The 72,089-nt window shown below is 33.4% G+C and overlaps 2 protein-coding genes across 5 annotated transcripts in view; both read right to left on the bottom strand.

Annotated features, from left to right (window-relative positions):
* The window catches only part of LOC113509714 (circadian clock-controlled protein daywake-like), a 13,119-nt gene extending 2,414 nt beyond the window's left edge, over window positions 1–10,705 (bottom strand). For all 4 annotated transcript variants that reach the window (XR_008253372.1, XM_026893117.3, XM_052899363.1 and 1 more), the window contains exons 1-2: window positions 10,519–10,705; window positions 4,620–4,839 (exon numbers count right to left, since the gene is read on the bottom strand). Coding sequence is in view for 3 of the 4 variants with exons in the window: in XM_026893117.3 (XP_026748918.2) it covers window positions 4,620–4,839; window positions 10,519–10,600 (302 nt within the window). In the remaining variant the exon portion in view is untranslated. The remainder of the gene's footprint in view (window positions 1–4,619; window positions 4,840–10,518) is intronic.
* An 8,271-nt stretch (window positions 10,706–18,976) lies between these two features.
* Window positions 18,977–42,911, bottom strand: LOC113509674 (protein takeout-like). Its single transcript, XM_026893066.3, has 5 exons — window positions 42,652–42,911; window positions 30,183–30,402; window positions 25,588–25,718; window positions 24,724–24,879; window positions 18,977–20,185 (listed from the first exon to the last, which is right to left on the bottom strand). The coding sequence occupies exons 1-5, from the start codon at window positions 42,731–42,733 to the stop codon at window positions 20,019–20,021; spliced, it is 756 nt and encodes a 251-aa protein (XP_026748867.1). The 5' UTR covers window positions 42,734–42,911; the 3' UTR covers window positions 18,977–20,018.
* Between the last annotated feature and the right edge of the window lie 29,178 nt (window positions 42,912–72,089).

Raw genomic sequence — 72,089 nt, 5'->3', positions numbered from 1 at the left:
ATTATTATAACTATAAGCTCCGTTAATATTAAAGTTTTAACTAAAAACGAACTAGCTAACGTGAGACTCTTGGCGTTACGAGGATCCATAGAATGGTAATGGTTTACCATCAAACAGAACATCTATTTGTATGCAACCGTTATAAAGAAAATAATAGTAGCTACAAATAATGTTAGATTACTTTTCATAATATAAGGGTATTACTAGATCGCCATGACATTTGATCTCACTGGAAGTCTAAATTTAAATAACGGTAATTATAAATAATGGGATTACAAATTTAACTAACTTGCATAGTTTTATCTTGCTCGCGAGAATGACAGTGCACTGATTAAGTCCTCAGGTGTGGCTATACTCATCATATCAGCTGTTAACAGTCTACTGCTGATCACATGTCTCCCTCTATTGGGAGGTTTTGACAGTAGTTGTCACGCTTGGCAGGCAGACACCACGCCGGTATACACAGACTAACAGTGTATGCCGGCTGCAAACCTAGCGACCCGGAGGTCGTCGCCTCCGGAGTAAAAGCCGGGGTAATAGGGTACGCCCCGAGGCCCCTACCTCGCCCGCCCACACATCATCCGGCGGGCAAGAGAAGACCATGTGATTGTTGTTTTAAGAAGGACGCTGCTGTCCATCCTTCGACCATTAAATTTCCTTAGTCGCTTTTTACGACACGTACGAGAAAAAAAGGGTGGCTCATTCTATGCTGGGAGTATTTTTGTGCATTTTCAAATGGCGAACAAGTTGATGTCTTTTATAATAGAATGTGGTTTTTGTCGCCTGTATAAATGAATAACATAGTTTTTGTATTCAAGTTAAAATTAAACGCAACTTGTGAGAACTTTATTTAAAAATCGGATAAAATTAAATAAATACATATTTATACGTGCGTAATGAGAATTTTATGAAATTATTGCATTACTCACATATGTATATCGTTATAATTAAATATTTTATTTAGTTAAAAGCAAACATAAATTTAAAAAATAACATAACATATTTCTAACGTACTAATGTATACTTGTTTTATCTAAAAATGTGTTTATTTATACAAAAATTTGTTAAATTTTAATTTTGTCTCTTTACAATTTACAGATTATCAAAATCTCACAACGATAAAAACCACTTTATTTTTACCATTAATTCGGTTTCAAAGAACATTAAATATTTATAAGTCTTCTTTATACGACTGCTACAATGAGTGTCCTTTTAAAAGTTCCGTACCCGAAAAATCCGTGAGGATACCTATTGTGTCGTACACTGTCTGTCTGTCCATCTGCCAGAGGCTTCTAACTTTATATCTTGAAATTCACACACGATATGCAAATCGTCGACCCAAATTTCTCGTTCAAGCGGCTTTATAATTTTCCGGTGGCAAATAATACCTTTGCTTGTTATATTTCCTTTCATAACTTTTTTATACAACTTGGAGTGTCAAACAAGATGAAGGTTCATATTATTTGATTATATTTGATGACAGAAATATTAATGAGATTTAATAGACATAATTAATCGTAATATATGCTTAAATGAATATAAGTAAAACTCTTACATAATTTTAGAGCATCTTCTATTATGACAATTACAACGGGACTAAATGATTTTTTAAATTAGTGCTATTTTTTTTCGTTAATTAAGTGACCAAATTATTAGCGTATAACGGAATGGTATACAAATACTAAATGAAAGTTAACTTTTTGGACAGGTATACCTTATATATGTCCCCGATATTACAGGTGTTCATAGGCCACAATCGTTATCCCTTTTACCATCAGGCAGACCGTATGCTTGTTTCCATCAAATTAGTATAAAAAAACGATTACGACATATTTATATATGAGTATGTGATTATGATGGACAAAATTGTAGACAAAAGAAGGGTTGGTCACAGAAAAAAGTCATGGCTCTGCAAAATCGAATGCAGCCGAATCATTCCATCTCCTAAGAGACAAGAACAGATTCCGTGAGCCAACCTTCACTAGTTGAAGAGATACTTACTATAAGATGAAATCTTTGTATATCATAAGTAAATACTTCTAAAGGATTTTTAGAAATTCTAATAGAAAAAGGATAACAATCGATTCACGCAGGTGATGCTGTGATGCATCATAATTATGAGTTTGACCAAATTGAATAATGTATAAATCCCACGACAATGAAAGAATTAAAAATTGCCATTGAACATAAATTACATGGGAGCGTCTATTAAAAAGATAATAAAGGGTTAATTACTTCTCATTTATTCCAGTGATAATGGCTTTTTATGGTTATGTTGCTAGGAAATGTGTATAACTAGAGACAAGATAATTGTAGAAGCAAATAATATACATAGTTGGTATTTCCTGATGGTTTGCCCGGTGTCAGTCGTCTAGACAAACTTTTATAGTTTTTTTAGGGTTTAAGCGCTAAAATAGTATAATTTAATTAATGTGTAAAGATAGTTATAATAAAGTGCCTTACAACGTAGTAAATGTTTAATAGCTTTTTTTATTTAAATGTCTTAATTAGAAAACTGCGTTAATCATCACCCTTTAAAGTTATGAATATAAACTTTGTTGCTTCACTTATTACGTATAATTTAAATATACAAATACAAAATGAGTGCTGCAAAAAATCATCACTTATAACTAATAAGAAAATTCTTGCCATATTATTATAAAATTAAAATTATTAAAATTAAGGAACTTTTATGAATTATCTTTAATTAATTCAAAATACTGTATTTTTTATTTCACTACCTTATTATGAACTCTCTGAGGTTGGTAAATATTATCATGACAAAATTAAATTAAATATCCCGAGGCGATTATATGACCGTTTTATCATCATCATATCTGCCGTTAACCGTTTACTGCTGAACACTGTCCTCATATTTTGCAAGTAGTTGCTACCCTTGGCAGGTGTGCAAATGTCTGTTTGGTTACTATAAAAACTTTATAAATGCAACACTTTTTATCACTCGCAAAACAAAAGCTTCTCTTTATAATTCGGTACTGTTACGTCTATACTTTTTATTGATTTGTACTCGTATTATAGAAAAAATACTTACGAGAAGAAAATTTTAATTTATTAATAGTTTATATGAATTATTAAGTAACAATATTGGGGAAAGCGAATTGTGAATAATGGATACTAGTAATCCTCTTGCTAGCCTTGACAAATCGATCTCCACGCAGTTCTCCAGATGGTTTTGACAGGTGAAAATGTATTTACACCCATCAAAACTCGTTATAAAAAATAAAATTTTATTCAAGTTGTTAATTTTAAACTTTTGCGTTGTTTATATATATTTTTACATACAAACGTCGGCTCTAAAGCAGGTATGTAGGTACTATATACCTGTAAAAGCTTTTTCATCGAAATAAGCCCCGATTGTGTATTTAAAACTATTGAAGTAAATGAATTGATGTGCGCGAGAGTCCAAAACCAGTATTTAGACTGCATTGTACTCTTTGTCGTAACTAATATTAATTTACCGAGTTTTGATTTACGTTATCAAGCAATGTTTACATTTAATAAAATATTAATGTTGTCGAATGGACCCAGTTTGTGGTAATTGAACCGATCCACAACGTGCACTGATTTTATAATTAAGTAATATATCAAAATTTAATTTCATTTGATGCCTGCACCATGTTGGATGTAAAGTCAATATGAGATATTTGGAAGTCATATTTTAATCGATTACAAAAAGTTTCTACATTCAGGGCTTATATTTAATGTATTTATGTAACTATTTTTAAAATACCTCTGTGTTTATTTGTATTAATGTCGATACCGAGGTAAGTTTTAGAGTTGTTCCGGATAGAATTTGTTTAATATTTTGCTTACTATCGTAATAAGTAGTAATTATTTAAAAATAATGCGATAATATTATATTCTTCAATTAAATTAAGGATAAATTGTCTGTTGATGTATAGATGTAGACTCAATGAAGGCCAGAGACTCATCATTAATAGGGAAGGCCTCTGTTACTGGTCCTTAGCACTGAATGTGTTTGTGATCTTGCGCATACACGCATGCTAATGGTAGCGGAAAATAAAAAATTATCCAATGATATGGACTTCCGCAAAATCATCGCAGTTCAATAAAATATTCAGTACTTCGTTTATTAACATATCTAGTGTATTATCTAGTATATTTTTCATGTTTTTATAAAAGCTAATTTTATTACAATAATTTTAATTCGTGATATTTAAGAATTTTTATTACGCTTTACAATCTTCTTATTGTCTTATTATTTTTAATCTTATATATTTTACTATTTATTAGTGCATCAGATCTTGATCACATAAAAAAGTTAAGTAACCGCCTGTTTTAGTAAGAACATGTGATGCGTAGAATTGAAGAGCATGTTTTATCGATAACTATAAAGGTAGAGGAAGATTTAAAAGAAATGGATAGTGTGTGAAACATGATAAGGCTAAAATGGGAGTGAATGTGAAAATTACTGCGAATAGAGATAAATGAAAGATGAAATATTTCGTTGACTAATAAATAAATCTGGATAAGAGTGGGAAGATGATGATGATCTTATTTTCACATAGGGGACCTCGTGTTAGCTTTATATGTATATCGAGTAGTATTAGTACAAAATTATATGGCAAAATACTCACATAACATTGTCGACGATACATTTCCTGAAACCACTGACCTTTCCCTTATAGAATGTCACCTTGAGGCCATTTAGTGGTATCGTTAGTTTATCTATCACAAACGGGTCCAGTACTGGTACATTTAGATTTGGAATGCCATTTACGAACTCGGGGATAGCATATTGGGTGCTTTTAATGAGACATTCGCTGCTCGTGTCATTGCAGGGTATGATGTAGTCAGCTGAAAGGAAATAATATTACTATTAATAAAATCTGATTTTGGAATTGGGAGGAGCTCGGTTATACTGAACCCAAGTACAAATAGTAGTGAAGGGAGGCCCTTGGACCCCGAAGTACAAAATAGACAACGAGGGCCGAAGAGGCGCTGAGAAAGGATCGCATTCAATTGAATATGTTGAAGTAAACAGCGCGCATTATTAATTACCTTTTTTCGTCGTTTTACTGGAGTGGGGGGGCGTTGTCAAAAATGTATGTAATATACATATATTTAAGTGCATTCATAACCAAGTATAGCAACGTCGCATATGAAAAATGTTCAATTGTTTTTAAAGTTAATGAATAATTTGACAATATGACTTTTATATTTTCTGTTTTATTCCCAGTTATACTAGGAAGGTACAGCACACTTTCAAAAATTTAACTATATGGCTTTGAATATTATCTTTATTCTATTTGAATTCGAGACTGGATCGATTGAGTCTTAACGTAAGTGGCTTAAATCCGCTTTTAAAAGTATTTCGCTTAGGTTTCTGAAGCTGGTACGTTTTTCGCCCAATGCGTTATTTTGCCATTCACCTAAGTAATGCTAGTTACTGTCAGTTGAACTCTTAATTAAGAGCTAATTTATTTAATGTGTATTAGGTCACGTCGAAGTTACAAAAATTCTATTGATAATTTTATTATCGATATCGACATTTACCTACTGGATAATAGAGGTTGTAAAAATTACCGTATTGAATTATTATGTATTATGTTAAAATTACTAGGTAAACCAAGGTAATTCGAGCTCAATTAAATATTATCATGTTGCTAAGCCCTAAGCTATCTGACATAATATACTAGAATCTTGTAAGTAACCATGATATTATGATTAGATGTTAATTCGCACTACTTTGTCCGCATAGCGGTTGAATATTGTGATTATTTTGTAAAACAAATACTTAATTGTTATCTCAAAAAATTTCCTAATTTTGCCTATTCAATAAACAACGATCTCCAAGTTTACTCGTTAATGTTATTTCATATATCAAAGAACTTAAACTACTCGTATATTTAGTAATTGGTTTGATAAAATCCCATAAAACATATTACAGTTTTTATGTAAGGATTCTATCTACTTGAATGTACAAATTCGTTGAAATAATCTTAGCCATATTTTCGTGATGCCATAACTAATAGCCAGACAAAATAAAAGAAATAAAAAACCGATACCTTGTAAAATATGCAAAAAATACGACGAATTAAAAATATTGACCTCTAATATTTATAAAACAAAGTTGCGCAGAAATTAAATATAGAAACAGTACTAGTAGTCATTTGCCTTATTTGTCTTATTAAAGGACATGCAATCATAATTTTATGATTCTCTTGTATTTATATACCTAACCGGTAATAACATTTTGTTTTATTACTTTTTAATATACAAAGTAATAATTTAACTGTATTATGAGGTGCCTGTCAACTACATATCTATAAAATCGTTTATACTTTATGAGATTGTCTACATATTGTTAGAAAAGCAATTATTTTTAAGTCAAACGAATACTATTAGTGGTAATAGTCGATCTCACTGCTGGATAAAGTCCTTCCTCAACGAGTTCCACATTGTCTAAAACATGCTAGATTTTACTGTGCTAGATTAGGTCCTGTTATTCTCTACATTAGACATGTGCTGTGATCTACCTAAGCCAATATTTACAAATTTTGGCTCATTTATCGCATATCATATTCGTTTCAGTCCCACTTTCGTGTTGCCGCTTTCTTGCTACCCCAGCAATTTTTGTACGTGAGCACAGCGTTGTGATTAGTATAATAACCGTTTAATTTTAAGTCTAATAAGCTAGGCTTAAACGCAGTGTAGGACGAGCCCCCACAAGATGGAGTGGCGACTTCAAATGCATTGCAGGGAGTCAGTGGATGCAGGTGGCTCAGGACCCTTTTTTATGACAGTCTATGGGAGAGATGATGATAACGGTAAAGCTAGACATTGCCCATTGAAAAATTTCAAATTTGGACTTCCAAGTTTTTGTCAAACACTATGCCTGTTCTCTATAATTTCTGATTGATAAGATACATGTATACATTCATGTGTATTCTATAAAAAAATTATGAGATCTCTCTGTTCGATTTTAAACGATTGTTATTCACTTCGTGCTTCGGAGGGCACGTAAACTTACGTAAAGTCATTGTCCAGTAAGCCACGTCAAAGGCCTTCGTATATATAGAATGTGACCTAGACACTTTTGATATCAGATGGCAACACTCTCATACAAATAGTGCTATATTATATTCGAGTAGTGATATATAATTTTTTAACAGATGCTAATGGAATTTGATGTATTAAGATGATGCAAGAGGCCATCTGATGCACAGAAACACTGTTGTTCCTATCGATAACGATAGATACATATGCGATAGATTCTATGTTATCGATATCGATAGGAACACACTGTTGTTCCTATCGATATCGATAACATAGAATTATTATACATTCCAGTGATATGTACGTATGTATATGTATGGACTGGTGCACTGGAATGTATAATAATTACGAGATATTCAGTTTTATACCGTGTTTCAAATTAGGATATAATATGTGATAATTTAGCAATTATTGACAACCCTGCCTGCGCTATCAGTATATACTAATGGGGTGCCAGTAGTGGTGATAGGTGAGTATGTAATCAGTTACTCCTTTGTGATGAATTGAACATAAAATAATCACGAGGGTGTCCAAAGGGAACTTTGTAAACATTGACCTAACAGGATATCGTGAATAATGACAGGAAACAATTATGTCAGATCAATTGGCCCATCATTTGTTTTATACCACGAAAGTGCTAAACAAGCATAAAACCCGTTTGATGATAAACGGTTTTTTTAGCCTTTGGACGCATGCAACACTAGGGATGTCACGTGCGCGCCGATCCTGAAGAATCAATCTGTACAATATATAAAATACCTATAACGTTTAGGTAATGTATGACATATTATTACTTGCCCGCGACTTCGTCCGCGTTACCGGGGTATGTTTACTGACCAGGATAAAAAAGTGGCCTATATCCTTCTCCATCTCATATAGTACCTACGTGTATACCAAAATTTCATAGTAATTGGTTACGCTATTAAGGTACACAAAGAAACAAACTAGCTGTTATATTTATAATATTAGTAAGAAATTTATACTCAGCCTAGACATCATAAATAAATATGTAAGCGGTAATGCGTGTAAAAGACGAGAGCAAAGAAATGAAGCCGTTTATTATTGATGATCAACGGTACGAATAACCGTGTCTGGATTAGGGATGGGAAATATACAGCAATATCTATATATTTTAGTTACAATATCTATATAGGAGTACAGGTCCAATAACGGAAATATTAAGAGTCTCTTTTTATATTGGTCTAAAAATAATATTGGACAACTAACTAACCAATATATAGATATTAGATCGGTATTCATATTACCCATGTCTAGTTTAGATGTGCTAGGTATTATTTACATTGTCTAGGTATTGTTTTCTACCAGAGGAAGACTTTGTACAAAAGTCGATTGCTTGGGTATCTCCGTCCTATTCATGTTTCAACCGTGAAGCAGCTGTGTGAAGGGTGGGATATGGCGTGAATTTACAGGGTACAGAGGAATAACACCTTAGTCCTCAGGAATGGCAACGCATGGGGGGTATCATGGGCAAAACAGTATACTCTGTTATGTCCATGGTACTGCTTATGTCTATAGGCGACGGTTACCACTTTCCATCAAGTGGGCCGTCAGCTTGTTTGCCATTCTAAGTTGTGTAAAAAAAAAGAGTAAAATAATACAAATTGCCTGAATAATATAGTTTGCCGGTAATATAAATAAATTTATAACCATGCGATCGAGTTAAAGTTATTAATAGTTAACGAAGTTAATTACAATGAAGTGAGTGTTTATAATAGTCATCTCATTAATTAGTAAATATATTACTAAGATATTACAAGTTAACGGGAGTTGATATTTAGTAATATGAATGAGTTCCGTTGTTGATGTTATAATTAACATTTAAATATATAATGGAATAAAACCAAACCTAAATTGCTCTTATTATCTTATAATAGATAATTCGAATTGAAGCAGTACATTTATTTTTTAACCAACTTCAAAAAAAGACGGAGGTTCTCAATTCAGTATTTTTTTATGTTCTTTATCTCATAACTTCGTCAGTTATAAACCGATTTGGTAAATTCTTTTTTATATGAAAGGATATATATACTTTTAGATTAGTCCCATTATCAAAATCGATTAAATAGTTTAGTTTTTAAATAAAGATTTTTAAAAACTGGTTTTGTTACTATTGAAATCAGTTTTTTTTGTGAAATGAAATCTTAAATTATTATACTTGGCTTCTTTAATAATCTTGATATTTCTTTTTATTAAAACTGGTCTTTTAAAAATAAGCAAGCAAGTTTTACTAATTGCTCATTTTATGTCATTTCGGTGAAAAGACATACTGAGATGTTTGGATTTTTTTATACACAATAACGAGACAATTCTGGGGTAGGGACACGACTCATCCGGCTCCCCTTAAAATATGCTTATGCTTCTAATCCTAACTCTTCCAATAATCCTAAAATCGCATAGAAATGATTCGATTAATAATTTCTGCAAGATCTCATTACTTGATTTGTCTTGGGATACTGTAGAGCATGCTTATAAATTTGCTGCGTCCACATGGGAATCAGGATTATGGTTACAGGAGCCATTTCCTCAGATATTGTAGGGACGTTTTTGGATAACTATAGGTTTAGATTGTCAATCTCTCTTAGATTGGGAGCTGAACTAATGTGCTCCACAGTTACAAGCATGGTAATAGTGTAATGGGTAATTCTTGTAGTAGGAGCTCTCGGTGCGTATTTTGTTGCACCACGCAATTTGGGACTTTGGGCGACAGCGGCGTAAATGCTGCTTAAAACAATATCTCGCCGTTTAATATTAACTCATTGAATGTGCATAAAAATTTAAATACATGAAATTCTATTTATTGAGTATAACAAATGAATGGAGTTTCTTGTGCAAATGATTGTAAAGGAGAGGTTATTAGTTAATATCAACATTTCCAACAGGCATTCTAACACGAGTTCGTTAAAGTTTTTTGATTGTTATCATTTGACATATATATATATATATATATATATATATATATATATATATATATATATATGAATGATATATATTCTTGTTTTTTTTTTTATTTTCAAAATTTTTAAATATTGATAAAATTATTTCTAAAAGATATTCTCCCAGTGCGTCTATTTTTAACTTTATTGTAACGTTCCTTTTATGCAAGAATTAGAATAATATTTTCTATATATTGTAATAATAATAATCATTATTAAGTAAAAGAATCATGCAACTTTAGTGCTAAAAAGGGTATTTTTATTTTTTTAGGCATTTGCCACCTACTATTATTTTAGTAAACATGACATTCGAGATGCTCACATTTCATCGAGCACATATATTAGACTTAAACGTAGTAGGTGGTAAATGGTGTTTTCTATCATCGGAGCATTATTCGTATATTTAAATTAATACACTTTTATAGTGAATGTTATTTTTAAAACCTAATTTCATTGATTAATATTTGTTTATTATATAGAAATAAAATGAATTTTAATAACAACACAATAATTGTTTACTTACGAGCTAATTTTGTGAGTCCATATTGACAGAATGCAATCAAAATGTTGAATATCACACACCATGCTGCCACACAAAAATTCATTATTAATTAATAATTATTTGTTAAGTATGTGTGATGCAATTAAAGTCAGTTTCATAACTGCTTCGCCCGGCGCAGAGAACAACTGCTTTATATCGACTAAACGGATAGACATTATTAGACCTTGCGGATGTTTGAGCGCCGGACAACCTGTTACTTGAATTATTGCAATTATATATTTACTGAAAAGAAAATTTTAAATTATATAATGTTCATATATTCTATTTTCATGATTTTATCTCATTTTTAGAAAACAATATAGTCTTATTTATACTAAATACTTGTAAAATTTACATAATCCAGTAATTTTAAGTCTATCGATATGGAACATTTTAATATAAAGAAAATAATCAAATTTATACAAATATGTTCAAACATATATATATATATATATATATATATATATATATATATATATATATATATATATATATATATAGCTGTCAAATATTTTTTAACCATTTTTCCTTTAATTTTAAACATGAATTATATTACCTTAATTTATTTCATTAATAAAAAAAATCATGCAAAGAAGGGTTAAGTTCTTTAGTCTACTCTTACGACACCAAGGGTAAAAGAACGAGTCGGCTCATTCTATGCTGGGACCGCACGGCAACATAAAAATAAGTAATACATACCTACAATTTCAACCCGAGAACAGTAAAAAACTTTTTTCTAAAATGAGCATAATAATGTAAGAATATATAATATTAGCAGGTGTAACTCACCATTATAAGGTTCCAGATGTAATAAGCGTGTAATTGGCGTCGCATCGTTTGATAATTCGTTATATTTCATTTCACTCGAATGCGAAAGATAAGTTCTCATGAATAAGTATGGCAAGCTGTTAACTCAATTTATTAAATTCATGAATGGGTTTTATTAATAATGGTTCACAAGCCTAATTAATCTTAATTAACTTTAGTGGGATATAGTAATAAAGTTACAGGGTACAGAGGCATTTTTTTTATACAACTTAGAATGGCAAACAAGCTGACGGCCCACCTGATGCAAAGTGGTAACCGTCGCCTATAGATATGAGCAGTACCATGGACATAACAGAGTATACTGTTTCGCCAATGATATCCCCCCATGCGTTGCCATTCCTGATGACTCAGGTGTTATTCCTCTGTACCCAGTAAATTCACGCTATATCTCACCCTTCAAACCGAAACACAGCCATGCAAACACAACTGCTTCACGGTTGAAACACGAATGGGACGGAGGTACCCAAGCAATCGACTTTTGTACAAAGTCTCCCTGTGGTAACATAACATAGCATAACATTTTAGTCTGGGGGGAAGGGACTGTTAGTAATGGAGAGGTTAGTCCCCATTGCTATTAACATCCCATCAGGTCGACCTCCACACGGAACCGTGTGGAGGTCGACCTAATGCCTGGAAACTATCGTAACTAATTTATCGTTGAATCCGTCACGATGGGCTAACTGACCTGCCTTTTCATCCACACCTATCACCTCTCACTGGTACTCCGCCAGTGTATGCCGATAGCGCATGCGAAGTTACCATGCCATTTTCACCCATTAAAAAACATCTTAGTATTCAGGAATGGTACCGCATAAAGAGTAACATGGGTAACACAGTATACTCTTATGTCCTTGATACCGCTCATGTCTATAGGGAATACACAGCTAAAGTAATACAGAAGCGATACCAAAGGCGGCCTTATCGCTAACAATCTCTTCCAGACAATCTATTATTGACTAATACACAAATATTTGTCGTCCATCCGTTTCGATTTTATTTTGCTTATTGAATATATCCCAGTAAGTTACTTTTTAATAAAGGGCCAGCAACGCGCACCTGTCACCTCTAGTGTTGCAGGCGTCCATAGGATACAGTAACCGTTTACCATCAGATAGGCTGTATGCTTGTTTGGCACTTTCGTGCGTGGCTAATGATATGTAAAACTATTTAAAATTTTAAATCAATGGTTTTAGTACTTTCGGGAGGCTCGAATTATCGATAGTCAACGCCTTACTGTCCGACTTGACCCACTGAAACTGCGCAGAGATGTTGCATCTCTGTGCATCTTCTACCGAATTTATCATGGGGAGTGTTCTGAGGAATTGTTCGGATTGATACCTGCTGCTGATTTTCACCACCGTACAACCCGCCACAAACTAAAGTTTCATCCCAATCATCTGGACGAGTGGCGGTCTTCCACCGTGCGTTTTTCAAGGCACTTTCTTCCACGCACAACCATTCTTTGGAATCAACTTCCAGCAGCAGTATTTCCGAACCGATACGACAACATAACCTTCAAGAAAAGAGTATATTCCTTTTTAAAAGGCCGGCAGCACACCTGCAATGCCGCTGGTGTTGTGGGTGATCATGGGCGGCGGTAGTCACTTACCATCAGGTGAGCCGCATGCACGTTTGCCCCTGTGTTGTAAAAAAAAAAAAAACTTGTTGAAATATAGAGCTGTGACAGATATACATACAGACGGAGGGACGGACGAATAGATTTACGAAATAAATACTTTAATAAGATGTTTGCATTTAAATATTAAAATTAATATTATGCAAACTAAAATATATTCATGCATTCGAATACTCAAACTTCTCAAATATCACTTAATAAAAAAAAACTGATTTGAATTGTTGCAAAATTGTCTGCTATAGGTATACTCTGGCGGGGCATCGGTGAGATATGATAGGTAAGAATAATTAATTAATAATATTAATAAAAATGCAAGTTAGTTGGCCGACATGATGAATTCAACAATAATTAATCACGATAGTTTGCAGGGCGAATCATGTGGATATATTACTAGCAAGTAGCAATGGGGTATAAAAATACCTTCCCCCCGACTCTGTCCATTTTTTTAATGGGTGCTTATGGTATGATAACTCCGTCTACGCTATCGGTATACACCGGCGGGGCACCAGTGAATAATGATAGGCAAGAATGAAGCAGGTCAGTTAACCCATCGTCACGAATTCAACAAGAATTGTTCACAATGGTTTCCAGGGGGAACCACATGGAGGTCGACTTAGTAGGGCCTATTGCTAGCAATGGGACTGTCAAACTCCATTGCTAACAATCCCATTCCCCTCTATCACACTGTCAATTATGTGGGTCATCAGCTTATTTATCAATCTATAATCAATGAAAAATCTTAATAAAATCGAAGTATAAAGTCGTAGGTCATAGGTTAACAGGTCAATAGCACAATTAACAGTACTTACACGAGTCCTTGATTATAGCTCACGTTTGCTGATCGAACTACCCGTGCGTATCCTAATTAAAACTACCGCTGGAGGTATTTCCGATAGATTTGACGAATAATGTAATAATTATTCACATAGGTGCTTATTTTAACAATTACAATAGCGTTTTGGCTTACAAAATGAGTTTTAAATGATTTTCATATTTAGTCGCCACTAAAATAGGATTAAATAGGTATAATTTTTTTATAGGCGTAATACGAAATGAATAATAATTCTTACTTAATATTATATATGTAAAAGAGAGATTTGTTTGTTCGTTATCTTTTAGCGCCCTAACAGCTTGACCAATTACTATGAAAATTGATATATGTATATTATATGAAATGAAGAAGGACAAAGGATATTTTTTATCTGATGATAAATAATGATGAATTCTTAGGTAAAAGTTTGCAAGCAATGTATTGAATAAACATACTAATAAAATTGAAACAAATATTGCCCATATTTATTGATTTTACTTTAGACAAATATGGGCAAATAGGTTCTCAACTAAAATCACCATTTGCGTAGTAAGAGACACATATCGATTTTTTTTTTATAATTTCATACTTAGAACGCGAAAAAATTGCCAGACTGCCTGATGAATAGTGATAACCGTGGTATATAGACATAAACATTATCAAATAAGAATATTGCGTTTACCTTGAACATAATGTTCGAAATGCCCACATTTTGTCGAATAATACAAATTATATATATATATATATATATATATATACACTAGCTGACTTGGCAAACGTTGTTTTACCATATACGTTATTTTGAGAATTATACATGAAAATTTATCCTACTACAATTATTATATTCGATTGCTATCTTGCAAGTCTATTGCGGCATATAAAAATCGCGATTAAAAAACAGGGGTTGATCGTAAAATCGTGAAAATATAAATTTGTATGTATTTTTCAATGCTAAATCATAATAAAATAAAAATGGAAAAATATGTCAAAAAAATAAAATAAAATTTTTTGGGGAGGGTCACCCTTATCATTGCGGGGTATAAAGAATAGATGTTGGCCGATTCTCAGACCTACTGAATATGCACACAAAATTTCATGAAAATCGGTAAAGCCGTTTCGGAGGAGTTTGGTAACAAACACCGTGATACGAGAATTTTATATATTAGATTATATACTTAATTCGCAGTTTGGGTGCCGAAAAGTTAACACTAGTCTCCGAGCAGCGATCTTATAATTTGATGATGCCTCGTTTAAAGGTAAAACACGTTTCAAACGTGCGTGAACAAAATGGCAATCTAAGAATGACGGCTAATATAGAAGGTTCTAGAACTTCTAGTAGTAATAGTGGTGATCAATGTTTAAGTGTTAGTAGTCACATATATACTAATGATAGCGGAATCAAACAAAATAATTCTAATTAAATGACCAGTGATACGGACTTTCGCCTTCCTTTCACCTGGGTGTCGTTAGAGGCTAATAAGGGAACTTAACGGTTGAGAGTTGGGCAGCAGTGTTCTTCTTAAAACATAAACACTAAAGCCTAACTGCGATTGCCAATTTGCATGCCAAAGCATGGTGACTACTAGCAAAACCCCTCTTTTGGGGGAGCCATAGGTCATTACATCAGTAGTGGAGGGCTAATATAATAAGATGTGGTAGGCTTTCCGCAAGATAACACCTAGTTCAGTAACATAGAATTCACTATGACAGAGGGCGTTTGTAGCCACTAGTTTAATAAATATGGTTTATTTGTTGTTTTCTCTTTATATAAGTGTAGTCTGAAATTTAAATTGGAACTAAAATTTTTGGTATCAAGCAAATATGAACTCACAACATTTACATGCGTAGTACGCCACTAAGTCACTTGGTATATTCGTAATCTAATCGAAAGTCGGAGGTAAAAGCTAGTATTCATATTTATTAGCTATCTGGCTTATAAAATATAGGAATAAATGTGACAAAGTATACGTTAAAAAGTAAATTATAGGTTGTGCTTTTTTTTAGATATTTATACTGATACAGAAAAAAGCGCTGATGTTTTAGATGTTTGTTTATTTGTACTTGAATTTGAATTTGAAATTGATGCATAATTCCCTGCCAGGATAAGCCTGTTTCGGTCAAACCAACACTCTAGGAAACGCGTAAATTTTAGGAAGCGATATGCTCTATGTAGGAGCGTTCTTTTTTTATATATTTAAGTTTCGATCTCTGGCTAGCTATTGCCATTTATTTGATAGATTATCATAATATTTAAGACCTTGCTGGAATAAATCTTTAAATCTTTCCATGTGAATATTGGTCGTCTTTGCTACATTGTCAGTAAGTAACATATTTTAAAAATTTATCTATGCGAGTGAAGCCGGACTGTATCATTAATCATTAATAACAGCGACCGGTGTTTGCATTAAACTCACAGATTTACGCAAATTGACGTGTTAATTTTTGGTTTTATTACCTACTACGGATCTACGCACTATGGCACCTAATGACGACAGCCCATAAAAAGGCTAATAAGCTAGCCTTGGTAGAAACTTGCTAAAAGATACCTCGAGTATAATCCTTACTAATATTATAAATGTGAAATTTAGTTTGTTTGTTACTTTTTAACGTCTCACTTAATGAACACTATGAAATTTGGTACACATCTACTACATAGAAGTGCGAAAATATTCCAGTCACACAAGTAAAGCTGCAGGTAAAAGATAGTAATATTTAGTATTGCAATATATGCAGCTAATAATATGTAAAACTATGTAGAATTTTAAATCGATAGCTTTAGCACTTATTGAAATATAGATCTGTGACAGATGTACATATACATAGACGGACGGATGGATGAATGGATGGACAAATTAAACACTTTAATAAGAAGTTTGAATTTAAATATCAAAATTAGAATTACGCAAACCAAAATATATTCATCTATTCGAATGCTCAACCTTCTTAAATGACACTTAATTAAAACAAAAAAGAAAAAAAAATCTTTTAAATTGTGGCAAAACCAGTTATTTTGTGTTCATAGTTAAACTATTTTTTTACCGAAACGATTTAAATGATAAAATTTCTATAGGACCAATCTGTAAGTTCTGAGGTAACAAATTGAGAACCTCCTTGTTTTTGAAGTCGGTTAAATATCAAACAGTACAGCAGACATAATAATATTCATGGGATGGTATCACTGAAATACTAAGACAAATGAATTTGCTATAAATTTAAAGAAAGGGCTGAAAATAACTCAATTCCTCCAAAGGTAATGAATTATTCTGTGGTATACCGCAATGTCTGAATCGCGAATATTTGAAGTACAAAAAGCAATTAATTGCTGGCAAAAATTCCTAGGATTTGGAACTCCACTTGAAAGATTTAACAAAAGGCTATTCACAAAATTACTCAAATAACCCAATATTTTGTAATGTAATAATAAAGGTACTGTTAAACAATGTATTGGTGTAATTGTAATAAATTAATCCGAATATTAGATTTACAGAATTCCGCACGTCGGTTACAGTGTTCTGTAGATGTCACAATAATTCAAATAGTTAATATAAATTTAGATGTGAATGTTGAGATGGATGTGTGGGATGACAAGGAATGATAGAATAAGAAATAAACATGTACGAATAAGTTTAAAATTTGCACTAGTAACGGAGAAGTTACGAAGTAATAGAAGGTTATGGGATGGTCATGTCATGCGCAGAAATGAAAGCTATGTTTTAAAGAAAGTGTTAAGTGTAAAGTTTAAAAGTGGATGGATTTAAAGGAAGGGGACGACAGAAGAAAAGGTGCCTGGTTTGCGTGAAAGATAATATGCTTGATGCATATCAAGAGTAAGCTTGGAAATAAAAGTTGATACAGAGAATTGTGGAAAATGAAAATATACTGCGCCGACATCATATAAACGAGATAATGTAAGGCACACACAGTACATGTTTTTATATCATAGACAGGAATCGAATTCGTGACTCTATAGTCCTCTCTTATGATAAATAGATACACCAACAAAATTGTCACCAATTTTTTTTAGACCATTATTTATTAAGTAAGTATATTTACTTATATAAATAAATATACTTAGTACGTCAAGTTGAGATGCCTATAATTATATTAAACGCAAAGTAGCTACTAGTATTTTGGTGGCGGTAAATTTGACCAGGCGCGCTGTAATAAAGTTTGCTATGTTTTTATTTAATGGATGATAATGGAATGATAACCTCGCTTGTGCTAACGGTATACACTGGCGGGGCACCTGTAAAGGATGATAGGTGAGAACAAAAAGGTAGGCCAGTTAGCCCATGGTGACAACCACCCTTGAAATTTTTATAAATATTATATTATATATTTTTATAAATATTTCTCTTTATTCCATATTATATATCTGCGGCATACCACAGCAATACAAAACACAATATTGTTAAAAGCAACTTATAATTTGTAGCAATTAAAAGCAAATATGAATAGACTAATTGTGGGCCCGCGAGCCCCAACTTAGAGCTTCCCATCATATGAGATGATGATCAATCGCGGGACCCTTCGTTAATAAAAAACAAAAACCTTAAGCTTGTAAAACTATTCCAGAATTAAGGAATCTATACAAATCGGTAGTGACTACAATTTTTTTTTAAATTGAGGCGCATGACTACTAATATGTTAGGATCTTTCTATTCTATAATGCATTCTGATAAAATGCACCAGATGGCGATACTGGACTCGTAAGAATCTCATTTTCACGATAAGAAACTATTGATCCGGCCAAGATTCCTACGAATTCAATCGAAAATTCTATCTATTCGTGCGAAATTTTCGAAAATAATATATAGTGTAGTGTAGTAGTAATAAGATATAGTATCGCCGATAATGTAATTATCTATAGCTGAAAGAATTTTAAAAAGCTGTAGAGTAGTTTTGAGATTATTCATTACAAACAATCAATCAAACATTACCTTTTTTTAAATATTAGAATTAAGGAACCCCCTCTTTCAAATTGAGTAAATATTGGTATATAAAATTTAATTAATGAATACTGCTTGTTTATTTTCTCATGATGTCGTAACAAATACGCATATAGACATTATAAAAATGACAGAGTAGTTAGAAATAATTGATCGAATCAAAATTTACTAATTTCTAATCACTCAACAAATTCTCTCTAAATAAAACACAGTGTATAGATTTTTGACTCTAATAATTTTATTATTATTTTAAACTTAGAAAAAATAATTTCACATAATAGTACCTATATTAATTTTATTTATTTTAAAAATACATTTAAACTAGCATTCTAATAGTATAACTAAAAATAAGAGAATACCTTGTTCATCACAAATTTTTCATTGGTACTTAATTAATATGTATAATTTTCATACATTACGTACCTATAAGTAATTATTTTAACAAAAATTGTACATTAATATGAATTATTTCACAAATAATTTTGATATTAAAAATAGATGCGTTTAATTTATTGCACTAACAAATTAAGAGTTGGCACTTGTTTCGCTCAACAGTGCTCTCTATAGAAATTATATTTGCATTTGTCAATAGAACGGGCTTGCTGTGAGGTCCCCACCTGAGTCCTGCTACCTGGAGAGTCGAGAAGACCCGTAATTAATAGGCACGATATCGCTACCCCGTGCATGAATTTAAACGAAATAGCGACATTCACCATCTCTTTCTTTCTCATGTGTGTATCGTAGTGTATCTAGCGATAAAGTTCTTAACCACATATCTAGCAAGACTAATCTGACCATTGATCTTACTATTTATTTTTCTATGTATTTCTATTTTGAATCAACTTTATTTAATTTTTATTAAAACTTAAAGTATAATTTTACATTGTTTTTTAATTTATTAGCAGCTCAATAAATATCTTTAAAATAAAAAGTAAACTGTTTCTATGCCTGTCCAATTGAGTATTATTTTTATTTAACCCTCAGTGAAATAATTTTAATTGTGGAATTACTTGTGTTCGATTTTTATGTTCATACATTCCTATACATTTAATTATTATTATTAATTTTACCAAACTTCTTTTGTTTTTGTTTTCCAGTTTCGAAAGTCACTTCTAAAGCTTTGAACCGAGTAACCAATAAAACAAAATGTCTACATATAACTAAACAAATGAAAAGTTGTAAGTTGCATCTGAATGACATAATTAATTTAAATTATTAATCCTTATTCAATATTTCTCAACAACGTGTTTAATACTTATCAGTATTTAGGTATAGGTACATAGAGTAATTCGTCGTATGGTACAGCGTCGAAGAACTTCTTAGCGGTGCTAACAGTCACGTTGAGAGCGTAGTCCACAACCGGTTTGCCGAACTCTTCTGTCACAACTCTCCAGTTTTCATTCAGGAATTGCAGAACAGTGTTACCTAGAAAAATATATTTGGAAATGTTAAATTATGTTTCGTAGTGTGTTGACACTGCAGTGTGACAACTGACATATTTGGAGGGAGAGGGATTGTTAGTAATGGAGACATTAGTCTCCATTAGTATACACCCTGTCGATTAGACCTAAAAATATTTATGGTGGTATTTATGTATATAAGTAACGATAAGCTGTTAGTTATTAGTCTTTCGCAATTGCATAATATAAGTATTAAAATTTTGTTTCATAAAAAAACCAGTTATTTTGATATCAGTGTTAAATTTCTGAACCGATTATGGTTATTTCTATGGGGTCAATCTGTAAGCATACTCTTTCAGATAAAAAATAAATTTCATATAAGTTTTTAACTGACGGAGTTATGAGGTATAAACGTAATAAAAATACTTTTAAATTGAGAATCTTTCTTTTTGAAGTCGATTGAAAAATTAAAAAAAGAATTGTATTTCTATTACTTTATTACTTTAAACTATTAAAAGGAGCATATTAATATTTACATTAAGCGTAGCTAATTTTTGTTGTAATTTCTTAAATATAAAACGTTTTATCGTTTTCAGTGGTCGTTACAGTGATCGTTTACTATCAGACAGGCTGTATGCTTGTTTGACATCTTTGTGATATGAAAAATAACCACGAAATTTCAAAATTTTAATGATATTTTAATATTACTATAAATAAGTAAGTAACATTTAATTATAATTTAAAACATTTTATCTAGTCGTATTGTTGATTAAGTATAATCTATTTTCAACAGCTTATTTCTCGCGAGTCGAGATAATGTTTGCTCTGATGTAATCTGTTTATATTCAACAACCGGTTCAAATGCGTGTCAGTGTTACCGTGACGTTTGGTAAATGCACTCAGCAGCATCTAACGTAAACATGTTTGGATTCCTCACGCTTTAAATTATTGAACAATTTAGTTTTATAAATGCCATGTAGAAAAAGTGTCAAATATAATTTAGTCATTCTTATTTGACAAGTTTTATGTTTAATTGTTAACGCCAAGTTCCTCACAGAGCAAATAGGAGGGTTTAATTCTGTATTTTTATGGTTAAATTAGACCAATTTAATTGAATTGAATGAATTAAATTAGACAACGAGACATTTTACGAGTATATACACATTTTGTTATTGTTTTCGTTTTATCAATGTATGTATATTGATAACAGAGGTCGTTACTTTTATATTTTTTGGAGGAAAAATGTATTTTTATCTACCCTACATATGAAAAAGTAATTTTGTTCAAATGCGGTATTGCTATTGTTTTATAATTATGTCAATTATATTTATAATTACTCACTAATATAATAAATACGGAAGTTTGAAAGATGGTTGGATGCACGAATAGATAGATTAATTAATGGATGGATAGATGAACATTTGTTACTCTTTTACGCAAAAACTGTTGAACAGATTTGAACGAAATTGCGGGTAGGATATAAGTTAGGATATATCCTAATTACTACACATAGGATATTTTATGTACTGATTCGTGTAGACAGAGTTACAGGTTATAGCTAGCCCAATGTAAAAAACACAATATAATTTTAATTGTTTTATTGACAAAAAGAATTAAAGACTGTCACTATTACAAGTTACTCATATGATTAGTATAATATTCTATCTGTTCTCCTTTAACCAAAGGCCAGAAGAAATTGCCCTAGCGATAATACCTCTTTTGTACCTTTATGTGTATATTTCAATCTGTATTTATGTTACTGTATTTCACTTGAATTATTCACTTGTCATTGTATATTTTTATTTATGGTGCAATAAAGAGTTAAATAAATAAATATATATATTCACATTTACTTCTAGTATTGAAATATTGGAAAAAACAGGTCTGACAAATACGTTGAGAATAACAGTATTTACGTTTTTTTTTATACTATCTAAGTGATATATAAACTAGAACCACTTCAGGCTAGAATGTTTTACTGTAATAGAAATCTCGAGAGTGAGTGTGAGGTGGCTTCTAATAAATTAGATTTTTATGTATTTTACTTGTGATTGACGTTTCCTTTCAGACCAGTCAGGGTAAAGAAGTTGAAAGGTAGATAGATAGATAGATAATTTATTTACATTACTTACAGCATACAAATAACAATAAAAAAAACTAATGTATTGATTTATGAAACTGTCGATAATTTATGGAAAATTTGGAATTTGTTTGACAATAAATTTAGTAAATTTTTTTTTTAATTGTATAAAAAAATTATAGAACTCTTTTATCACCATTGACAATGTCGCGAAGAAAAAGAATAATAACGACCACTGACTACGTTAACAATGTTTGTCTTACCACAAAAAAGTAAAACTTGCAATAGACGGGTGTTCAATAAATGTTTAAACTTGATATGACAAAAGCATTTGTTTCAGTCTAAAGAAGGTCTGTCTTATCTATACTTATAATAAATCTGTAGAGAGGTCAATTCTGTACATGAAATATATTTCCAAAATAACTATCAGGGGGTGATTAGTGATCGATACTGATTCCAAAAATGCAATCAGTAAAATTTTTGTCTGTCTGTCTGTATGTTCGTTATAGAAACAAAAACTACTCGACAGATTTTAACGAAACTTGGTATAATTATTCTTCATACTCCTGGGCAGGTTATAGTATACTTTTCATCACGCTACGATCAATAGGAGCAGAGCAGTGAGGTGAAATGTGTCTGTTACATCAAAACCACTAAACCGTGAGGAAGGACATAGGCTACTTATTTTACGAAAAACGACAGAAACTCGGACGAAATCGCAGGCAACAGCTAGTTTAAAATAAAAAAAGCATTCAAAATAATAAATATTATTAGAAAAAGAAATAGAAATAATTACAACAGTTTATAAATTTTGACACATAATATTACAAATAAATTAAACAATGTGTAATTATTTAGACAGATTTTTGTTAAACATTGTTTAGATAGGTACTTGGAGTAATTTTTGTCGTAAGGCGCGATAAGCTAGTTTTCGGCTTGACCTGACTTAACAAAATTTTTATTTACTAATATTCTCTTAATTTTAAAATGAAAATATATTTTTTATTTATTGCATGGAGCGGAAATTTGGTCTTTGACGTAGGTTTAAAACTTATCCTTTTGCCAGGTCCCTGACGGGGTGTTCAGCGAGAGTTATATATTACAATAATAATATATTTAGTAATACATTAACGTAAAACTGAAAATATTGTAGTGCTTTTGCGTATCCAAATTGTTAATATAACATTACCCTAAAAATTTCGGATTACCTATATAGATCGCATTTATGAATAAATATTTGTGTTATATTTTTGAAATAGTTTACAGTTACAGTGTAAGTAATTTTAAAGTGGTTCTTACTATTATACTGTGGTTTTAGTATTTTACTTCTATAAAACCAAAAATTGTTATTCTTTTTAATATTCTAAATGTAAAAGTGAGTTTTTTCTTTGTTACATTTTGCTCAATATTATAAAATTTTGTTTTACAACTAGTATTTAGAATGGAGAAGGATACCGGCTACTACTTTTTATTACAGTAAATTAATATTTCCTAGTTACACATGCAAAGTCGCAGGTAAAGGTTAGTATTTTAAATACATACTTCAGCTGCACGGTAATTCCGCGTCTTTACTTGGAGCTACATTGATTTATTTTATGCAATACTAGCAGTTATTGCCACCTATATTAGGTTTAATCAAGTTACGACATTATTGCCAGTATGGGGATGAGATTGCAACTGCAATGGAACGCCGGTTGACTACAAGGACGACAACTAATACGATTCCTCTTTGTCTACAAATTACTGGATCTTTACTGTTTAGTATATTTTTATTGATTTATTGTATGTAATTAATAATTATCTCGAACAATTGCAATATCCTAATCCTGTACGGATTAGTATTATATTACGTTAAAGAGTTAATGGACATTAAATTTTATTATAATATATTATATATAATTATAAATATATAATTTTATATAATATAAAGAAGTTATTCTCTATTCGCCCGCATTTTTACATACAGTAGTTTCGACAATCATAAATCTATTTTGTAAACTGTGTAGTTGTAATTTTTATTATGTTGTTATTTTGTGAGAGAAATTAATATATATTTACATAGAAAAAAAATTAAATAATTATTTTTGCAATTATATTATAATTATATATATAATTATATATATATATATATATATATATATATATATATATATATATATATATATATATATATATGTATATATATATGTGTATATATATATATATATATGTATATATATATATATACAACTTAGAATGGCAAACAAGCTGACGGCCCACCTGATGGAAAGTGGTAACCGTCGCCTATAGACATGAGCAGTACCATGGATACAATAGAGTATACTGTTTCGCCCATGATTCCCCCCATGCATTGCCATTGCTGAGGACTCAGGTGTTATTCCTCAGTACCCAGTAAATTATATAAAAGACAGTTTAATATGATAATTACTTATAACTTCACAGAAGTGTGGATTACTGTAATAATAATAAAAAAATATACTTACTTAATTCAGGGTTGCCCTTGAACAGATTGGTGATGGTGTAGATTATTTTTTCCCCGTAGTCGAAGGTATACCTGTAGCTCTTGATACCGAAGTGATCGCGATTCTCAGTATCTTTAAAGTACTTCGTCTTAATATTCAACTTAATAATTGAATTTACTGAAACAAAATATTTATATCAGTTCTAAAAAGTGTATAAGAGTGAGGTTCTAAATTCATACACTGATATTTTTATACATTTGAATAAAATAGAAAAAGAATGTTTAAAAATAAATAATTAAGAGAAAATTAAGTAAATATTAAAAAATAATAGCTTGCTACGAGTATCAATGGATCTTTTTCTTTACTGCGTTAATTGTATTTAATTACATTATTTTAATTAATAACAAATTATAATTAATAAATTGTTATCTACATCTACATGAAGACATTAATGTTTGGAATACTGGAATGGAGGGAATTGTTGGTACTGGGTCTATCCACCCCGTTGCTAGTAAAATATTTTGTGAGTTCATTAAATTTTTTTAATGTATCCTGATAAGTCAAATAGCCTTACTTCATCCTCACCTATTGTCATTTATTGGAGTCTCACCAGAGTAAACCAGTAAGCAGGCGACGTTATCATTTAATTTTTACCCATTAATTTAAGCAATATTGCATTTTAACAAGTCGATTTTGTTCCGCATAGAAAGATACAGACTTATCTCGTGGACACAACCAGTTATTTAGAACTTATTTTCTTTGACGTTTCCATGAGATCAATCTGAAAATATATCTTACCAAATTAAAGAAAAATGAGATTATGAGAGATTATGTGAAAAATTATGAATGAACTTATTTTTTTTAGTTATTACAGATAACATTTACCAATTTTAATTTTGCAGTCTCCTTCACCGTTGATGGGGAAGAGTAATAATCTACCAACAGCCGTGTATTTCCCTTTGATCGTGATGTTGCAACGTACCTCCAATATAAATACATTTTTCTCCAAGTAGGCTCTGGAATTGAATAGGAAAATATGAAAGGTCATGTTTACTTGGAATTTTATCATACGTTATTACTACTCTACTCGGTATTTTGATTTGTAAGAAATTATATTAAAGTACTAATACATATTTGTGCCAAAATGTTACACCCGAAGAATATGGACAAATGAGGGAGATTGAGAGAATAATTCGGCTCGGCAAACGAGCACTAATCTTCCTTAAAAGATGCGTGTTCATACACGCAGTGCAGGCATCCTTCCTGTGATAACTTTGAGGACTGTGGAACTAGCTATCACCTTTAATTTTTTCTTTATAATATAGTATGGTAAATTTCAAAAAACGTGCCTACAAACATTTAAAAAGTCGGCAACGCACAAGTAACTTCTCTCGTATTGCAAGTGTTCATGAGTGACGGTAGCCGCTTTCCGTTAGGTGGACCGTTTGCTCGTTTGCTACCCTAACAATAAAAATAAATTCTATGGAACAGAGACCTGCACTTTTACAACTCAAAACATCTGTGGAAGCTCAAAGTTGTGCAAAGAGCGGAGAAACGAGTTATATTGGCTATCTCGCTCATTAACTACATTCCAAAAATAGAAATCCGAAAAGTTGAAGTGGATATAGGCAGGCTATTTAAACAAATGCTCATGTCTATAGGCGGCGGTTACCATTTTTCATCAGGTGGGCCGTTAAATTGTTTGCTATTCTAAGATACATAAAAAAAACAGATGTAAGAAAGGTTGTTAGAGCCGTAAGACTGCAGAATGGAGAACAAGAATTAGCCGGAGGAAATTAGGGAGATAACCCATGCGCTAGGTCGATGATATAAGAAGAGCAGTGGGCAAAACCCGGATGTACGTGGCGAAAGATCGAGTTATTTGGCAGAATTATAGAGAGGCCTATACCCAACAATGGGTTAACCCGGGCTAAAATAGATAGACTCATAATAGCAACATATGAAGGGTATCATGGCGTCACAGTATATTTTGTGATATTCATGACTGTAGGCGATGGTTATTACCTTGCTTAGTTCGTAGAAATACACTATTTACTATACATACAGGGTTAGTCGTAACAGGAGGTATGTCATGCCGAAACCTGTGAATAGTGTCCATTCTATATATATCTAAGTATGAAACTAAACTGTTTTTATTTACTTCATAAATTTTTGTCGGAACGGATATTTTTTTTTTTTTATACAACTTAGAATGGCAAACAAGCTGACAGTCCACCTGATGGAAAGTGATAACCGTCGCCTATAGACATGAGCAGTACCATGGACATAACAGAGTATACTGTTTCGCCCATGATATGCCCCATGCGTTGCCATTCCTGAGCACTCAGGTGTTATTCCTCTGTACCCAGTAAATTCACACCGTATCCCACTCTTCAAACCAAAATACAGCCATGCAAACACAACTGCTTCAAAAAATTATAATAAATACCTTTAAAATCATCATTTCCTATGCAATGCAATGTGCATTACAGAATTATACAATTTATTATTTATTAACTTCAAATTTCTTTTAAAATTATAAAGTCTCTTTTCTATCTAACATTCTAAATACTTATAATACTTATTACTGGTAAATGACTGTTGAAAATATCTAGTCCATGTTTGTCATATGTATATGAAACCGTTGTGCGTTTCTCTATTATTATTTGTTACCGAAGGTGTAATTCTTTCTCATAAACACATAATTGTGCCAAACAGTTGTTATAGTACATTTTATGCTATCACACAGTTATTATACTTGCGCAATTTTGTATATCTAATCGTTTTACCCTTGGAGATATACTTATGTATGAATTATATAGTTATGTTAGCTCATACAAAAGGTTTCGACAACTGTCTGCTTGGGAAATAATTGTGAGAAACGCCTTATTACTATACGGCAAGGTTCTTGTAATAATCAGATCTTTGGTATCAAAGACGTGTCCTCGTACCATTTCGTTTAGCGGAAATATACTCACAGAACTGATTAAATTAATTAATATTATTGTGTTTATTGTAAAATGTTTTTATTATTTAAAATAATTATTAATGTAATTTATCTACTACGTATAATATTAATTTGGACTTTTATTTATTGTGTAAATTATAAAATATTTCTATTTATAATAAATGCATTTTTATCTATCATTCATTCGTGATACTTTTATTTTAGTATTTTACTCGGGGATCTGTAGCTAGTATCTATAAATATAATATTTAAAAATATTTTTTAAATTAAAATATACGGTCGGTTTTATTTTAGAAGTTTACATTAGATTATACTATATATTATATGTATACAGTATAATTTCAAGTCTGTATTATCAGTACACGTTACTATCTAATAGGTTTACGTGTTAAATTTTTTATATAGACATTTATATGACTTTCGATGTCTACGTTAATGAACATAATAAAAATTTTCGATCAATAAATTAACATAGAAAAGGAAACATTTCATCCCTATAGATATAAGAATAAGTAAAATTTATATCTAGGAAAATACTCTTGAGAATCCTTTTTAAGGATTCTCAATTTTTCCCAGGAAAAATTTAATTTTAATTACAATTTTATTTAGTAAAACTCGTATCTTTACTAATATTATAAATGTGAATGTGTGTTTGTTCGTTTGTATTATTTTAAAAATGATGTAAGTGATATACACGTACTATATGAAGAGAAGAAGGACATAGGTTACTCTTTATCCCGGTTAGTGAACATATACATACCACGCGGGCAAAGGTGTGAGTAAAAGCCATTTATAAATAAAATTAGGGCACTGCTTGTATATCTTTTAAGGTGGAGTGAAAGGGATTGTTAGTAATGAGATTTAATAGACACATTGTTTGCAATATATCAGGTAGACCTCCACGCGGTTCTCTCTGGAAATTATGATCAATTTCTATTGAATTCGTCATGATGGGCAGTAGTTACCACGCTTGACAAGCGGATTGACAATCACAATTAGGATTGAATGATGTTTTAGGGGTGTTGATTCCTATTTCTTGAACATTAAGTTCCCTTAGTCACCTTTTATGACACCCACGGGAAAGGAAGTGGTGGCCCATTTTATGCTGGGACCATACTGCAAATATTGTATGTATGATGTATATGTAAAGTGCAACTCCAAATTTTCTTATACTTGTAAAAAGACATTTATCCAACTTTGGTTATATGCATTCTGGTAAACCGTCACCGTGGGCGTCAGCTAGTTTGCCGTTCTTAGTGTAATAAAAAAATATACTGAAACGTTAAAGGGCCATTAAGACCAAGGATTACTTAGAAACATATTCTCAGGTAATAAATGGCTGGTTACTCAATTAAAACAATTAAGACTAATCTTCTACGCATCGTGCGTTCCAAAGTAGTGATTGCTATATATGCGTGAATTAAATATTTCCAAATATTCAATTATTTAATTTATCTTCGTATTTCTTTAAATTACCAGAGAGAGACTGGTACAAAAATCGTTTGCTTGGGTACCTCTGTCCCATTCGTGTTTCAACCGTAAAGCAGTTGTGTTTGCTTGACTGTGTTTCGGTTTAGAAGGTGGGATATGGCGTGAATTTACAGGGTACAGAGGAATAACACCTGAGTCCTCAGGAATTGCAACGCATGGGGTGTATCATGGGCGAAACAGTATACTCTGTTATATCCATGGTATTGCTCAAGTCTACGTCTAAGTTATAGGCGACGGTTACCACTTTCCATCAGGTGGGCCGTCAGCTTGTTTGTCATTCTAAATTGTATAAAGAAATAAATAAAAAAAAACTAAATTTATTCGTAGCAGGAAAATGTACATGTTGTCCAAAAATGATAGAATCTGTTAGTCTATAACTATGATTAAATAGAAGATTCATAAGGTATTTTAAATACGCAATCGAGATTTAATGCGATGAAAAAAACTTTGCACCTAAATAGTACCTACATATCTTCTTCTTCATTGCCGACGTTGATTCGTAAGATATAAAAAAATGTGATAACTGTAATACCTTGTATGGTAATTTTTTTTTTTATACAACTTAGAATGGCAAACAAGCTGACGGCTTACCTGATGGAAAATGGTAACCATCGCCTATAGACATGAGCAGTACCATGGACATAACAGAGTATACTGTTTCGCCCATGATACCCCCCGTACGTTGCCATTCCTGAGGACTCAGATGTTATTCCTCTGTACCCAGTAAATTCACGCCATTTTTGTTCAATTTTTGAGCATATTTGAATTCAATGTCAGGAAGCGGACCTATTGCTGTTACTTATATTAATTTAATTTTAAGAATGTTTCCAAATATTGGAGAGTTAGAAATCACAATCATTCGATGATTCATGCTTATCGGCCTATATAAATTTATTGCTGGAAATAGTCCTCGCACAATACCTTCTACTATATGCGATTCTTCACTTTTTACTTGACGGCTGATATTCATGATAATATCTTAAAAATAACAGTAGTAAGAATTATTCAAACAGTAACTTACTCGACGTTAAGCACTTCACACTTTTTCAATCCGGTGACTTTGCCTTCGTAGAACGTAACCTTGATGCCAGGCAGCTGTATCGGTAACTCATCAATGACAAAGGGGTCTAAAGAAGGTACACCGAGCGATGGCAAGCCCTTGGCGAATCCAGGAATCGCATCTATAGTTGCTTTAATGAGGCAAGCCGGCTCCGTACTGTTGCAGGGGTGGATGAAGTCAGCTGTAACAGTAAAATAAAAAAATAATAAATATTTATTTTAACAATAATAAAAATCTATTCATTTACATGGACCAAGCAATTGGACAGCCATGTTTAATATATAAAGAAATATTAATAAAAAATAAATAATATACATTTCCGCGACTTTGTTCGCGTAACCAGGATAACTGACTGGGATAAAAAGTAACCTATATCCTGCTCCATCCCATATAGTATATACTAAATTTCATAGTGATTGGTTTAGCTGTTAAGGCGCTATAAGGTAAAAATTAAACAAACAAGTAAACTCAATTTCATATTTATAATACGAGTACATATAAGTAAGGATGACTGAATGCATATTATTATATGCATTAAGTCCAAAACAGTTTAAGGTTTAATATTTTATTTAAGTTTATTCAATTTCCATTGTTCAGTTATATAAATATTATTATTTATTTTCTAGTAATTCTATAGTTTGAGAATTCATTTTCATAACTAGGATATAATAAGTATTTATATACTTGTTATATAATTTATGTTATATATATAAACTGTTTAATATAAAAAACCTATGTCCTTTGCCGTTCCAAATACTACATATAATGTTTGGTACATTACGATTGGTTGAACTTTTAAATTATCAAATTACATCTGTAACAAATAACTAAATTGACTCGCTTTCACATTAAATTTATAATATTTAGCATAGTATCAGGAGCGAAGTTCATCAGAAGTAATATTAGTAAAGACGAACAATTACTTAGAAAGGCTTTGATCTTTTCTCATAAATAATTATTATAATGAAATATCATTAAGATCATCCTCAATAATGTCAAGAAACCAGCCATTTTGCTTAAACTAACATTAATTAACCTAGAGAACATGTGCAAATGTTTAAACAGATATAAACACCAGAACGTTTTACGTTCTATACAAATTAATTGTGTTTAACTATCATTTGATGATTTCACACTAAAGTTTAATTAAGTCGAATGCAAAGAAGATTATAAATAAATGTATAAACACTTTGGACTGCAATGTGATCGTAGTTCAAGTTTTATTTAGTATAATTTATTTTTATTATGAAACGTCAAAAATTTTTATTACCAATTTTAGACTAAGCTTTTTAGAAAATTAATTAATGGATGGTTTTCCAAATTTACTATAGCACGATGTCATACGATTTTGTCGCCAATGTATATTTATCTTAATAATACTATAGTGTAGGGAGTCTTCAATAAGAAAAGTATAACTAGATGATGTCTGTACATAAGACATATTTAAGAAAAAATTAGGGGTCTTGATATGAGCAAAAAGAAGTCAAAACAATAATTTTTTAAAATCTGTCTGTCTGTTTGTTCCGGAATCATGTAAAAACTACAGCATTAATGCGAATACAGTTTTCATAGTTGTATTCCTGAAGGTGTAACTTAAAAACTGGTGTAGTTTTATCTTGATACACCATATACAAGTAATTTGTTTCATTATTTTTTCTACTTCTGTAATCTATTCGTACGATATATGCGAAAAGCTAGTATTCTTTTTAAAAATTTGAGGCTCAGAACCCTCACTAATGAATAAACGAGAGAGAATTAATTGTTCCCATAATTTTTCTTTTAACAAATATTAATCAAGTTAAAATATTGAATTCTAAAGAAAACCAAAACCGTTTTGTAATATTTTTCTTTATTAAAATTATATGATCGTGGAATAAGCCAACGTTCTATGAAAAATATTATATTAAAGAATAAAAACATTTGCGGATATTTTTTTAATAAGCTGAATACTGTTACCTAGCAATATAGAATAATATGACATTTTTTACAGTTTTTTTACCTTTAGGACAATAATTTTACTTGTTTCTACGAGTATTTTTATTTAATGAAATGATGTGTTTGACTATACCAAATAGTAGATCACCAGCGGAGGTTAAAACGATGTGAATGAAGTTAGGTCATCATCACCCTCGTTGCTATTTTTTATATAACTTAAAATGGCAAACAAGCTGACGGCCCACTTTATGTAAAGAGATAACCGTCGCTTATAGACATGAGCAGTACCATAGACATAACAGAGTATACTGTTTCACCCATGATAACTCCTATACATTGACATTCCTGAGGACTCAGGTGTTATCCTCTGTACCCTGTAAATTCACAGCTATCTTCCACCCTTCAAACCCAAACACAGCCAAAATAAAGACTTCTTAATGGTCTTAACTCAACTGATTGTAATTTAGTTAGGCCCTTTAAGAAATAACTTCAGATTATATCGTTTATTTAGATGCACGCAAAATATTGTAATTGTAAGCATAATCATCCTTGAATCACGCTATTACGTAATTTAACATGTGTAAACACATGTTCAAAACGATTTTATTAGCAAATTACCAGACGGAGACTTTGTACAAAAGTCGTTTGCTAGAGCACCTCTGTCCCATTCGTGTTTCTACCGTGAAGCAGTTATGTTTGCATGGCTGAGTTTCGGTTTGAAGGGTGGGATATGGCGTAAATTTACAGGGGTACAGAGGAATAACACCTGAGTCCTCAAGAATGGCAACGCATGGGGGGTATCATGGGCGAAACAGTATACTCTGTTATGTCCATGGTACTGATCATGTTTATAGGCGACGGTTACCACTTTCCATCAGGTGGGCCGTCAGTCAGTCAAAAAATCTTTGAAGTGAGTGTCCTCCTAGCAAAATATATCACCATATCAGCCGTTATGATGATATATTTATTTATTACTTTCTATATTACCTTTACTGAACATAGGCCCTAGGTTTTGCCAGTAGTTGCCACGCTTGGCAGGCGGGTTGACAATTGCAATTAAACTTTGGTGATGTATTAAAAGGAACGCTACTGCCCATTCCGTGACCAGTAAGTTCCCTTAGTCGCCTTTTACAATACCCACGGGAAAGGAAAGTGTGGCCAATTCTATACTGGGAACATACGGCAAAGAGAGAAAGAAAGAAATATTTATATCTCACAAAAGTGACGTACTTTGTTAGTACTTTTGGTTGTTGCGTTAGTTTTCATACTAAGTCGAAATTTATTGTTGTCTTTAAACTATTATGACTTTCAAAATCTTTATCTTAATACGTTTATAGTTAACTTTCTGATCTTAGTATTCAAGGTGTATATAAATGTAAGTACCTAATAAAAGGACCAGTAATAGCGTTTAACAGCTCCGTAGCTAGCAACAGAGCTTGGTTTAGTAGCAATAGGGACAAGTCGTCCTTTATGTAAAGCGAATTTTAAAAACGATCGTAGTTGATTCCTGATGAATTTATCAGGCCCCTTTTGTAACGTGCTTTTGTTATAGATTCAATGAAAACATGCTGAAGATCAACCCTATAAAATACTACAAACTTCTCCATAATACATTCAAACAGGGAATGTAGAAGGAATATTATACCTTATCTGGTTGACTTCTACGCAGTACCCTCCCTGGAAATCTTCCTGGTCAATTCTTCTTAAATTCATTACGATGGGTCAACTGACACATTTTCGTCACTTCATTGTATACCCTTACTATAGGTGAGTGCACCATTCTATTTTATGCATAAAAAAGTAAAACAAGTATGTAAATGCAACATATAACAGTTGATGACCGGTGAATGCAGTCTAAATGAAAGGAACTGTACTTGTATTATGGTGCTCTAATCCAGGTGTAAGAATAATATTCCATATGCGAGTATGCTAAAATTATTGTCTTATTATTATATTCCTATCTCTTTATACTGGGAACAACTCTCTATTTTCAACTAACTTAAAAAAAAAGTAAAAGTTTCTCTATTTGTAGGTATTGTATATTTACATGTTAGTTATCTTATAACTTCGTCATTTATAAACAGATTTGGAATTTTTTCAAGATATAAAAAATTCTGTAAGTTTTTCCAAATTATAAAAAAACTGAAGAAATTTTATCAAAATCGGTTCAGTAGTTTAGTTTTTAACTCAAAATAACTAGTTTTGTTACAATCTTTGTGCAAAAATTAGTTATTAATTGAAATTGATTTTCAGTATCATTTCTTACTCGGTTAAATCTCTAAAAATAGCATATTAATAATATGGCCCACACGAGTTTTCATGTTAGATTATTTGGATTTTCCACAACATAATGTGAATATAAAGGTTACGGGAAAATTCTTAAATTTATGATGTCAATCATGTTCTTCAAGCTGATAATATCGTGACAAAATAACGCTCAGAATATGTGTACTTTTATTTGAACATTATATACGTTTTTTAGGTCAAAAGTAATAATTTAAGTATGTAATTTTAGTAAAACGACTTACGGGATACATAATAAATATGGAGTTTCTTTTTATTAAGTGTTGTTGACAGGATGTAATAGGATATCTGTTCATACATTATTGCGATATTTTACGCAGTAGGTCATATTTATTAGCATCAAAGTGAAAAATAATTTAACATTTTTTTTTCGATCGTAAATTGTTTAAATATTATCCTTACTAATAACTATATAAAAATATAAAAGTGTGTTTGTCTGTTATATCTTAGCGTCTGATTAAATAGAAGAAACATTCTAAACAATGGAATCTATTTGTCTATTTTTTTTAAATATTTATTTTATTCAGGATATTGTTTTTCATTTTACATATAATATTTCAAAAAGGGAAGGTAATTAAAAAAACATTAACTACAAAAAAAAAATGTTCATCCATTATACAACTTTTACAAAACCTTTGTTCTCATGTCAAAGGAGTTATACCGTAGTTGTAAATACCGACAAGTCAAAATTACAATTTTAATAAAATGTCCCTATTATAAAGAGCTTAGAACGTACCTATGTATTTACCGATTTCATACACAGACCGTATGCACCCTGATTACCGCAAATAATCATCCATGCACAATTGTACACGCAGCAAATTAGATTAGCACTCACGTGACATGTGGGACTTCATTTACACAAGAACGTTCAATATCAAAACTCGATAAATACGTTAACATTTTCAAAAGCCTTATATATATTTTAGTTTACATATATTCTTTAACTAACATTTAACTAATTTTGACTTCATATGATATTAATCCAATTTTGCCACAAATTTTATTTACTTGCTATGCTACTTATTTACGCATCAGTGTTTACAATTTGATATCCATTTATTTCTGATGCAGACTGTACGTTTACAAAACAACTTATGTTATGTCCATGGTACCACTGTCCATCAGGTGGGCCGTCAGCTTGTTTGCCATTGTAAGTTGTATAAAAAAGAACTTTATAGTGAGACAAAAATTGTGTGTATATGACTTATTAATGCACTTGACATAGAAAATTATACATTAAACAGAGTGGAATAGGCAGAAATCATTATGATCAAGCAATCGTTTGATATAATAGTAAAATTTAATATTTTTCCTAAAGATACATGGATTGATAAATGACAAAAAATTTTGAGCCTCTCTTGCTATCAGAGTGCAGAGTGCAGTGCAGTGCAGTGTTCAGCTGTTAATATAGGAGCCTGTTGTACTATCACTCCAGTGGTTAGCATATATGGTTCAACATTTCTGTTATTTTAATTTTTGGTTCACTAAATTTCTGTATTAATAGGTAGACATCATCATCATTAACATATCAGACATTATCTGTCCTCTGTGGAACATAGGTCTCTCTAATAAATTGGTTGTCATTCTTGGCAGAAGGGTTTGCAACCGCAGTTAGGCTTTATTGATGTTTTGAGAAGGACTCTTAAGTTTCTTTAGATGCCGCTTACGACACCAACGGGAAAGGAAGAGGTGGCCCATTCTGTACCGGAACCACACGACGAATAGGTAGATATGTTGTACATCATTTGTTTATGCTTTTTAAATTATACTAGTGATCGGGCCAGGCTTTGCACGGGTAGATATAATTTTCATTAATAATATATTATATTACTCGTTGATAATGTGGCTTTCTATAGGTGAAAGAGTTTTTAAAATTGGTTCAGTCGTTTTTGAGTATATCCATTACAAACAAACAAATCTTTCCTCTTTATGATATCATACATATTTCAATTAGGTATAAGAAATTATTAGAAAAATCTTTTGAAAATATTATTAATGTCTAAGTCTGTATGACCATCATATACAAATATAAATATTTAAACGAGACTTGCTTACTTAAACGCTATGTGCTTTACAATATTAGTTCCTGCGGAATTGTCAAACATCTGATTCTCCGAAGTACAGTCATCTGTGTAATAACACGTGCAATGTTAATGAGAATTTTGAGGGTTAAAGAGGTTTTTAAGAACAAGTTAACCTTCAACTGTAGAGGAAAATAGCATTACTGAAGCAAAAGTGAAATAACAGCTTGTGATTCATACTCTTAAAGGTCTTTTGTATTGTAATAAAGTCAGTCATAAAATGGTGGGTTTTAGTGTGATAGGTGGATTAAAAAAACTAGTCTTTAAACATTTTGGTTTGACCATTAAAGTTCATTTTGTTTATATTGTCAAACTAAACAAAACATTAACTTTCTGCTATAACCTTCTGATCGTTGTAGGTATTATAAACTTATATCTTACTTACCATATTATTGAGTAGTTTTGTAAATTAATAATAATGCAATGGCAACCCTGCCCGCTCTATCGATATACGCTGGCAAAACACCAGTGAGGGGTGATACGTGACGATGAAAGCAGGTCAGTTGACCCATCGTGACGAATTCCACAAGATGTAACTACGATGGTTTACAGAGGAAATCGCGTAGAGGTCGACCTTATGGGGTACATTGCTAGTAATGGAGCTACTAGTTCCCTATACTAACAGTCCTTTTCCGCTATGAGTATTGTATGTACAGTATAATCTCGATTATCCGAATTAAATAAAATCTGGGTTATTCCGTATAATCAAAAATCCGGATAATTGATTTCAAAGCCAAATCAAACAATAATTTAATTTTAATATTTTTTTATAATGTAAAGGGGTATATATACGTCATTTAGGCAATATAATATAAAAAATTTCGAGCTATAAAGATAATACCTATTTACCCAATTAATACACAATACCGGATAATCGAATATACGGATAATCGATGTACGGATAATCGAGATTCTACTGTATGCGTTTATTAATAATATATAAGCGTCTCAGCTGGTGTACTCATAAAATATGTCTTGCTTAATTTGAGACTAGATGGCGCTGTGTAATGCGTCCATTAGTTCCTATACTCTTAAAGTACCTAGTAATTATATCCAATATTTATCTGCATATAATAAAATCGTAAACAACCCATGTCTGTATATGAAATATATTATAAAAAATATATATATTTATAGAAATTGTACGTATGTTATTGAGGCCAAATAAATAGTTTTTAGCATTTTGTCGATTTGTCTGTGCGTTTGTGAACGCATAACCGATGTAAATGCGGTTTTCATAGCTGACTGATGTAATGTGGCATTCTCTAAGTTAGTGTTAAATTCCAATCGGTTCACAAATATAAAAATTAATTGAAATAATATGCATTATCTCAGAGATATTTTACAATTTTTAAATAATTACACCCTTATCGAACGTCCACGCAGACGGAGTCGCCGGGCAGAGCTAGAGTATATATAGCTAGAGTGTATAAATTTAATAAAGAAGATAAGCCTCTCCCGTCACTGCTATTAGGAACGATCTTGACCCACCCTCATTCACTGAGTGCTTGCAACACATTTGAGGTCGCGGTGTGATGTCTTAAAACCGTTTACCCGTACGAGTTTAAGAACCTTCCTTCTCTAAAGTTATTCATTATTTCAAGTTACGAGGTGAAACTGTATTTATTTATATTATTTATAGAAATATCAACAGCGCATTAGTATATATTCGTTGTATGGTACCAGCATGGAATGGGCACCTTCTATTCCTGTGGGTACTGTAAGAGGCAACTGAGGTAATTTAATAATCAAAGTTTGCCTCATACCTTTTAAAACATCATCAAAGCCTAAGTTTGGTTGCCAACCCGCCTCCTAAGCATAGCAACTATTGGTAACCCTCCCCCCTTTCGGGGGAGGTTTATATTTCAGTAGTGGACAGTTAAGGGCTGATATGATGATGAGAGGTGAAAGGAATTGTTATTAATGCGGACTATCAGCCCCATTGTTAGCAATATACTCTATCAGGTTGACCTCCACGTGGTCCCCCCTGGAAACCATTGTGCTGAATTCCAAATGTATTCATCACGTTGGGCTAACTGATCTGCCGTTTCATCCTCACCTATCATCTCTCACTGGTACCCCGCTAGTGTATACCGATAGCGCAATCGGGGTTACCATTCCATTATCATCCATAAAAAAAGATATAATGATGTTGATAACGTCATGACGATGACGTGAAACTTTACTATCACTTCAGTTTGTAGATCTTGTGAATTATATCGGTCACTTTTATTATCGGTCTTTATTTATATTCAGTAGAGAACTGTCACTAAAATACTAGTGGTGATGTTGATCTAATGCGTCCTCATCATGTCTTCACACATATTGAAAATTAAATACCTACAAATATTGTAGAATTACAGATTAAATTGGATTTTTTTTTAATGGATGATAATGGAATGGTAATCCCACCCGCGCTACTGATATACACCGGCGGGGCACCAGTGAAGGATGATAGATGAGTATAAAGCAGGTCAGTTAGCCCATCGTGACGAATTCAACAAGAATTGTTCACGATGGTTTCCAGGGGGAACCACGTGGAGGTCGACCTAATAAGGCATATTGCTAGCAATGGGGCTGTCAAACTCCATCGCTTACAATCCCTTTCCCCCCGATTAAATTGAATTACCATGGTATTAATTCACAACTCTCGTATGACAATGACCTCATTATTACTAGTGCAATCGGATCGCAGAAAAAATTGTTCAATAGTTCATTTAAAAAAGTGTCCATTCTCAAGGACACGGTTAAGTAGTAAGTTTACCGATAGAAAAATCTCTTTCACAATTATAATTATGTGTGGTGTGTTGAAGTATGTTGACATAAAAAAATAAATACAAAATTGTTATAGATACTTAAATAACATACGAGTACATAGAGACATGCAATACATATTACGTAGAAAATAATGTAAATAGGTGTACAATTTTATTGTCATTGCAATATGTATAACACATAATTCTATTATAGGTACGTACATTACGTGTTCTTACGTGTCTTCGTGATGGTAAATAGAATTTAATAAAACTGTATAGCAATAAAAAAAAATAACAAGATAATAATGACAAAAATTGCACACTATCAAATTTTCTGTATAATTAAAATTCTACTGTTTTGCCCTTGTATAGAATAACTACCTCTTCTTTTCCCGTGGGTATCGTTAGAGGTGACTAAGAAAATTTAATGTTCGAGGAATGGACAGCAACGTCCAATTATCAAAGCCTAACTGCGGTTGCCGGGGGGAAAAGGATTGTTAGTAATTGAGACTAAAAATTCCATTGCTAGCAATATACCCAACCAGGTCGACCTCCTCGTGGTTCCCCCTGGAAACTATCATGGTTAATTCCTGATGAATTCATCATGATGGGCTAACTGGCCTGTTTTCATTCTCATCGATCACCCTTCACTTCGCCAGCGTATCCCGTTAGCGCAGGCAGGGTTACCATTCCATTTTCACCCCTCAAAAAAAAAACTGCGGTTGCCAGGTGGAGGGGTATGGATTGTCAGAATTGGTTCTAGTAGTCACATTGTCACATTACTAGCAATATACCCCATCAGATCGACCTACACGCGGTTCCCCCTGGAAACCATTGTGGTTAATTATTATGGAATTCTTCACGATAGGCCAACTGACCTGCCTTCATCCTTACCTATCATTCTATCACTGGTGTCCCACTAGCATATACCGATAGCGCAGGCGGGGTTACCATTCTGTTTTCACCTATTTAAAAAAACTGCGGTTGCCAACCTGCCTGCTAAGCATGGTAACTACTGGCAAAACCCTCCAATAAGGGAATGCCTATGTTCAACAGTGGATAGTTAAAAATATTTTAATATTAATTATTACTATTACTAAAAATAATATAATACTTGATTACACTAATTGTTAATGTTACGTACGAGAGTGTTATAATATATATTTTAATACTATGACGCCATTTAATTCAGACCAAACTTCCATTCAAGTTTTTTTTTATGCAACTTATAATTGCAAACAAGCACACCTGAAGGAAAGTGGTAACCGTTGCCGATAAACATGAACTAATACCATGAAAAGAGGGTATACTGTGTCACACATAATACCTTTCATGCATTACCATTTCTGAGGCCTAAGGTGTTATGCTTCTGTACGCTGCAATCTCATTGCTATATTCTACACTTCAAATTAAAACACAGTCATGTAAACACAACTGTGTTTTCGGCAAAAAACAGGAATGGGACAGAAGTACCCAAGCAGATGACTTTTATACAAAAGCCCCCTCTAGCAAATACGTTATATATAGTTTAAGTATTGTACTAAATATAAATATATTGTCAGTTTTGATATGTCAGATTTATATTGTTGATGTTTTGGCATCACATATATTACACAGTCAAATTCTTTTAATTTATAATATACTAATATTATAAGTAATTATTCTTAGGACTATCTGAAAAATTAAATTTATTTCTTTCTACAGCTATGTTTCATTAAAATAATTTGGTTTTATTTTAATAATAAATATTTCTAGTAAAACGATTAGAGAGTTATTTTATTATCTTTATTATCTCAACAATTTTGCTTAAAGAGCATAACTGTTATCAAATAGATGATTTCATAACAATAATTATGATGAATTGATAAAACTTGTCATTTGATGATAATAATCAAGATTTCATATTTGAGTTTGTCAGTTTAACATTGATCTTAGTCATTTGGGTTGCTAAATATACTCATGTATATAGGCATAGGTGTTAAAATTATTACAGCAGTTTTGTTGAGATGTTTCAGAAAATAAATATGCCATAGCGAACTCCATAATTATAATAGCAGTGTTTGATACCTATATTTATTTTTTGTCATTCGAGGAGCCGAGAGAATTAATTACCAAACTCTTACGCTTATTCTCTTTCAGTCGATATTAATGAAAAGTTAATCGAGTTTTAATTAAATTATGAACTAAACTCTCGAAATTAGTAATAAATCGAAATATTCAGACAATCAATCGATTTTCAAATTGTTTCATTACTATTAAACATAAGCAGCAGTATCATGGGCGAAACAGTATACTCTGTTATGTCCATGGTACTGCTCATGTCTATAGGCGACGGTTACCACTTTCCATCAGGTGGGCCGTCAGCTAGTTTGCCATTTTAAGTTGTATAAAAAAAAAGACTACTCGTATTTTATGGCTTCGTTAATTATGCCTTTGTTTACATTTTTATTCAGTTCTGTTCAAACAGGCTATACGTCCTTTACTTCTCCCCCTTTTGTAACTCATAATATTTGAAGCATTTGCTAGATTTGCTCTTTATTTTTATTTATTTAGTGATATGATTATATGTATTATATATATTATACATATATATATATTTTAATAAATATATATATATATATATATATATATATATATATATATATATATATATATATATATATATATATAATATATATTTATATATATATATATATATATTTATTAAAATCGATATCTACTTGTGATAATGCTTGTATATTTAGCTAATTCTTAGATATCTGTTATTTGGACAAAAATCTACTGTGCATTGTCTAAAACATTTTTTTCTAAGCCTTTTTCATCCCTTTGCACTGCTGCAGCTTACATGTTAAATTATTTTCTTTAACAAATTAAAAATACTTATTTGTTATCTATTTACTATATATAAATAGTTTATAGTCGATATATTAGAAGATTTCTAATAAACATTACCTTTACATTTTCTTTCTTTGTTACTTAAATATTTTTCTTTTATCAGGTCTACTAATTCATGTTATATGTAGTTGTGAAGAATAGTATTATGTTGTAAAATTCATATGTATATTTAACTGAGTAACTTCAATCGCCTCGGTCTATAACCGGTACTATTTCAAAATCATTGTAAAACGCTTATATTGGTATTTTACTTCTCCACATTGCAATCGATGTCGTAAAACATTTCAATGTTGTGTTTCACAAGCACAATATTTGTTATAATTCATAATTAAAAAATAAATTTCAACATTTGTATCAAAAACAAACATAAAATATTTATTCTTAAAATCACTCGATATTTTTCACTTTAAAAAGGAACGGAAATAATAAAATTCGAAATTGTAACATAAAACTCACGTGCAATTTTAGCGCTGCAATCGCTGACGAAAGATGTCACTACCGCTAGTAGTACGACAACAAAAACATATCGCTCACACATATTGATATCGTACACACCGGCGATCTGTTGAAGTAACAAAACACAACCAACGGCGCCCGTATCGAAACCTACAGACACACTGACGAGTGACCCTCGAACCACGCGGGGCTACTTCTTATGTAAATTGAAACGAGTTCTTTCTCATTTTCGGTTGCATAAATTCGGCTAGCTCTTTGCCAATGTGAAGCCTGCTTTTCACGCAACGCTGAACGCTAATCCGTTCTATATAAAGGTCCGCATTGAAGTTTTATCGTATCGGCACATGCATTCCGCGTACTTATTCTGAAGATGTTTGTTTTAATTTTTTGGAAGGGATAAATATAAAATAGAATTTGACTATACAAACTGATGAGTTATCACTGAATGTTGATAGGTGAGAAATAATAAAATTAAATAAGTTAACCCATAGTGATGAATTCACCCGGAGTTAACCCTGACTTTCAGAGGAGAAAATCTAGAATTCGCTCTGGGAGTACTGCTAGCAGTAGAACTAAAATACTACATCACTAAGAATACTCTCCCCACTGTTTGGTTTGACTGGATAATGTACCTATAAAGCTTGCTATATATATTTCATTTATTATAAGCTGGCAATTGTAAATACACTGAAATCTAAAAAAACAAAATGAATATGTTTTTATTAAAATATTGCTATCGATGTCATAATAAAATCAATAAATATAGTTTTTAATAGCAGACTGATATAGAAACATTCACTAAATTACCAATTATAGTAAGCCTAATTGTTAAATATTTCTATAAAATTTTTATTTAAAGCAAACTTTGGTATATATTTTCAAAGCAAATGAAGAGATTTTATTGCTGAATTTGACGAGACGAATGGAGGACGACCGTAAATGTTATGTCTGAAGAATGCAATTAAGGAGAGGCTTTGACTTTGACAAACAACCTTGGCACAATTGGGATGCATATTCTAAAATGCAATGTCGATGACCACAAAAATATATAAATTAATAAAATATATGTACCATTTAATTACAAATGAGTAAACAATATAGATAAGGCGCTTAACACACAAAGCTTAAGCTCCGTGCTCTACGATCGTTTGCGGCGAACAACGGCACATCGTGAATACTTACTGGCGGTTAAGGTTAAGAAAGATACAAACATTTATATTATTTTCTCAGTTGACAAGAAATACTTAAATATAGACTCTAAATTGACATTTTACTGTTTTGTTTTAACAGGAATCGAGCCACAGGTCATCGCTTCTAACTAATAAGAATGTCGCAGATATAAAAAGAAAGGAATCGTTCTTTAATACGATAATAAAACGATATAATTACGACATTATAATTTGATTACAGAATAAGTCTGCGGATATTTAAATTGTCAGTGGTATTGAGAGTGGTATATGAGTAAGTAGCAATAAATTGCACTCATTGAAAATATTACAAGGTGATAGGTCTGGAAGAATCAACGGCACGATATCACGATTTCGTAAATGCATTTATTTCCTTTAATTTTCATGAATCATTTTATTGGACATATTGAATAAAATTTTGTGTTTGCATATATGTAGGTATCGATTAGTTTATATTAGAAATTATGTGTTTTTTAATCCACTATCGTATTTTATTCTGAACTTAGGTTATTTAGATACAGTACCTCCATACAAATACAGTTTAAATTTTTTATTCAATGTGTGCGTTAAACGGGTTACCAGTATGTACAGTTAATACTATTGAGAGAAATTTATATTATAAGATAAAATGAAAACGAAATAAAATGATATAAAATTCTTACAAAAAGAATAGGATAATGATTAGTAATGATACTTATCTTCACTGAATACTTTGAATTATATCTAACTACAGACATAAAAAATGTTTTCGTTTCTAAATCATTGAAAATGACTACCATTTTAATTTATACATGTATATTAATTTAAAAGCTTAGATTATATAGATAGAGCATCGAACTTCATAAACTGGGCAACTTTTTGTCAGCTAATTGTCAAATTAGACACTCTATTTATATAATCTAACTTTATAAGAAAAACGTACATATCTATATTTATATAATATTAAAAAAAATAGTTCCAAATTTCTAATTTTAAAATCGATCGATCTGGGAAATATAAAATCCAATTACTTGTAATACTGAAAAAAATATCATTGTTTTGTTCAAAAAAAAAAATTCCAGCCAATCCTCAAATTAGTCGACTAAATTTTGTCATGTTTTTTGATATTCAATGCTTTGTTTATATTATTTAAGTTAGAACATTCGATTATAAATTCTTTGAAGACTGATTTTCAAACTTAGAACATCTCCCTCTTTGTTGTACTAAATTATCCGCCTTTGTTTCCATTTCATAGAGAACAATGTACTACACCGGTAATATTATTGTCTCGTCTAAAATGGCTTCGCGTTTTAATTAACTTTTAATCCGTCCCTGTGAAAATATTTATTCTATTTTTGTCAAAGAATTTTTCTATATTTTATTTTCATTGTTGTCTTTGCCATAAAAAAGCTGATGTTCAATAGAAATACAAAAGTAATCCTTTATGTCATTTTGCAATGTAATAATTAAAAATACTTTTATTTAAAAGTTCTTTATTAAGAAATTTCTGTAATTATCAATATAATTGCATATCTATAGTGTTATTAAAATAATATTTCAATAACTATTTCGTGAATAAATATGGAATATAATTTTTTATATTTTAATAGTATTTCTAAATGAAATTTATATTCTGGGAAATTGTCATCAGTATCTACTGATTATAAAATTGATTCTAGTGATAAAATTTATACAATATTTTAACACACGACGCTTAAGTTGTTATAAGTTGGACGTGTCTGTATATTTTTATGTCTGTCTGTGGCATCGTAGCTTCCAAACGAATGAATCAATTATGATATTTTTTTTTTTGTATTTGGACGCTAGCGTGATCGAGATGGATCTTTGCTACAATTTATTGAAGATTTAGTCAAATGTTTAAGATCATCAACTCGAGGATTATAATTACAATTACAATTTTTAATTTTGTATTGTTAATCCCCGACTCAAAAGGAGAAGTGTTATAAGTTTGATGTATCTGTGTGTCTGTCTGTGGCATCGTAGCTCCTAAGCGAATGAGCCGCTTACGATTAAGCTTTTTTAAAGCTGACGTGATCGAGATAGTTCTTAGCTACAATTTATGATAATCTATTCAGGGGTTTCAGGAGTTACTTTAAATTTTTATTCAAAGAAGAAGATACGTTAGGCGCTCAGGAAAATAATGTAAAAAAATATTGCGTATGTAACTACTGCAAAATAAATAAATTAAATAAAAGGGATAGGTGTAATTATATAAAAGGAATGGCAAGTATTTGTCAATGCGCGAATTTTCAATGTTAAAATTAAACGCTATTATGTAAATTTTAACTACAGTAAGAAACTATAAATTGTAGTATTAATAATAACTATTAGATGTTTGTTTCGTATGAGAAATGCAATAACGGTCATTTTATTTCATATTTATATACGGAACACTCGGCGTGTGAGTTCAACTCGTAACTGATTGCTCTTAGATAGATATAAGATTAGAATCCCTACAAAAATTAGTCCAGTGTTACTGTACAGCTGTAACTTCCATGCATAAATATGATATAAAGACGTTGGCAATGTAGAAATGCGAAATCATAGAACATCATGTTTTCTTAGAAAATGACATATTTTCAAACGCAGAATCATTACTTGACATTTGTGTTTTGTCTGTGAAAATAACGCTTCGGAATAGTCTTATGCTAATTTTCTGAAGTAATATTGGTCTAAAAGTAATTTTAAACTTAGAATTGTTTTCAAACTTAAATATATTTGCACTAAAAAAATTTGTACATTTTAAAATTTATATTAAACTTTGTAACTACTGCAGTAAGTAAAACGTCACAACAATAACCATCAATAAACGTAACCCAAATATGCGTGAACCATGAAATCACGCATTTCTGATCACATTATACATATGGAATTAATATTCTTGTTTCGTTTAGTTTTAACTTGTTAACAAATTAAAAGTAAACAAAACAAGAATTTTGTTTTTTATTTGATAGTATTATTATATTATCAACACTGCGCCGATTTTTTTTTTGTAATCTATAGTTTATTATATTACCATATTACTCGTAGTTCCATATTTTTCTGTCCGAATAGGAGTAGTTTTTTTTTTTTTGTGAAACAAATTTTAAATTATAATGATGTCGATACAAAACTTCTGCAATAGTTGTAACTCGAAAGTACTAATGGTAGGGTTAATTTCATAAAGGTATTCGTTCATTATTTATAAGATTTAAAATTGTAAATAATTTTATCTTATAAATAAATTACAAAAGAATTATTATTATTGCATTTATTATTACCATTTTTTAAGCGACTTCATAAAATTAGGATATCTTCAATTTGGCTATATTTTTTTTTTATATTTCATCATATCACCCTTTAATTGTCTACTGCTGAACATAGCCTCCTTGAAGGGGTTTGCTAGTAGTTGCCACACTTGGCAGGTGTATTGGTAACCGCAGTTAGGCTATATAGATGTTTTAAGAGAAACGCTGCTGCTCATCTCTAGCCCTCTCTTAGCCTCCTCTTACGACACCCACGGGAACAGAGAAGATGCTCTATTCTATGCCGAGACTACACGGCCATCGGGACCACACGGCACCATTTTTTATATTTATTACCTTATGGCTCGTGATTTATAAGTCGATTTGGAAAATTATTTTTATTCGAAAGCATTTGCTTCCAGATAAGTTCCATAGAAATTTTATTAAAATTAATGCAGACTTCAGTTTGTAAATAAAAATAACTGGTTTCGCTATGATTGAATTTTTTTTTCTGAAACACAATCTTAAATGATCTCTTTGATCTGTTTTTATTTTTATATTTTCAAATTAAAATACAGAGAACAAAACAAAAATGAACTAATACTCGTATCTATTTGTCTAACATATTTTATTTCACCAATGTACGTTTTCAGCAAATTAATAATTATGTATACCAGTAAATCTATATTTAAAGACCAAATAGCTGAAGCTGTCTCTTTATTTGCTTTGTAATAATGAACTCAGTATTTTCTAACTAAAGTTAAATAACAAATTAAATTCTATGTCTACTGTAATGCGAGATATTTTAATTGGAATTTGTCCACAATATTCAAATTAATGTTTTCTGGATTAAAATTGAATTTAATTATTATATTTTGTTTCTGATTAATTTAAACTGCACCAATTAAATAAGTAGGTATTACTTTTATTAAGAGACAAAGCGTTTATTTGCTTGATTAAAATTCTTAAATATTTTATATTATTTAGTAATTTTCTTTGTATGTAGTAGTACAAAGAAAATTAATAGATAAAAACAATACTCTGCAGGTATGCAAGAGGATTTACACAAATAGAGATATCTTCCAGATTTTCTTTTTCTATTTTGTTTAAATTAAGTCTTGTTATAATTATTTTATATTTATTATATGCACTTAGTATATATTTTTTAAACTTTTTAGGATATAAAATATTCTATGGTTTATAAAGGTCAAGAAGTAAGAAACAAACTCATTTTCACATATAAGACAATTAACTTCTTTACTGAAAGTAATTTAATTGAATATCAAAGATACAAACATCTTTACAAGCTTTGACAATTCATCATCATCACATCAGCCGTTAACTGTCTATTGCTAAACATAAGCCTTTATTTTTTGTCGAGTTTTGCTATTTATACTAGTAATATAAAAATTTTACAAGGATTGTGTATGAGAAAAGATGTACCACAGACAAGTTTAACTCTGCAAGACTTCTCTTCTGTAAAACTCAGTAGTATTCTTATTTATAAAGACAATTTTTTTTCTGTCTATAAGATGGATTGACAATATAAAGTAGTACTATTATTTTTAATGTGCTATTATTGCTTAGTTTTACATGGTTGCGTCGGTTAACAATGAACAGTTGTGACTAGTTCAGTCTATAGTATTGTTTTATCTACGGTTATGGTTATAAACTGCAGCGCATGCGCATTCTATTCCATTCTAATGTCACCGACCATTTACCCACCTGAAGGTCATCTAGACAAGGCTTTTATGGGCATTGTGGTTTAGACATCGGTGTTAGCAATATACCCAGTCTCAACTTTAATTATCTAGAGGATATTATTTTTAATTAAACTTTTAGTCAATTTAAAAAATGTGAAGAATATCCATTTAGAAATACTGTAATGTTTGTCCGAACCGATACGACAACATAACCTTCAAGAAAAGAGTATATTCCTTTTTAAAAGGCCGGCAGCACATCTGCAATGCCGCTGGTGTTGTGGGTGATCATGGGCGGCGGTAGTCACTTACCATCAGGTGAGCCGCATGCTCGTTTGCCCTCTGTATTGTAAAAAAAAATGTGACATAATTTGAACCGATTTTGGATTTGTTTAGAGTTAACCACAAAAAAACCACCAATGGTGCGACTTTGACTGTTCGTCCGTCTTTCCATCTCTTACACCGTGTTTGTGGTTACGTAGAAAATAGTACAAGAAGAGTCTTATCTTTGTTTTATTTTGATAAGGAATCATATGAACATATTCACAGATTATTTTATATGTGTAATCACAACAAAGATGTGAAACCTTAAGAAGAAGGACTAGATCACATATTTATTTTTGTGATAACGTAGATACAAATTAATTAATTAATTACAAATTCTTACTTGACTAAACTAAACTGGCTCATGTTGTTTATAATTTTAGTACCAAATCGCACGGCATCTTAATTTAATCTTTAAAACTATCAGGTTTTATGTTTTTATAATAAGCCTTAGTTCTTACTGATAAATATGACTTATTTTTTAAGTCACATACATATAATATAGAATTGAGAACATCCTTTTGAAATCAGTTGAAACTACTTTAATCTTGGGTTTATCTTTGGGCATAAAGTATCTACTATCGATCGAATGCTCTAGTTAACACAATTAATTCGTTCGTCACGGTTAGTAAAGTTAGCCGTTTCCATTGATTTCACAATGAACACGCTAGTTGAACAGATGAATCGTTAGTACGTACGCAATTATTTAGCTAAAATAAAAATAAAATTACCCCATTGCCCTTTTTGTTTTATAGTGTGTATCTTTATTTATATCTATACATATATATGTTATGTGTACCGTGAAGAAGAGTTGCGAGAGCCAAGTCTATAACTTTTATAAGATACTCGTATTACGATGTAAGATTTGTTTTTTTTATTTTTTTTATTTTAATACAGTTGATGCGATTACAAAGAAAATATTCTTTTTTAAAAGGCCAGCAGCATACCTGCAATTTTTCCAGTGTTGTAGGTGCTCATGGACATGCAGTAGTCACATACCATCAAGTGAGTCGCATGCTCGTAGATCTCATCTCTTTTTAAAAGTCTATCTATACTTAGTATTCCTTTATTTATTGGCAAATTGATAAAACGAACATGACAATTTGAGTTTTCTTATTTTTCCCCCTTCTTTGTAGATAAGTAGTAATAGATTTTGTAGGTCCTAAATTTAGAATCGTAAGTTTCTAAATGTATTTGCAATTGTTAATAGTTAGAATTTCATACTTAACTTTTGCTAACAACGAAGATATAATGCCTACCGTGTTTTTTTTATTGACTGTCCATATGACTTGGCCACGAGCATTATTATGCTCTTAGATAATTACTATGTACACACAGACGTAACACAGTATACTTAAAAAAAATTATATGTTTAGATGTGTTTTTCGATTGGTACAAGAAATATATATTATAAATTGGTATAGAAATATATGGCTATAAAGTCGTAAATGGAGTAGTCAGAGGCATTTATCAACTGTTCCTGTTGTGGTGAACATAGTAGAAAACATGCTTACATTTCGCTGAGAATATTAGAATCCAACGTAAATTAAATTTGTACAAATCATGCCCATGTCCTGGATTAATTAACATATGGTAAATGTCACGTTGGTAAGCGCTCGCGATCGAGCTCGGAATCAGGCTCGTTTCTTGCTAATATGGGATAGGGGAGTAGGTTTTTAGTAATGGACTTATTTTTAATAATTTTATTAGAAAATATCACGGTCATTTCATATATTCATTACACGATAGTCCAACTGATTTGACTTTATTGTCAATTCGTAACCTATCATCTCTCACATGTGAATATCAATATAAGTAGATGGATAGCGCATACAGGTTTATCATGCAATTTACAAGAAAAATATATTTTTTCTCTTGTAAATTAGGGGACAGGATAATGTTCAGTAGTAGACAACGGTTATATGTGGCAATAATGACGACAAAGACCCTTATAGAAAACTTTGGTGGTGTAGTGGTTTAACACGTTTTATCTTCCAATAAACACGGGTTCATTTCTCACATAATCTAAATATTTGTATCTATAAGTTTATTTTTTTTTTTGTATTTTTTTATACAACACAGGGGGCAAACGAGCATGCGGCTCACCTGGTGATAACTGACTACCGCCGCCCATGATCACCCACAACACTAATGGCATTGCAGGTGTGCTGCCAGCCTTTTAAAAAAGGAATATGCTCTTTTCTTGAAGGTTATGTTGTCGTATTGGTTCGGAAATACTGCTGCTGGATGTATGTGTTTGTATCAATCAGAGTCAATTAAAAAATGACGCACATGCATTAAAATAAAAGTCAATATAAATTATTATTATTTCAGCCGCTAACTGCCCACTGATGGACATAAGCGTTCCCCATAAGAAGAGTTTTGCCAGTATTTGCCACGCTTGGTAGGCGAGGGCGAGGATTGGACAGCAGCGTCCCTCCTACCAGTCCCATTGCTAGCAATATACCCTGTCAGGTCAACTTCCACGTGGTCCCCCTGGAAACAATCGTGCTGAATTCCAGGTGTATTCATCATTATGGGCTAACTAACCTGCCTTTTCATTCTCACTTATCATCCTTGACTGGTGCTCCGCCAGCGTATACCGTTAATATTCCATTGTCATCTATTAAAAAAAAAAGCAGCGACCCTCTTAAAACATTCCTGAAAGCCTTACTGCGATTGTCAATATAAATAATCACCATTATTGTAAATCCATTTAAATGGACGCCTAGTTTCATATTGCAGCAATTTCATTTTCTAACATGAATGTAATATTTGCCTGTAAAGGGAAATAAAAATTAATTATTGTTGTTAATGTTTTAATATGTTATAGGTATATATTTAATAGATACAATATCATATATGTAAATTTAAAATAATTAAAATTAAAATAAAAAGAAACTCTTGAAATTTAATACGCATGAAAATGCAAAAATAAATAATTAATAATGCATTATGTATGTAGATACTCTATGAAAATTTATTAATATAATTAGCATTAATTTATCTACATACTTTTTATTTTACATAGACATTTTTTATTTACATTTTAAGTAATTTTTGAGGTAATTTTATAGTATGATAAGTCCTTAAGAATGGCAACGCATGAAGGATCTTGTGGGTGACACTGTTATGTCCATATTTTTCTGTTATGTCCGCTTACAGCTTGTTTGCCATTCTAAGTTACATAAAAAAAATATTAAAATAATTATTTTATTTTACTTTTAAATTAAAAATAATCAGTAATAGTAATTAATAGTAGTATTAGTATATTTTTTTAGTACATTTTTATCTGTCATCGGTCATTGATCTCCACAAGCGTATATCGATAGCGCAGGTTGGGTTAACATTCCATATTTACCCCAATAAAAAAACACACTTGACATTTTGCTAAGGGGATGAGTTTACCGCAATAAGAGGAATTAGTAAATGTAAAAAAAAAATTAATTAACATAGAATATCGTCAATTAATATGATACATTTTATATGTAAATAGTTTCATTTCAAAATTAATTTTCTTTATTCAAGCTTGTCAAATAAACGAGAATAGCAGCACAAATGTCCAATCTTACTTGACCTCCGACAAAATAGAAACAGTTTAGTATTTGATGCTGAGAAGACGGTTGGCATATCAAGATAGAGCGGTTATTTGAACACCTCATTTTCCGCATTGAACCGTACTCGTATAAGCTAAGAACATTCAATATAGCGCTACTGTGTACAATATGTGGAGAATATTTATATAAAAGAATGCCTATATTATAGTTATGGCAAAATAGATATTATAATGAACCTAAATGGTCACGTACAGTGCGGTTTCAAAGAAATTTTCTTCCGTGAATGCTCAGGCTGTGGAATGAGCTCTCTGCTGAGGGTTCCCCTATAGATTACAGTATGGGATTCTTCAAAAAGGGTATATTAAGGTTGCTTCAAGGTCGACAACGTGCACGTGACACCCCTAGTGTTGCAGGCGTCCATAGGCTACAGTAGTCGTTTACCATCGTACGGGATGTATGCTTCTCTGTCACCAAAAGAAAAGATATTATTACAAAAAGTTAGCTATGCTATATTTAAAAAGAGCACTTTAAACAATTATTCAAAAAATTTAGAATTTTTTTTTAATTTACAGATAATTGTGTAGTTGCCATACTTCGTTATGAACGCTCTTAATAATTAACTACGAATTAACCGCAATAGTTTTTCAGTAAACTACGTACAGATCGTCTTGATAGGGCAAAGACAAGGTACAAAATATCGACCCAATACGGAATATTACTAGTAATATTCCTTATTGGGTCGAAATTTTGTGCATATTGCTAGCAATATTGTTATTAATTATGTGCATATACAGAAAAATTCGACCCATGGTTTATTGTAATAATGCTCAAATTGACTAGAAACATACCTGGCCTGCCATTGTTAGGAATACACTCTGGCAGCTCTTCCTCACGGTCCCTACTGGAAACCATGCATCCAAACCATTCATTCCTTCCTATTATCCCTCACTGGTGTATATCACTAGCGTGGGGCCGCTTACTATTTAATTGTCTTTCTTTAAAAAAAAACCCTCCTTTAAAAGGATTGTAATGATTTCGATTTCACCCTGTATAATGAATCAATATTACACATAGCTATCTTGCGTATAGATAATTGGCGTATATGTATGCTCTATAATTAATTCAAGCGTCGTCCCGGTAGTTAGTGATAGGAACTGAACAGCGGACCGATATACGGGGTCACCTACTAAATTAGTTTTGGACGTACAATATGTAGAGGAACTTGATGAATTACTTACATAATAGGTTAACGTTTGTTACATAGCTTAGAATTTACAATGAGTACTGTTGATAGAAAACGACTTTTACGTGTGAAACTTATTAATAAAATAAATAGATTACTATAAATTTTAATAGGGTAGTCAGACATTTTATCAACTGTTGCTGTTATAGTGAACTGAACATGCCTACGGGTGGGCTTCGGTTACCTAAAGGGAGAAGGGCGCCATAGGTTCAGTAAAGGATCGCATTAAATGGAGTGAACAGTGAATCTCCGATGACTCTTTTAGTTTATTCGTTATCAAGGGGAGAGTAGGTGGGTATCGTTAAATGTATGCTCCAGATGCACCAGGTAGATTAAGGCCGACCCTATCTTTGCCCGAGATTTTGTTTGCGAAACTGAACTTTAAGAATTACTCAGGATAAAAAGTAATCCATCTTTTCTTCATATACAATGTAGTTTATTTAGTATAGTAAAAAGACAATTATTATTATTAATAATGTTTCTTGACAATGAGTCGAGCTATTCTTTCTGATGTATTCCTATGTATATTAATTTTTCATATATTCCATATTTTATATATATATATATATATATATATATATATATATATATATATATATATATATATATATATATATATATATATATATATATATATATATATATGAAGGCCACAGTTAAGAATAGGTAGCAGGTACATATATAATTCAGAGCGCAGTAGTCGCATGTATTTTTTAATATTCAGATTTTCTAGCACGACCATTTCCAATTTAATGATGACTATGATATAGGAATAAGTATTCTGATATCAGAATAAAAATAGTCCCTATGAGTAAAAGTAATGTTATATCTATTAAAACTTACCCAGATATAGAAAGACACAGATGACGTACGTACAGGTTACGGTAACCGCTTACCATCAGGTGGGCCGTATGCTTATTTACCACCTCAGTGGTATAAAAAAAAACGTATGCTATAAACATTTTTGGTCACTCTTAAATATGGCTCTTCCTAATACTCTACCATAAGGAACGGTCTCGATCCTTCAATTGATTCTCTGGAACATTTACACTGTATTTGGGACAGGATCGTTCTTCAAAAAGTATCTTTATTTTTTTTATAGACTGAGGTGGTAGACATGCATACAATCCACCCAATGGTTACCGTAGTGTATGAACACCTGTAATACCAGAGGCATTACGAGTGCGTTGCTAACCCTGAAGAAACCTTTTTATCTATTTTTGAAGAACCCCATGTTGAAGTCTATTAACTTGAAAACTAAGCATGTCATTGAATATTAAACTACTTACTACGATATAATAAAAATCTTTTTAATGATAACAAGAACATCCGAACAAATTCAAAAATACTGTCTGTCTGTGTCAATCATGTTCTCAAATCGCATTTAGTAATAAGTCATAGTATAATAAACTCTTTTGGGCCTAAGTTGCGGTCCATAAAGCGGTCGGTGAAGCTGTAAAGGCCATCTGCGGCCAACAGTATTAGAGTAATTTGAAAAAAGGAATTTAGGGCCAAGAATTGATATGCAAAGTATTCGCCTATATAGATTTGCGACATCTATATATTTCTATATCTGTGCGTAATTACAGATTGCATATGAATAAATATGTATTTAGAATTAGTGGTTGAAACATTGTTGATTTGGCTCTATTTAACTCATCAATTAAAATTATTCGCCAGTTTGGAAATCACAAATGAAACTCATAATTTTTATTTGAAGTGCTTTTATGGTTACTTAAATCAATAAATAAATTATAGTGTATATATTGCTTTGTATTGCACTTAAAAAAATAATAAATAAAATTCATTATGTTCTAACTATAATTAATTTTATAATTATAATAATAATAATATACAAACTTTAATCTGTGGCAGTTCCAATACATGAGAATATGCTATGTATAGGTCAAATTATACTATAAATTACATACAGAAAGGCATTATAGACTTGATAGCGGAACTTACAAAGCGTTTGGTATCCAATAAATAAACATTATTGGTAGGAGACCATCGGAAAACGATAGTTTTCAGAAACGTCTTTATCACATACAGTCCAGTGAGTTTTAATGTTAACTCCAGAGGCGTTAAAGTTGAAATTTATTTGAATACATTTTAACATTAGTGGTAAATACGATAATGATATTGAGATGCAAATAATGTACTTAATATGATAATATTGACGTTTTATTTTAAAATCGTCCGAAAAAGAAATTCGTTTTAAATTCAAATATATTTTTATCTTTGTATTTTCGCTCGTTTTGAAGCAATTGTGCTGATTCTTTTTTATGGAAGATTTATTTCTGTATTAATACCCTACTAAATTTATCAAGATTAGAGTTTTTAAGAGACTTTAAAAAGGAAATGGTTCTGAATTCGTCAGTAATACGGCAATTAGACTATTACAAGAACACAAAGTAGTCATAGTTACGATACATTGTAAACACATAATACAGATCCGTTGCGTCGATTTAGCAATGCTATTGCATTGATGCAACTGCGCGCCATTATTGAGTGACATCTGGATAAAGAGTGGGAAATGTTATGTAGTTTGTGGATATATATTTCGTTATATATACTATTTGTGCATTAACGTTTCACGTAAAAACAACTGGATATTTTTTGATAAAATCATTATTGTGTATTAAGTTAAATATGTAACAATCTATAGGATATGACATTTTTAAGAAATTACCTCTCAATAAGGTCAAAATAATACTTATTTTAAGGCCGTCTGTTGTAAAATATGAAGAATATTCAAATATGTGTAAATATATTTGTTATTTATTTATATTTATTCGTTTATATATGTAATTTTAGTATGTATGTATATCAATAATTAATAACTAATGAATAAATAAAATAAATAAATAAATATTCAATTATAGATGACGTAAAAACAAATGTATGCAAAAACTCAGTACTAAATGAACATTATTCTGGACACATTATTTTGGATTGAATAAATATTATTATTATATATTATATATATTATTATAGTCTAAAGAACTTTTCCTACCACTCGATTAACAAACCCTTCTAAACAGTAATATTGTAAGTAATTATTCAGACAGTGACAAACACTGATTGCTGCTTATAGAGCAACATAAATAATATACCTACATGTGAACCAACGTCTTTAAAAAATCAATCATCAGTTTGCCACTTGAAAAGATTTTCTACCAGTCTAATACAGTATAACATATCTTTAGAGCCCAATGATTCTAAGGATGTGTTTACACTATATCAATGAATCGGAGAGGTGACATTGACGGATGGTGTTTGTGGACGTATGGAGTGCCGCCGATATCCTGTAAACATAAAGTTATTTATTTGCAAAGTTCTCCATGTATTACAGAAGACAAGGCACTTAGAGGTTTCAAAAGTTTTTGATGTTATGTCAAAAGGACTAACACAAAATACACAGAGTAAAATCGAATTTATTAGCATATTTTGAAGGAACATGGGTGGAAAAAGACATAAAATTTTTGAGCCTTCTGGAAAGTTCTATTCTAAGCTTCGTTCCAAATATTACGTATGCCAAATTTTATGATAATTACTCGAGTCTTTAAGGCATAAAGAAGTAAATGTAAGGACAAACAAACTTACTTTCACATTTATAATATTAGTACAGATTGACCGCGTTAATTCATAGGTAAAAGTTGTCTATTCACATCGTGCCTAACGTTCTACGATCTTATTTATCTTAGTAACATAAACTTTTATTTATTTTGGCGAGTTAGCGGAGCAAACATTCTCACTTTTACATACATATATGTAATATTTTCCCAAGTTTTTATAAAGTTACGTTGGATGTAATTTGATTTATATATTCAGCTTACAAATACGATTTACTGATATTAAAACTTTATTAGTGCATGATGTAGGAAAGAATTATATCTATAGCTACATTTAATAAAATAGAAAAGGAATAATAGAAATGGAATATCAGAAAGTAAGCTCAGGTGCTGAATGTAATAATAAAACCGATTATGGCTTCGACTAAATATATAGATTATATCATAAATACTTGAGAGAGACTTTATATATAAGTCATTGATACTGATATAGACTGTCTACGTTAACAAGGTATGCCCTTCCAATTTTTTATTTCCATGTGTGTGACCATATATAGATGTACTGCTCTGTTTGTGTTTACAAGGAAACGTCTTCTGTAGCGGTATGGCCATTGGAGTATTATATTCCTTGGTTAAAAATGTATACAAAACTAATTATTTTTACGTACAGATTTTTAGTTCTTTGGATTTTTGAGAGGCGTGCCTTGTTATCGTAAACAGTCTATACAGTAACCATAGCATATTACCAGTACTATTGGTATCAAAGTGTATTCTGTAATAATCATTGCTGTTTATGTCTATAGGTGATGATTAACAGGCTATTTCTAGAAAGCAGGCCGTCAGCTTGTTTGATATTTCCAGTTACATAAAAGTGTTGCAAGATGTAGAGAAAACGGTAAAATAAGACGGTTACAATTAGTAATTGACAAATATGTAAATCTTATTAATATTAAACATATGTAAGTAAATCTGTTTATTTGTTTTTTTTACTATTAAATACAGGATTGAAGGAGAACGACTTAGGTTAAATAAAAATTTAGTCAATCAAAACTAGTATCTGCACAATGAGAACATATTTTTTATTACAAAGTTAATAATTTAATTCGCACCATAAAACATGAAGTTAAAAACTTAAGTTTACAGTAACTGCTGAAAGTTTTCGAAATGAAAAACTTTATTATAGCCACTAAAGACGGTTAGCGACAGATTAATGACCAAAATGAGACAAACAAAACTATACTGTAAATATTAATAAAAAAAAAAAAACTTAGTTTAATAAACGGATTTACAATAAATTAATTCAACTTGGTTATTTTGTAAGAATAAAATTGTATGCAATATTTTTCTTTGTTTTCTATCCTTACTAATATAATTCCAGCATTATACATGTAAAACTGATTTTGATCGTTTGTTTGTTATATTTTGGTGACTAAATCTATGAAATAATTAACAATATTCGTAAACATATTCACAGTTTTATATGAAAAAATATTAATCTATTCTAATATTATAAAGGGGAAAGATCTGATTGTTTTAAATAGATAAACCCAACAACTACTCAACCAGTTTTAAAAAAAAAGTCACCTATAGAACACTATATTTTTAGCAAGTAAAATAAGCTATATATTTTTTTTAGAACTTTTTTTTAGACCATGTGAAGCTGGACCGGATCACTAAACATAAATAAAATACTTACACGACGTATTCACATCATAGTTTTTATTATTATTTCAGCCGTTAATTGTCCATTGCTGAACATAGCCCTCTTCCACACGTTTTGTCAATAGTTGCTATACTTGGCGGGCGGGTTGGTAATCATAGTTAGGCTTTGGTGATGTTTTAAGAGGGACGCTGCTGCTCATCGCTCGATCAGAAAGAAAGTGCTGGTCCATTCTATATCATGATTACACGGTAAATCACAGTACTATTAACTACATTTATTACGTCATATTTTCTTCTGAATTATGCACTCGTTAATAGAAAGAGCGTGTCTGCCAATTGCTGAGTTACAAATGCATGGTAATTTGTAATATATTGTCAAACTAAAAAAAAAATTTGTTACACTCACAAAACTACTTGCTCGATAGTGCAGTACCGTATTAATGAGTCTCGGTTCCCTATAAAGCCATTAATATTGGTGTTACAAAGCAAAGCAATGCGCCACTAATGGCACAGCCCAGTAATGTCCACACCATCGCTCAATGTCAGCTTGCCCAGCTTTTTGTTTCACTTATGAAATATCCTATATACATATTATCATTATGCTTCGCTTTATTTGCAATGCCATAATAAAATAATTATTTCTTCTTACGCTTAAAATAAGACGTAACTAATATTCGAGTGCAGTAGTTTGTTGTGAACTGTAATATAAAGGGAATGGAAACTCCTTTACAAGTATTAAAGCTCCTGTGTAATTTTTACCTTTATACCTTTACACTCATTGTGGTTATTAAAAAAAAAAAATAAAAAAATAAAATTGAATATGAAACATGATCTCGATTATGACATATTTCGTAATCGTAAATTTCGGAATCGGCTTGCACGCAAGATATAAGTTATGAGGATAGATGACTCTATATTCTGTTATGTCCATGATATTGTTCATGTTTATTGGCGACGGTTACCATATCCCATCAGGTGGGTCGTGAGTTTGTTTGTCATTATAAATTGTACAAAAATTTACATTATATTTGTAATTTAACAATTTGCAAAATAAAAGTACCTACTAAGATCGCTGTAGAACTTCGGCAATAGCAAAAATTTTCCTTACCTAATCTGCAATGGATTTGGTATGAAAATAGATCCAGACGAACGGTGAATAGAATAACCAATATGAGTACTACGTAAACGTAATATAACATAAAATTGAACGTCGGAAAGTATAGATAATTCGATATGCGGATCCTATCTGCCAAATGGCACATTGGTTATTTAGAAAATCTGAGCATAAAATATTGTCAATTACCATATTATTAAATAAATCTGTGTTCTTTCCAATTAATTGTTCGAAATTAATTTCAACGTAAAAATTCGAATAAATTATTTATAACCTAAACATAAGCTGTGTTAAAGCACAAAAAAATAAATATTTTACCACACAAATAAAATTATTCGGGTGTTATAATTTTACCTCCATTTTAGGAGGATATCGGAAAATGGTCGTTCAACTTTTAATAGAGGTTTCCAATTTAACAGATATCAGCTTAAGCCAATTTTAATTAGTAACCAACGATGTATTTTATCTTCTAAAGCCGACTGTGATTCACTACCTCATGTTTCACGATGCAGGTGATGGCAACGTTTGTTTTTAATTTAATCTTTTGTGTACAATTTAATACCGAGCAGCGATCGTTTTTTTTATCCATTAATCTCTTATAAATTGAAAATAACGAGTGTGTTATAAGCATATTATATGAACGCTGAATTCTTTTATCTCGTTTAATTTTTCAAACATTTCAAATATTAGTTTGAGAATATGTATTTGGTGTTATTTATTACTCGTTTCCTCTGGTTTTGATTACGTGAATTGTTATAAAAATCGCCCTATGTATTAATCATTAATAGATTAAACTAGTCTTAAAAATGAATAAACTAAGAAGTTTATTCTCCTCTTTAGATATTGAAAATAATCAGTGTTTCTTTCTTTTATCCATAATTATGTATTATATTACTATAACAAGTAAACAATAGTTTCAAATTTGTTTTATAAAAGAAAATAATAATAAAATTTGTTTTTTTGTGTAATTATTAAAATGGCAAATATAGTGCATTTAATGGAAAGTAGTAAGTAACCGTTGCGGTATAGACAAACAACAACAACAAAATTGAATGAAAAGTCGTTTTGAATTAAAAAAAATAATTATAAAAATCCATTAAAAATAATCTGCAAATATATCGTTATTGTTATGTAACTATTTGTACAAGACTATTAGAAACAATGACTTTAATAAAACTCAATCTAGCCAAATTCTTTTTAACCATTTTTTTCTTTCTATTTTCCAGTAAAACCTGATTGTTGTATCCTATATAAATATTTGCGGTTCATTTTATTAAAGAAAAGCAGGAAATTTTCCACTAAGGCGAAAAAGCATGTTAACCTAAAAGCCTTTTCTTAGAATTTTTGAAAAAATGTTATTTGGTCGGTTGGTACAATGATGTGATCTTTTTTCGTCCTTTGGGAAAAATATCGCATAGAAAAACTCCACGTGGCTTTTTGCTACCCTAAGGTTATTTGGTTTTGGAAAACCTATAATCTTATGATAATATATATTATAAGTGATACTCAGCAATATTCAAATTTAATAAAAAGCTTCATGGCAACATTGGCGTTACTTTGAATCGTTATTAGAGGTAATTTTTTCTAGTACCAAGACTGCATTTTCCTCATTTTGTGTAAAATAAAGAATGGTTAATGAAAACCTTACCTGTACTCTTGATATATCTACGCTAGTGTAGTATCAATGAGGAATGATAGATGATGCAGTTAGATTAATAAGCCCATCGGGACGAATTCATCAGGAACGAACACGATGGTTTCTCAGGGGGTTTTCAGTGGATGTATATGCTTGTAGATCACTGAGGACGAAATAAATGTGTGTTAAAAAAAGAAGTTAGATCAATGAGCTCACGGGAATTTACAGGCGACCGCATGGAGATCAACCCAACAGGATATATTGCTAGTAAAAAAGCAGCTGAATTTTATTACTAACTTATCTTTCACTCAATAAACTCATAAAAGAGAAGAATATCTATTTATATTTAATAATATATAAAGAGAAGCTAAATGGTCAGTTCATTTATTCAGCGTTGCATAAAGAAAACCACTATAAATCAAAAGCAGTAGGATCAAAAGATAGGTTTTTTAAGGGTGATAATGAAATAATAACTCTACCCGCGCTATCGATATACACCGGCGGGGCATCAGTGAAGGATGATAGATGAGGATGAAGCAGGTCAGTTAGCCCATCGTGACGAATACAACAAGAATTGTTCACAATGGTTTCCAGGGGGAACCATGTGGTAGTCGACCTGATATATTGCTAGTAATGGGCCTGTCAAACTCCATTGCTAACAATCCCTTTTCCCCCTAAAAGTTAGGTTAGGTTAGGTTTGGTAAAAGATACAAAAAAATCTAATTTTAACAGTATCCTCCCACTTACCAACTTCCATTGATAAATTCTAAGATTTACTGATAAAATTTAAGATTTACCAATATGCGGGCTTTTACAGTAACATATATACTAATGTATATTTATTTATTTATAAATAAAATGGAATAATACCATAAGCATTCCCTACCAGTCAATTTACATATGCATTACCACTTTGTATACTAATATATATAATTATTAATTCTTATTTTAAAACAATTAAAACGTTCTCATGTTTCTGATACAAGTAGATAGCAAGATGTTTCATAGACAGATACATTAGATAAATATTTGAAATTAGAATACAAAGACGTGTGTTAATAAGCATGAATAAAAATTATAATTTTGACAAAATTAAATATGAGATGAAATTAATGTAGTAAGTAAATTTTATAGATGATGTAATTAATTAGGAAATTCGGTTCTGAAGATGTCGTGTAAAAAAACATTCGCTTGTTAAGTTAATGAATAGTAAATCAATGAAAAGAAATATGCTGTAAGGTTATAGTAATTAGAAAGAACTTAGTTATAAGTTAGTTCATATAATTATGATGTTCTACGACATTAATTAGTAGATGAGGTACGGTATATTAGGGAAACTAAACTAACACATTGCCTTATTAATATTGTATTTAATGTGTTAGTAGTAGTAGTTTAAACTTAGTAATTTAATTATTAATAAGTATATACAGCGCCATCTAGTACCAAATTTAGCAAACCTTATACTTTTTTAATGTGTGAAAATTGAATGTTAACCCCGTCTGCACTAACGGTATACGCTGACGGGGTGCCAGTGCGATATGATAGGTGAGAATGAAAAGGCAGGTCATCATTCATTGAAAAAGTATAAACCTATTATACATAGAAAATACTCAAACTAATAATATCATACATACTCATGAATTCAAATGTTTGTATTGTGTGATAATCGTATCTGCTACCATTGCAAGATAAGGCGGTATATTATATTAAATCGTAGTATTTAATAATACTTTACATAATAAAAATAAAACGACAATTCTATCTATTTTATTATTCAATTTTATATTTAAATATTGAAATAAAATGTACACTTTATAAAATACAGAAGTTTTAATACTTACGTAATTGAACGGTGTGGACTGCCGTTCGGTGAGCGTGGACTGTAGGGGCGTTGGTTCAGGCTGGAGTGAAACACAGCGATTACTATTCTGAAGCCTCCGGTACCGTCTGAAGAGAGTATTTTTTCTTCTTGTCCTATTTCTTCTCGAGTGTAGTGCGTCGCTGCCCGGAAGCGAATGCCGCTCGACGGGAGGCGGCCTATCTTTATACCCGCCCGCTCGCACGATAACGTTTCCAACTCGCGTTAGCGAATCTGTGTGAGCGGGACGGGGCGAGAATGAACGAGACGCGTGTCTCTTCAGATCGGTACCCTATAGCGTTTATTTATTTATTACAATTTACAATTTCTTAATTCTATTTATTGTTACAATTTCTATTTCTATTTGTAGGTAATAATGACAACACACAAAGGAATACTTTATTTAACTTACACTATAGGTATCTTAAATCTATGTAAAATCTATATAAAATAACAGTATACAAAAACGATTAAACTAGAGACTTAACAACTATCTATAAACATTGCTATAAATATCACTATAATTACATATATACAATAATGTCGCGAACATAATCTCCCGCCGCAGCTCTCGTAGCTGGAGTTAACTCGTGTTCGCGTCGCTCGATGTCGATGTGGGCAGTATGATCAGCTTCTTAGTGGGTCGCCGTAGGATGCCCTTGTTCGTCCGCACGTCGATCGCTCGGATCTCGCCGTCTGGTCCAGGGTAGGTTGCCACCACCACGCCTCGCGGCCACGTGTTGCGAGGCAAGGTCCCATCAGCTATCAGGACCAGGTCGTCCATTTTGATGGCTCCGTGTGTAGCTCGGGGCTCCCGCCGGTGTTGCAACTCGGGTAGGTACTCCTTCACCCACCGGTTCCAGAAGCAGTCAGCTAGCCTCTGGCTGGCACGCCACTCCTTGTGTCCCGCCGCGTCGCTCTCGGTGAAGCTGCCTGGCAGTGGGACGCGCGATGGACCGCCCAATATGAAGTGATTGAGGGTTAGGGCGCTGTCGTCGTCTGCCGATGTTGACACGTGGGTTAGCGGTCGACTATTGAGGGTGTGCTCGACCTCGACCAGCAGAGTGTGGAGGACCTCTTCCTTGGGGGCCCGCTCGTTCAACGTAGCGGCTAGTGCGGTCTTCACGCTACGCACCAACCGTTCCCACGCACCTCCCATGAAGGGTGCGCTTGGGGAATGTAGCGCCACCGGATGAAATGGACTGATGACTCTTCTTGGATGGCTTCCTCGGCTGCTTTCTTCAGTTCGACGTCAGCACCTTTGAGGTTGGTGCCTTGGTCGGACCATAGCTCAGTGGGACACCCTCTGCGGCTTATGAAGCGCCGCAGGGCCATTATGGCGGAGTCCGTGCTGAGGCTGCCGGCGATTTCCAGGTGGACTGCGCGTGTCGTTAAGCAGGTGAAGAGCACTCCGTACCGCTTCTGGTGAGTGCGGCCCACTGTCACGGTCATAGGCCCGAAGTAGTCTAGGCCGGTGAACGTGAACGGTCGTTGATGATGCGCCAGCCTGCTCTGTGGATGGTTGCCCGTTGACGGCTGCGCCGGTCTTGCTCTTCGTAGGCGGCACAGCTGACACCTCTTCAGTTCACTGCGGACGGCGTGTCGTAGGCGCAACACCCACAAGTGTTGTCGCACCTCGTTCGTGGTGATCTCGAAGCCGCCGTGGTGAAGTTTCCGATGCACCCATGCGATGTATAGGCGCACCCAGGCGTGGTTTCCGTCGACGATGGGGGCTCTCGTTGCTCGGCTGACAGATCGGCGGCGGCTGCTATTCTCGATCGAAGTCGCAGAATGTCGTCGTTGTCTATGACGACTGACAGCTGTATGAGTCGACTGGATGACGGCAGCTGTTTCCCATGTTTCAATGCTGCGATTTTGTCGCCGAACGCCTCTTGTTGTATCGCGCGAATCCATAGCCGTCGCGCGCGATCGAGGTAGTGTGTGTCTATGGGGATGAAACACACAGATGGACTATTGCTGTTCTTGATTTTCATCTTCGTCTTCTCTCTATCGACTTTCTTCGTGCGGGTCCAAGTGGGGTCGGCGCTCTCTTTCTTTTTGTTTCTCTTTCGGATAGCGGTACAGCGTTGACTGGTCGGTCGCAGGAGGTCGATGAACTGCAACACTCGTGCTGAACTGCGAACAAGTTTCAACCAATTAGAAAAACGTGACGGATCGGGTAATGCTATAGACAACTGCGTCGCGTTCTGTAGCTTGTGTACGCGTTCTTCTCCCGTTTCCGTTTGACTATCGTCGCTCGTACTATCTTCACGCGGCCACTGGTCTTCGGGAAGGTACAGGAAGTCCGGCCCACGGAACCATCTATGCTGCGAGCCGAAGTCCGTCGGTGGGTCGCGTGTGGCGTCGTCTGCTACGTTGTGCCGCGTCGGTATCCATCTCCACTCGTTCGTCTTCGTTTCTTCGACGATCTCGGCGACTCTATGCGCGACGAACGGCTTGTATGCGCGAGGACCGGTGCGTAGCCATGCGAGCACGGTGCGTGAGTCCGACCAGTATACTCGGCGAGCGGGCTTCAGGTCGTGTTCTTCGACTGCCGTGCGCGATAGGCGACACCCGAGGACGGCCGCTTGCAGCTCCAGTCGCGGTATCGTGGTCACCTTGCTGAGTGGGGCCACTCGTCCCTTTGCCGCGATCAGCGACACGTGGACCTCGCCGGTCGCGCTTACGGCCCGCCAGTACACGGCACAGGCGTACGCGTCCGAGCTGGCGTCGACGAATGTGTGCAGCTCCGCTGTATCGGCCGTGGCTACCTCCGGGTAGCACCGCGGCACCTCCAGCGCGGACAGCCGTCGCACGTGGTCCATCCAGCTCCGCCAGGCGTCCGCTTCCCGTGGTTGCAGCTCGGTGTCCCAGTCGATACCGGTACGCCACGTCTCCTGCAATATCTTCTTCGCCTGTATGGTGATGGGAGTGGCGAGGCCCAGTGGATCGAACAGCGACATGATTGCTCGTAGCGCTTCCCTTTTCGTCGGCGTCTGTTCCCCGCTAGCTATCTGTGGCGGAAGCTTGTGTCCGTTGAAGTTGAAGCCTAAGGTGTCTTCAGAAGGTCGCCATACCATCCCCAGTATCTTCTCCGCGTCGAGTTGTACCACGCTGTCCCCGCCGGTGTCGGAGAACGCGGCGCGCACTTGATGCGAGTTCGACGCCCACCGTTGGAGATAGTAGTTGGCTCGACCGTGGATCTGTGCGACCTGTCTTGAGACGCGTACGGCTTGCTCTTCCGTGTCGAAGCTGGCGAGGTAGTCGTCGACGTAGTGGTTCATGACCACCGCCGTTGCTGCCTCCGGGAACTCTTCCTTGTACTGTTCTGCGTTCTTGTTCTTGACGTAGATCGCTGTACACGGTGACGATGTTGCGCCGAATATGACACTCTTCATCCTATATTCCACAGGTGGACCCTCTCGTCGATCTCCTCGCCACAGGAACCGTTGCATGTCCCTGTCTTCTTCCCGTATGGTGACCCGCATGAACATGTCCTTTATGTCCGCCGTGACTGCCACCCGTCGTTGCCGGAACCGCATGAGGACCCCCGGTAGCGATTGAAGTAAGTCGGGGCCCGGCAGCAGCATGTCGTTCAAACTGATGCCCTTCGTCTTGGCTGCTGCGTCGTGCACGATCCGCAGTTTCCCCGGTTTCTGCGGGTTGATGACGGCGAAGTGTGGCAGGTACCACACCCGTTGGGAACTCCGTGGCGGGGCGACTTCAGCATACCCGTTCTTGAGTAGCGTGTCCATTTGTTGTTCATACCTCTTCTTAATTTCTTCATTCTTGTCGAGTTTCCTTTCGACCAGTTGGAGACGTCGCATTGCCGATTCGTAGTTATCCGGCGGCACAGGGTCGTCCTTCTTCCATAGTAACCCCGTCTCGTATCCTCCCGCCGGTAACGGACGAGTTTTCTCTTCTAAAATGCGCAGGGCGCGACGTTCTTCTTCATTGTAAGACCTCTTCGGTGCGATTCCCAGCGATTCGAGCGCGAAATGTTGCTTCATCATTTCTTCCATCGATTGTTCCTCTTCATGTGTCGTCACTATGTGGCTGATTCTGTGCACCTGCTGTCTTGTCCTGTCGCGACTCGTACCGTGCAGTACCCATCCCAGATCGGTGAGTGATGCGACCGGCTGCGTGTCGGATCCTCTTCTAACTTCGTGGGCCAGCAGTAGGTGCCAGTTGTCTTGCCCCAACAGTACCGTCGGTTTGCCCTCTTCATAGACCAACTCCCTCTCTATGTCTCGTAGATGTGCATAGCCCTTGATGACGCTGCGCGGTACCGACTGCGGTGATAACTGCAGTCTGTCCATCGTCCGTGCCCCCACTGTGTATTCTTGTGAATTCCGCCCGTGGATCTTGAAGTGAACACGCGTCGATTGAGCTGCGTTGATCCGTGCCCCGGCCACACCTTCCATGTAGAATGGTGCGGGGGGACCCGTAGCACCGATTCGCTCCGCCACCGCCGTCTCGATGATGGTGCAAGTCGACCCGTCGTCCAGTAGCGCGTAGGTGTCGCACGTTCCCGTGGGACCGGTGACTCGTATCGGCAGGATCTTCAGGAACGCGATCTTGTCGTTTTCCCTTGCCGATGCGGCGACTGCGGCGGACTTGTCCTCGATGACGTGTGTTGTCACTTCGTTCTCCGGCTGTTGTCGCGTGGTGTGCAGCAGAGGGTGATGAGTCTGCGTGCACTCATCCACTCCACATCTCTTGCTCTTGCAGGCGTGGCGAAATCTTCTTACTTTGAGGCAGCGGAAACACAGCCTATGAGTCTTCGCTAACTCCCATCTCGCCGATGTGTCTGCTTCCTTCATCGTCTTGCAGTCCGATGGAGCGTGTCCCTCTCGTCGACACATCGGGCACGGTGGTGTAGCGGGTTTCTCCTGTGTCGTGTATGTCTTCGCCGTCTTCCTAGGAGCGGACTCCCGCCGGTCTTCGGACGGTATCTCCTCGGCGGGGGCGAAGTTTCCACATCGTGCGGCGGTCCTTTGCAGGAACTGAGAGAGTGTTATGAGGTCCGGTTGTCCCTCCGGTTGGTCGTTGGCGAAATCGTAGTACTTGAAGCGTAGTACCGACGGCATCTTCTCTGTGACGTTTCTCACTATTTCTTCATTGTAGAGGTAGTGACTCTTGTTCAGCGCTCGTATCGTGGCGACGACGTTCTGCACCTTGCTTGCGAAGAGGCAGACGTCTCTTGCGTTGTCCGAGAGTCGTGGTAGCGCGCGGAGTTTGTTCAGTTCGGCTGTGACGAGTGCTCCAGGGCGGCCGAACCTCGCGGCTAACATCTTCATCACTTCTTCTGCGGTCGTAGACCCGACGAATAGGGAGCGTGCCGCGTCCTTTGCGGCCCCCTTCAAACTTCTGCGCAGTCTTGCTAGGTTCTCCTGTTCTGTGTGTTGACTTGCGCTTTCTTCATAGGCCATCTTCCATGGTAACCACTCGCTCGACGATCCATTGAAGACTGGCAACTCGGTGACTCTTGACGCTGTGGAGGGCAGTATGTTGCGAGCGGCCATCTGCGTGGCGATCGCAAACTCATTGCAATCGATGCCCACCTTCAGCACCGGTTCTTCCTTCTTCATCGACTGCATCGCTGCTGCTATCGTAGGCATGGCGGCATGTGGGTCAACGTGGCGTGCGTGGTCCCGGTGAAGTGCGTCGCTGCTCGGCTGTGGCGGCGGCGCTCTCGAATCCTCTTCAACGGGTCTCGATGGGACGAACCCCTGACGCTTGCCGGTGACTTCTTCTATCTCTGGTACATGCGGCTCCATCGTGAGTGCCAGCGTGCTTCGATGAACCCAATCTGACGTTCGTTCTCTTCTGACGGTAGCGTCGTCGTCTTCTACTTCCTCGTCGTCCTCTGATTCGGCTTCCAGGGCGGCGACACGTGCAGCAGCCAATTCCACCTCCTTTCGAAGTAGCTCCTCCCGTGCCTTGGCCAGAGCCTTCTTCTTCTGCGAGGCCGTGGTGCGAACCGTGCGTGCCGTGCCGTGCTTCGGTTCCTTCTTCCTTGCTGTCTCCTCTGTCGTTCCTGTGGCTTCGGTAGTCTCCGTGGCTCCTGTGGTCGTCGTATCGCCGGACGTGTTCGTAGTCGATGTGGTGGCGGCGGTAGACGACGTGGCAGCGACAGATGACGTTCTGACAGCCGCAGACGACGTGGTGGCAGCAACGGACGGCGTGGCAGCGACGGACAGCGTTCCGGCGGCCGTAGTCGACGTGGCGGCGGACGTTGTGGCTTCGGTGACGGCGACTTTTTGTTGCGACGACTTCATGTTTCTCGTAGTCGGCATTTCAGCGATCCGGCTTCAGAATGGTCTTCCTCCAGCGATCCGGCTTCTCGATGTACCAACGGTGTTCCTCCAGCAATCCGGCTTCTCGAAGGACCACGATGAACGGTGTGGACTGCCGTTCGGTGAGCGTGGACTGTAGGGGCGTTGGTTCAGGCTGGAGTGAAACACAGCGATTACTATTCTGAAGCCTCCGGTACCGTCTGAAGAGAGTATTTTTTCTTCTTGTCCTATTTCTTCTCGAGTGTAGTGCGTCGCTGCCCGGAAGCGAATGCCGCTCGACGGGAGGCGGCCTATCTTTATACCCGCCCGCTCGCACGATAACGTTTCCAACTCGCGTTAGCGAATCTGTGTGAGCGGGACGGGGCGAGAATGAACGAGACGCGTGTCTCTTCAGATCGGTACCCTATAGCGTTTATTTATTTATTACAATTTACAATTTCTTAATTCTATTTATTGTTACAATTTCTATTTCTATTTGTAGGTAATAATGACAACACACAAAGGAATACTTTATTTAACTTACACTATAGGTATCTTAAATCTATGTAAAATCTATATAAAATAACAGTATACAAAAACGATTAAACTAGAGACTTAACAACTATCTATAAACATTGCTATAAATATCACTATAATTACACATATACAATAATGTCGCGAACAGTAATATTATTTCACTTTTTAGATAAAATTATTTAACTTACCTAAAATTCCATTTTAATATTATAAAAAAAAAAGTTAAGTTGCATAATAATTTACATCATACATGATTTGGGAAATCAAATATACTCGTACCCACAATTTATATGAAATATTTATTTATTTTGACAATCCTCAGATTTGTCACTAATGTTACAAATATGAAAGTGAGTTTGTTTGTCATGTCTTGACATTTTAGCTATTCAATAAATCTCGTAAAATTTCACATGCATGTAGTATTTTAGACAGAGAAGGATGTAGGTTTTATTTATATATGTATCTGTTAGTCTCTTACATTCCCATCATGCAGCTGAACTTGCAGATTAAAACTAAATGAAAATAAATACTTTCAGGATTACAAAAACAAGTTGAATCCTATTTCTTATTGTTTAGTAATGGTCTCTTTCTCATCATACTTTCTTTTAGTACATCCTCTCACAAGGTTTAATCATTCAGGGATGCCCCTTTCTTTGTATGAACGGATTCGCCCTTTCCTTTGACGACCATACGAGTTCCCATTCCTTAAGTAGATCTCAATCTGTATATTTTGAAAAAAAATCTTTATTTATTTGCTGATAAATAATATATGTTAAGACTCCATAAACCATTAAAATAATATATAAATCAAATACATGGAATGATTTTGTTCAGAAACCCATGAAATCTTTACGCACCGTCACTTCGAGTACGCTTATTTCTAAAACTTCGCAATTTACGCTCGGTTACTTTTACTTTGGTTATTTGTCAGACTTAACTTGTTTTAAGTACATAAAGATATAATATCTGTGTAGTATTTGTAGTACTAAATGAAGCCAATGAACTGTACTACAAACAGTAATGAAAGCAAAAATGAGACATGTCGAAGTATTAATAATAAGTGGAATGATGCTACTCACTGTAAATGATGCTTTGGCAATATTCCATTGTCGTTCCCACATTCGTGTGGACTACTGAAAAATGAAGCGTTTCTATGTGAATTATAGGCCAACTTATTCAACTTGAATAATAGTCGAGTGAGACGTAACTCACACGCAATCCAATAAGAGTTATATAAAGATCACAAAAAACTTTTATTATTTTATATAAATATACAGTTTCTTGTGTCAACTGCTTTGTTATTTGTTAGTACAAGCTAACTTATATTATGAAAATCAGTTTGTTTGTCACCTCCTACTATCTTAAAAATTGATTAATAACTATAAAATTTGGTATACAAGTATTATATGAGATGGGGAAGGATATATGTATATAACTTTTTAACCTGGTCAGTAAAGATATACCTGTCACGCGAATTAAGTTGCGGATAAAAGCCAGTATCTTTCTCCATCCCATATGATACGTATATACCAAATATACGTAC

This window comes from Galleria mellonella, unplaced genomic scaffold (genome assembly GCF_026898425.1).
Source record: "Galleria mellonella isolate WM207_F2 unplaced genomic scaffold, CSIRO_AGI_GalMel_v1 utg57, whole genome shotgun sequence".
Taxonomy (NCBI): domain Eukaryota; kingdom Metazoa; phylum Arthropoda; class Insecta; order Lepidoptera; family Pyralidae; genus Galleria; species Galleria mellonella.
The sequence above is the reverse complement of the archived record's forward strand: the minus strand, read 5'-3'. Positions and strand labels throughout refer to the sequence as shown.

Bases quoted from the DNA above. Each gene is read 5' to 3' on its own strand.
- LOC113509674 (XM_026893066.3), bottom strand. From the start codon at position 42,733: ATGTGTGAGCGATATGTTTTTGTTGTCGTACTACTAGCGGTAGTGACA. The intron at 24,880-25,587 runs GTAAATGTTATC...ATTTTGTTTCAG, and splicing joins AGACTGCAAAATTAAAATTG to TAAATTCAATTATTAAGTTG. The intron at 20,186-24,723 runs GTAAGTATATTT...ATATTTTTCTAG, and splicing joins CAAGGGCAACCCTGAATTAA to GTAACACTGTTCTGCAATTC.